Consider the following 72,089-nt stretch of genomic DNA (forward strand, 5'->3'; position numbering starts at 1 on the left):
CGGTGGGAGGAGCGACGGACTGTCGTGTGGATTTTGGATTTCTTTGTCTGCAAGATGGTCCTTTTTCTCAAGCGGTGATTGATAGAGGAATATTCTTCGCATTGTGTTCCGCTATAATGGATCTTATCTTCGCCAGCTGATGTCCTCACATTAGCATACATCTGCTTGTTTTGTAGGCTAATGAGCATATCACAAACCTTTTGCTGGTGATCACAGTCCTTTACTGATGAGAAAGTCGAGCAGCAAACAGGATGCAGGAGAAATTGGTCCTTCAGTTGGATTTCAGCATGTACATATTTGGGTCTTTCCTCAAAATACATCACTGATTGAGAATTATAGCCGAGTCAGTGATGAATTCATGGGTTGACCTTGCCAATTCTACAGAGGAATTCTAACAGTGCCACTGCATTTGAACAAGTTGCAATGTTATAACATCTGTTATACCAGCTGGTGTTTTCATTGTTGTCTCTTTTAATCGCCATCAGACGTCTACCTGCAGCAGATGTATTGGATGAGACATGGTAAACTAAACTACAACTGAAATGTTGTGTGTTTCCCGGTAGCGTTTGTATTGTGTGCTCACGCCATCTAGTGGACGTCTGCATTGGTACAGCTGTCTCAAGCCGGGTTCACATTGTACGCGGCATGCGCTGCGCTTGTCGCCAGGGTCCTCTAGGTTGAGATAATGTCCCAAAGTTCTTTGTTGTGCTTGCCGCGGGCTCAGCGCAAAATACCTATGATTGACAGCACGCCGCAGTTTAAGTTCAACATGGTTCAACTTCGACCGCGGCATACGCAAGAGCGGTTAATGGCCACCTTACACCAAACAACTTAGACAAGATTTGGGAAAGATTCTTGAAAGATTGCAGTCTTTTAACTAATGCCCCTCCCATTCAAGCTTGACTCAAAAGATTCCAATCTTTCAAGAATCTTGAAGGAGGCCGTAAGTGGCAAAATGCCCGTGCCCTGCGCTTTGCTCAGCCCAGCTAGGCCAGTTCTTGCTATTAGCATTGGCATTAATGGGTTCCATGGTGCAGCACTGCCGCTTGCGTGTACAATGTGCCCCCCCCCCCCCTTCAGCCCACAGGTAAAGACGGGGCAGAAGGACAGGACATCTCATTGATGAGTGAGTCCTGTTTGCGTTGGTTTGATGAGTACAGCTGAGAGGGCTGCTGGTATGAGCGGGCTGTAGTGCTCTCATACCATTTACATGAACACATTTTGTAGAACACAAACAAACAAGGGCATAAGACAACCACACACATGCGCACACACAAGTGCACGCACACACACACACGCACGCGCATACACGCACACACACACACCACCACACAAACAGTTTTAGACCAGGGTTTGATGTGATCCAGAAACATTACACCATGTTTATTGCATGCTCTGTAAATTATTCAATTGAATGTTCTTTACTTTTTTCCAAGTTTATTGTATCTGTGTAAGAAATGTGCTATAAATATACCTGCCTTGTAGCCTGACGAGCCAGACCCACATCAAGATGTAGGGTCTGGGGATTCACCATTCACAGTGCTCAGTCTAAGGGGCGGGATAATCGGTTGTTTTTCAAATTCCCTCTGCACGCAATAGGATAGTGCTACAACTCATGAGTGCGTTTTCCAACTTCAAAAAGCTTAACTCGTGTCACGCTGTTCGCCAACAGCAACATCCATCTTCTTTGTTTTCAAGTAGCAGGGAATTCACGCCGAACCATTGCCAACTCTGCCATCAATCATTATGTTAAGCCCGCCTACCTTTTCTTGACACACAAAGCGCGTCACATGGGAGGGGGGACCTCACTAGTAACCACCACCAATGTGTAGCACCCACCTGGCTGATGCACGCCATTATGCACCAGAACGCTCACCACACACCAGCTTGAGGTGGAGAGTGAGGGAGTGAATGAGCCAATTACAGTGGGGGATGATTATTGAATGAGCCAGGTTGGGTATTTTGCCAGGACACCGGGGAACCCTCTACTCTTTGCTATAAGTGCCATGGGATCTTTAATGATCACATTAGCAGAGCCGGACAGTAACGGAGTACATTTACTTGAGTACAGTACTTGAGTACAGTTTTGAGGGATCTGTACTTTACTCGAGTATAATTTTTGGGGAGTACTCATGACTTTACTCAAGTACATTTGAGAGGCAAATATTGTACTCTTTACTCCACTACATTTCTATCCATAACGGTGAGTACCCGTTACTAATTCAAAAAAAAAGTTAAAAAGAAAAAATCTCGGAAACCCTCAATTTGTTGTTTCCCTCTCAAACGTGATTGGATTGTGCAGGCGCCACTGATTGGGACAGCCTATCAGCAATCACCTTCAGCTTTCCGCCAAAGTCAACTCCATGGTCATATTTAGATAAGAGACGAAACCATGGACGAAACAATGGATGAAGATGCAGCAGGTCCATCCCGGGAATGTGCCAACCTGTGGCCCCACCTCGCCAGACTATTTCAATTTTCTGAACAAGTTAATGGTACATAAATGTAAGCACTGTGGCAGTAGTAATGCAATATTTAGAAAATGTAGGCTACTCTTGTACTCTTGATACTCAAGTACTTTTAAAAACAAGTACTTCAGTACTTTTACTTAAGTAGACATCTGACTGTTGTACTTATACTTGAGTAAAATTTAGCAAAGGGTATCTGTACTTTTACTCAAGTAATGAAGCTGTGTACTCTGTCCGCCTCTGCACATTAGTCAGGACCTCGGTTTAACGTCTCATCCGAAGGAACTACTGACTCTATACACATTGTGATTAGCCTTATTGAAGTTTAGTTTTTCCTTGCAAGCCAATGGAGAGTTGCTAGACTACCCTGCTAGGGTGCGTCTAGATTTCTAGGCTACCTACCTTGCATACTACAGTAATTGCAACCAGGGAATTTACTCTGAGAGGAATCAATTGCGAAATCTAAAATAATCTCTATATAACATAAGATAATAATAAGCCTTTACTTATTGATCCTGATGTTATACACACAAGGCAGTCAGCTAGGCAAAATGCAAACATCCAGGTTAAAGACAATCATAAACAACAACAAAAACAGAGACCGTACAAGGACTATTTGGCACCTGTGAGTTGGAGTAGAAACTGCAGGCTATGGCTAGACAGAGTAGACACGGGTGAGACCTTAAACCAACTTAAGAAGAGATCAGCCCAAAACAGGACATCACAACCCTGGGCCCAGTTGTTGTTTTTTGTTCTTCAGCGGCTCCTCTTCAGTTTCTATTTGAGCTGGTCAGGTCCTACATCTCCCTCGTTTGGTCAGCAGTACACAGGTACAGCAGGGACACATATGCAAAATACAGAATAAATCAGAAAGCACCTATATTCCCAGAAGACAAACGTTTCCGAAAAGACACACACAAACACATACTCAAATCTCTTCTGTGTGGTCAGGGCATCAACTGAAACCACCCAGCTCCTGAAATCCTCAGATGAACAAACGCGCCGTAGCATATTCTTCAACTCACCGTCAGATGAGCAAACGCGCCGTAGCAAACGCGCCGTAGCATATTCTTCAACTCACCGTCTCTTGCCCATTAACTTTAGGCAACTTACAGTTTGTATGATTATTAACAACAAAAATGTTCTTTATAAGTATACTCTTTTGAGCCCGTGAGTGAAATTTGGTCTCTGCATTTATCCCAATCCGTAAATTAGTGAAACACACTCAGCACACAGTGAACACACAGTAACAAATCCCGGCGCAGTGAGCTGCCTGCAACAACAGCGGCGCTCGGGGAGCAGTGAGGGGTTAGGTGCCTTGCTCAAGGGCACTTCAGCCGTGCCTTCTGGTCGGGGTTCGAACCGGCAACCCTCCGGCTACAAGTCCGAATCGCTAACCAGTAGGCCACGGCTGCCCCATAAGCACAGCACCTGCATCACACGGTTGGCCAAATAGTTCATTCTCTGCTCAAAACCTCTCTAAATTCTTTAAAACTAAGGGCCTGATGTACTATTAATGATCGCCTCTTCTGACATTATTTTCACCTTAAAACATGGCATCTAGTGTTCAAAACAGGCCGCATTTTGCCAGCCACTGGAGCGCAGAATGTACTGTGTTGTGTTTAGAATTTTGAAAGTGTGACCTCAGATCGAACAAAAATATGTTAGCTATTGTAAAAGTGGCATGTATAAGATTCAGTTTGATCTGCAATGGTTAATGAGCTGAGGCTGCTGCTGTAAACAGAATTCTTATTTAATGTTACATAATGTTACACATACCATGGTCTAATGTTACAGTCAATGACATGTGGTTGTGAAATAAAGCTCCAATAAATGTGATGTTTTTAGTTCCCAGATGAACTCTTATTTATGTATTTATTTATTTATTTATTAACAGCATTCACACAGCAATCATCATCCTCCTCCTCCAGATTTAAAGGTATACTATTCCTTTAATCAATTCTACAAGAGAAATACTGCAGTAAACTTATAAGCAATGAGAAGATGAGGCTTCATTGAGACTGTGGAGGTCTGTGGAGGAGAACAAAACACACAGTGAGCATTTCATTTGCATTTTTCTGCAAATTCTCACTCTTCTCTAGTATTCCCCTGTACAACCAAAGTAGCAGATCTGACTGAACAATATCATTGTTGCATCTGTGCCCACATTCTATATCCTCAGACATGCTGTTGTGGGTACATGTACCTAGCAGATATGGTAACTCTAGCAGATATGGTAGCCACCCTGTGACTGTGCAGAGGATAACGTCCCTTTTGGTTCAGCCTGCTAGTTTGCGGCACCTTGGACTGGGAGGCAGGTGTGCTAGCAAGCAGGCTAAAACCCATACATGGGTTTCATCAGGTCCCTTTCCACAGGTGAATAAAATCAAGCACCTTAACTCATTGAGTGCCAAAAACTTAATATTACGTTTTTCCTTCCCATGCGTTGAGTGCCAAAAACGTAATATTACGTTTTTAGCTATTTTTTTTAATTACAAAACTACACACTCTAACACACCTTATATGTGATTTTGGGAACTCTGTGATGAATGGAAATGAAATATATGACGATCATAACTCGGTTGCCGCTTTGGGTCGAATCAGTGACGCATACACGTCAGGTCAAAACCAGGCCATTTTCGTGGGTCTATCACTAGGTGGCAGTCTCGCCAGGTCTCGCTGATCACTTCCCGGAAAGTTTACACAAGTAAGTAACAGGCAACACTTCATATTTCATGAAAGACTTTATATCTCCATTTCTAGAAAAAAACAGCGATTTTGATGAAAACTAGCCACTGTTTAGCTTGGGATTTCTCAGGAACAGAGGCGTGTAGAAATACACGGTTTGCACCCACCGAGAGCTTAAAGTCTCACCTTTTAATCGAGCCATTGTATGTGTTCATAGCTATAACACAGAATATGCTGTGGCTGTACAAAAATCATCAACAATGGTCTAGATTGCTGGCACTGATACCGAGTGTGAACGTACAGTATGTCTCCCAGCTAATCTCGGCTTGTCCCCTGCACTCAGAAATCTGGCGCTAGTTAGCCAATGCTACCAACAGTTTTTCGTTGGGGGTGCCTCGGGCATCGGCCTAGCCAGATTTCTGAGTGCAGGGGACAAGCCGAGATGAGCTATGAGACATACGTTCACACTCGGTATCATGTTTCAACACACTTTAGGTCAAAATCACACCGGAATTCTCCTTTAATTATCAATGCAGACTGCATGGTGCTTGATTAATACACCTGTGGAAAGGGACCTGATGAAACCCATGAATAGGGGCTAGCTTCTGTTGCTAGCACGTCTCTAAAGTTTACGGACTTACAGCTAGTGTACCAGCTAGCTATCATTAGACAAGAATCGATCATTTCTGTTTCCATTACCGCAAGTAAAGCTTTTTCCTCAGGGTGTGTCTTTGTTCTGGAGTTTGCTTCAGAGTCGACCTGCCGAGTCTGCCTTCCTTCTGGCTGACCTCCATGTTGACTTGAGTAAGGATTGTCAGAATGTCCACATTTCTGGACATGAAAACAAAATGTAAATTCAAACTGGCTTCATGTAACTTTAGAATCAGTGCTCCAAGCATGTAATACTGTTCATGCTATTTGTCTATAGTACTCACTTTGAGCAACCTTCTCTCAGCTGTCTGCAGACAGATTGGATGAACCACGAGCCTGTTTTAATGCATCTGATGGAGACATAATCATCCACTGTGGACAGGCAGTTAAGGAAGTCAGAGTGAGCAGGTGTTGAGATGGCTCCTCCCACCATGACCCCGTCCACATAGTCCACCTGGAGACCAGGTGTCTCAGCTACCTGAGCTGGAATGTCTCGTCTGGAACCCCGACAGGCCTGGAAGAAGAACACTTTGGGCTTGTTGAGCAGAGCCGGGCAGTTAGGCCCTGAGAACAGGGAGTTGATATCATTGACGAAAACAAGTTCACCGTCCACCCCTAATATGCCCTCCCTGCAGCCATGACTGAGCACACAGCAGACGAAGCACTCTCCCTGCACTTCATCCCTGACGTCTCTGAGCTTTCTTCTCATCTCCTCTGCTGTCAGGTCCACCCACGTGGTCACTCTGAAGCCGAGCCAGTTGAAGACCTTCTTCAGTTCATCTGTTTTTTAAGAAGGTAATTGAGGCTTTTAGGGTTATTAACTCAAAAAGAGTTCTATGTATCTATTTAATCTGTTTCTACATGTAGGTATTTAAAATACTGACCAGAGACCACCTACCTGCATCAATATTTGATCCTTGGCGTTCATCATCGTTAACCTTGACATTGTTGATGATCACACATTCTTTAGGGGGGCTCAAGTTGTACTCTTCAATCTGGGAGGAGTTTGGCTAATTAATAGAATTCAACAAAAGTTGAGAGAGGGAGAGAGATAGAGAGAGCATAAAATATTGTTTTAAAGATGTATGATAGGATATGTATATTACATGTATTACAGTTTTGTCCTGATCCAAGACATTTTGTGCTTTTGTTATTTCTGTGATGTGAACATGTTGGTTTTGAAATCCTTAACAATAACAGTATTTTACTTACACATAAAATGTTTACGTTTCATATATTTTCTGAACCCAGACATAAAGTACAGTAAAGTCACACTCCAAATCTGTAAAAGCTTATTCTCAGCATTTGACTTTAAATTGACTGTCATAAAACACTTATTGCAACATTACACACACATTTCACATTCTAAGAATGATAAAACCTTGAACACGTATGTGCACTGCCCATCAACTTATATCAATAGCCAATACCAATAGTCATTAGAATACTTTGAGCACTGATGCAGTCAGTATAGGCCTCTTACATTGTTTGCAGGTAGGCCTACATTTCATTCCGTTTTCGATGGCAAACGCGAAACAGCGCCAAAACAACCACCAGTGGACAAACAGAGTATTACATGCGTACTGTTAAAGTGGCCATATTATGAAAAAATCACTTTTTCTGGGATTTGATGTGTTATTGTGTGTCTCTGGTGCTTCCACACGCATACAAACTTGGAAAAAAAAACATCCATGCTGTTTTGAGTGAGATAAGGGTTTCTGGATGTATCCTGCCTTCAGCCTCCAGGGTGAGCTGGTCAAAATCGGCAAGGCTTTTGACGTCACAAGGCGAAACATTTCAATATTCCCATCCACCACCTCCTTTTAGGGCAATTACGTTATAATGGAAACCTATGGAGCTGCATCGAAGTGGGTAGGGAAAAGGATTTATACTTACTAAATCGTTGAACAAACGTGAATAAAAGGCACAAAATAAGGTTGGTGTAAGAGTTATCTGTTTTTTCATGGGATTCATTCTAATCCCATCACTTACATATTTCCTACAACTAGGTGAAATAGCTAAGCTTATGTTGTAGGCTACTGAAGTTCCACTGTTAGATAGCTAGCTAGCAAGCTAACCGTTTTACATAGAGATTATGGTAAGTGTTAGCTACGGGCTAAATTCGTCCTCTCAACACTGAGGTATTGGAAACGAATTAGGTTGGTAGTGCATAGTTTCGGCATGAGTCAGTTACACATTTCTTCATAACCATTGTGTTAGTAAAAGGATTGAATGTCCTGTGAATCAATATGTAACTGTGACTATAGCATCTAGCTGTCTTTCCCATTGGAATCAATAGCCACGTTTTCATGGACATTTTTATTTAAATCCGATTGAAATGAATCTGATTAAAGATTTCAACCGACTTGTTTACATGAACGCTAAATAATCTAATTGGCAATTATTGACCAAGATATCACAGTGCTTCATCTGAGAAGATGCAGTTCTGTAGCCTAACTATACTATGTAAAATGAAGGTGTAGCGCTAGATGTTAGGGGATTTTGAATTGGCGTGTTTCAGACGTTGCATAATCAACACCCCACTTCTCCACACCAAGCCTACGAGTTCAACTGTTTTTTAAGCCTACATATCTCAGAAAATAATGTAGATACAAGGTTAAACCTTTGCACAGTAGTTGTTGGGTAATATTTAGCATTATTGACATAAACTATGAAGCAAAGCCAAGATGGTCAGGCGAGGCTGGAGGCATTTGTTGATTTGGCACGAATGACCCTGGTAACAGTCAGTGTTGCCAACTATTTAAAATGGAAAGTAGCTAAAGCCAGCTCCAAAAGTCGCTAAATGTCGCTAGATGACGTCACATACTAATTTGCATATCAATTACGTCACCACGTCGTGTACCCCCCCCCAAAAAAAAAAAAAAAAACGGCGATGGCCCTTTAACTCCCTTTTACACCTGTTTGCTATTTACTATACTTATATTAATTGAGACACTTTACACTTCTGTACACTATCTCGTCATAGCCTACACCAGAATGAGCATCAAGTGGCTGAAAAGCAGTCCAACCTATTCCCAACTGCTCCATCTGCTTTGCACTGCTTGAAGTCTGATTATAACTTCACCATAGGCTACACACAATTTAACCTTACTGGCTATATTTTGGATATATTTAGGCTTAATGTCACTAGGACAGACCAACAGATTTTTTCCCCCTCAGCTGACATTCTGTCCTGCATTGACAACATTGAGGCTACAGCCTAAACGAATGCTATATTTTCCTAACCTGTATGTTCGATTTTGAACTGCTTGTGAATGAAGTTGTAGCCTAGGCTACTTTCTTTTGTTCAGTGGTTGTTGAACGATGCTGGCAGCGTGTCCTTGTTTGCCTGTCATCATGGCATTGCTCTCGTCTCGTTGATTCTGGTTGTAATCTCACATAGATATATATACTGACTGGTAATCTCACCCGAGGTTGCGGCCATAGAGTTGCGGCACCTTCCAATAACGTTGTCTGAGCTGTTAGATCTATAGAATATTTACTTCCGTGTAATAACATGGGCTGATACTACAGGCCAGTCATTAGGCCTACTTTTATAATCATAACAACGCTTCGGGCGAACTCGATGTAATTCACAAATGAAACAGGCATGAGACTTTCACACAGCACAACCGAACTCACTGCTCACTCAGAAGAGTAAAAAGGGATGTTACATGCCATCACATCAGAGTCTCCAAAAGTCTCCAAGAACAGAAAAGTAGCTAGATTTGTCGCTAGTCGCTTTTTACAAAAAAAGTCGCTTGGGGGGTCTGAAATCTCGCTAAATATGGCGACAAAGTCGCTAAGTTGGCAACACTGGTAACAGTTAATGGAGTGGGGCGTGGGTAAGTGAGCAGCAGCTCATTAATATGCAATGAGCAGCAGAAACAGCACACTTTGAAAGGGACTGAAAAAGAGTGTAATAGAGGTAGGTAAGAATCTTTTCCTACAGGCTATTTCCAGCAAACAACTTCAGAAACATGTTTTCTGGAACTCATAGACCTATTTTAACTTGTTGAAAAATAGTCATAATATGGGCACTTTAAGACTCGTCATAGATAATGAATGGGGGAAATTACGGAGGTTATAGTTTGACGATGTCGTACTCCCATGCGGGCCGGATGCTATATACCACGGACATGTTTTGGGGGGCCACCCAAAATGAAGTGGCGGGCCGTAGTTTGGGGACCACTACCTTAAATGATCATGCACAGAATTTGCACTTAGACCGTTAAAATCGAGCCCAAAGTTATAATGGATAATGATTTTGTAGTGGTCATTTAAAAGTCCGAGATATACATATGAAAGAGGACACAACTGTTGGCCTATTTTCCCGTTCACAGTAGCTTTGTCGTCATTCACTGAATTCTCCTTATTCAATAAAGCCAAAGTGAAAGCGGTTTTCCATGTCATCTTTAACATTGTTTTTATTTTATTTTTTTACAGAAGTCATCATATCATGCCATGGCAGTTTACCTGTGGATTGTGTGTTTGGACTCTTGTGGATAGCATGTTCCTAAAAGGAGGAAAAGGGGAAATATAAATTAAAAAGTGATGTAATGTGAATGGAGACATAGAACATTGCCTATTCCTGATATCCATTACTGATTAATAGTGATTAATACATTTTACTTCCTTTCAACGTTCACAGCTCTACATGCATCTTGCATTTGATCTATACAGTCAAGGGGGAAACCTTATTTGGTCCACAATGGATGACCTCTCTCTAAGAGGTAATTATCAGAGATTCAACATTGATATGAAAAAGACAAGCGAAACCAATCAGTAGATAGTAAGTGTTTCATTTATTGGTGTTAAATATGAAAAATATGAACAAGAAATATGAACAAGAGGGGATAACTCAGGGTTCCCGCGGGTCCTTAAAAAGTCTTAAAATGTCTTAAATACAACTTTCGGTTTTTAAGGCCTAGAAAAGTCTTAAATTGTCTGGAATGTCTTGAATTTTCGAAAAGGAGGTATTACATTTGTGTATGGGATCGCCAGCGAGTGTGAGAGAGCGAGTGAAATGTCTCCATCTATTTTTTTAAACGGAAATGTAGGCCCTATAAATGACTGGCTACTGAAGGAAGTGTAGTGGTTGCAGAGTGAAGATGTTTTCACGGGTCGTTAAAGGTGTGAAAATGGTAAGTAGGCTAATTATGTAAAAATATGCCTTACGTTTTCGTGGTATAGCCGAGGCCTGAGAGATACGTAGGCCTAGGTAGCCTACGCGAGCGGTAGAGTGAGCGGGAGAAAGAGCTGGGTAAGCCAGTTAGTGATAGGGTGGCCATACTTTCGGATTTAGGCCGGACAGTTTAAAAGTCCTGTCCAGCGCAGCCTCAAGCCGGACGCTCATTTGTCCTCCTTTTTGGAGTTGCGCTGGGCTTCTAGAATCTTTGGTCGGACGCAGCATCGTTTCACAAACTATGGACGCGAGTCACTCATCTGATAATTTGCTGCGCAATTTATGAAGGAACCACGGACCGACAGAAAAAGAAAACAAACGTTTTCTTAATCAGGAGGAAATACACATTAAGTGTGTCTGTTTGCATCTCTCCAGCGTGTTTGGCTGGCTTCGCCTAAGTAAATATCTGTCTAAGTTATAATAGCCTACCTGTAATATCGGTCTGCAGCTTGCTTGCCAGCCTTTCCCAGTAGGCCTACTTCGCAAAAGTTGTGAAATATAACCGCATATTTTTTTTTTGAATGTCGGCGAAACGCATCTGTAAGTGTGTTCATATTACGTGCGTGATTGAGATGAAACCAGCAGGAACATGCGAGGACGGGGTTTAACTTTTCCCATACATTTTTTTAAAACAAGTCAATGGTTTACAATGTTTCAGTCAAGCTTTGGTTGGTTTAAATACAACTGCAAATGTATTACCTTTGATTTGCTGTGCTGCATATGGGACAATAGATGCCTAAGTTAGTAGGCCTAGAATATTTAAATAGCTTAGTCTACTTTTGAAAAAATAAGGGAATCCAGACCAGTACACATGTTTGGCAAGTAGCCTAGGCTACTACAGACACAGGTGAAGAACAGTCAGCCTCAGCCAGTAGCACAACCAGATATGTACAGCCAGCTTCAAAAGCAAGCAGTCCAGACCCTAAAATTGGGCGTTGAATTAGCTGTGAAGGTAATTCACACACAATTATTTTCTTTCACCAAAATATATTTGGTAACTTCTGTAGACATCCCAAATGGGGTGGGTGTTAAAATTTAAAAAAAATAGTAGAAAAGTTTCTACTATAGTAGAAAAAAAACTATTGCATAAAACAGTTTTAAGTTGTATCTTTTTTGCCGTGGTATAGTATTAATTTTTCCATTTAGATGTCTTGAAAAGGTCTTAAAAGTCTTTAAATTTGCACTTGGGAAATGTGCAGATACCCTGTTAACTGCATCCCAAACAGTACAAGGGCAAAACCATCACTGCATGGCAGGAAACATAAAACATGGAAAACAACACATGGACCTAGACAGCTTTACCAAAGTTTTGTGTAGCCATTTTTTACATTTGTGTAGGCCAATTTTGTTTTACAAGTGCTGCTTAAATATTCAATTTATTTGATTATATTCAAATCTTGATGAGATGAGATAATCAGAAGATTTCTTTAATTTCCTGAAGAAAAAAAAGATTGTTACTATTTGTAAGATACTAGTTGTTGAAATGCAAATAGTATTTCAATGCAAAAACAAAAACACATTTCACTTACTTTGTTGGGCATTCCATTGCATTATTAACATTAAGGCCAACATTTCCTGTGACATTCCAGGGTGATAGAGGGGAAAAAACACAAAACATTAGCCGTAAGGATGATTTAGTTGTCATTATCTCAGTTATGAAATTGAGATTCATGAAAAGAAACTGAGACTAGTATATATTCTATTTATGATACCTGTTTGGGCCTCAAGCTGACTGGCCAGCTGGTTTTGTTTGATGTCTGTTAAGGTGGATATGGTCATCCTCACAGCTCCATCAGCACCAAACTTAGCAATCATGAATTTGACCAAAGGAAGTGCATCATCACCACTCCCAACATCTTCCCCGTTTGGAAGGATGCGTTGGAACTCATGCAGCTCCTTTGAGGACAGTTCCTCTAGAAACTCAATCAGTAAAGCCTCAACAGTGTTCATTGTAGACTCCTAAACATTAACAAAGCAATATCTGTAAAGCTGCCTAAGCATTACTGCTTTATTTATACCTATGTTTATAACAAGGGACCTGATGAATTAATAGGTTAATTATATTTATAGGTTAGTTTTTTAATACCCAAAAGACTTATTTTTTTCATTCAGGTTTTGCGTTTCACTTTAAAATGATCATTATATTAAGCAGCAACCCTTCATCTTGGTTGGTGGGGAGTGACAATCATGTTGAAAAACATTTTCAACCACAACCCACCAACCATTTGATGGAGTCAACACCTTATTACCTTATTAAGTTTCTGCTTTACCCTTGAGCCCATTAGAAGCAAAACAAGCAGTTTACTTTGGCATTTCTGGTTGCTGCTTAGCTGTTTTGTGGTTGCTGGTTGTAGTGACCTAAGTCAATACTGGACCAATTTTTGTTGTTTTTGTCCTTATATTGAAATATATTTAAACATTTTGTCCAAGCGTTGGTTAACGTTTGTAATGGGGCCCAGGTCCATAGGGCCCCAACCCGGAATCCCCCTTTACAGAGACATTTTCTGAATAAATCACCATTTTCTCAGAGCAAGATGACATTCACACTTGTACAACCAACTCTCAGATGAAACATTCGGGCCGGTGTTTATCGAGTCGGTCAGCTATCCTTAACTATTTTCAATAATTACAGTGCATGACATCAGTCATTAACGTGAATGAGGAGCATTGAAACCGATGCCCCATGTGAGCATATTGTGAGTACTGAAGTGTGACATACCGTTTCCATGACAGCAGAATTACATTGATTTCTGTAGATTCAGTGAAATTGCTACCATGGCAACGCCAAGTCATGGCTTTGGTACTCATTTGTATTTCTGTTTTCTTTTTTTTCATGGCTAGCAGCGAAGCTGCCTTTTCTTCTTGTTATTACAGTGCATGAAAATGCACTGTACTGTTCTTCCTAGGCAACTTCTTATTATTATTCCGCTTACCACTTTTTCCGTACGCTATTTCTCTTGAACAGTTTAACTTAGAAACTTCATTCAAACTTTGTAACGTAGGTATTCAAACGGACAAAGCTGCTATGTATTTTTCATCTTTGTAACTTTTATACTTTTTAAACTATTAATTAAAAACTGCTCAAAATTTCCCCATAGACTTAACATTATGATTATGACATCACAATACGGCCGTTAAGCAATTAGAATCCTATGGCAGGTGTTCGGGCCACCTGCATCAACTGCCAATCTCAGGCTTTAAGCATACAAACAGACCCTATTAAGACTACACATCCTGTTCAACTGCTTCCTCTGCCAAAAACTGTTTCAAAATAAAAGTCCTCACTACAATATTTCACTGTTAAACAATTTAACCCTTTAAACTACTGAACTTTTTAACTGTTCAGCCATTGTAACTGTTACTTGTCATCAACTATGACTCCTACCCACTGTAGCTAGTTAGCATGTTAGTTAGCATGTTTAGCAAAACTGTTAAAAATGATTAGCTAAGTTAGCTAAGTAACATGGTTAGCATAGTTAACATGCTAACATGTTAGCATAGTTAGCATAACTACTAAAAATGATTAGCTAAGTTAGCTAAGTAACATGGTTAGCATAATTAGCATGCTAACATAGCAAAACTATTAAAAATGATTAGCTAAGTTAGCTAAGTAACAATGTTAACATAGTTAGCATGCTAACATGTTAGCATGTTAGTTAGCATAGTTAGCATAACTGCTAAAAATGATTAGCTAATTTAGCTAAGTAACATGGTTAACATAGTTAGCATGCTAACATTGCTAACATATTTAGCATGTTTAGCAAAACTGCTAGAAAATGTTAGTTTTAGCATAGTTAAAGTAGCATGGTTAGCATAGTTAAAAATCTTAGCATAACTGCTAGCAAACATTAGAGCCATTCCAACTTTTAGTTATCGTCAAATATCTACCTATACACAGCCATTAAACTATTTGAATATCAACATTCATTCAACTTCCAGTCTGTCAACAACTTTTAAACTATTTACCTTCAACTTTTAAACGGTCTACTTTTAAACTATCATTAAACTATCTATTAAAGGAATACGCCACCCCTAGGTGAAATTGGGTCTCTCCCCGCAGTCCCTAGAGTTGGATGAGTGAGCCAAAGCGTTTTATAGCCGACCCAGCCATTGTCCTAATCTAGAAATGGCCCGGTTAGCTTTATCTTAGCGTAGTCGCTGTAATCCGTGATGTCTTTGCGCCTGGCAGCGGTGCTTTGCCGGTGCTATGCCCGAAAATAGTTCCAAATCTAAATTGGTCTAGTAAATCCCTTCGTGTTAATTTGCATTGATATTTGTACTCGATGTGAATGTACAGGTTACGAGAAATAATTATAAAAAATCTTGAGTTATTTGATTCACTTTTGCAACGACATGCTAGCTGGCAGCGCCGGATTACAGCGACTACGCTAAGTTAAAGCTAACCGGGCCGTTTCTAGATTAGGACAATGGCTGGGTCGGCTATAAAACGCTTTGGCTCACTCATCCAACTCTAGGGACTGCGGGGAGAGACCCAATTTCACCTAGGGGTGACGTATTCCTTTAAACTAGCTGTCTATCAACAACTTTTAAACTATCTACATTCAGCTTTTAAACAGTCTACTTTTAAACTATCAACTTTTATTAAGCTATGCAACCACCATGTCTATCCTAGCATCACCGTAGTAACCATCTCTGTATTATCTGTTTTAACTATACATGATATTTTACATCACAACTTTAGCATTTTCATGCACTGGTAATTCCTTGGAATTGCATTTCTAGTTGCTTCTGTTATTACAGTGCATGAAAATGCACTGTACTGTTCTTCCTAGGCAACTTCTTCTTATTATTCCGCTTACCACTTTTTCTAGACGCAATTTCTCTTGAACAGTTTAACTTAGAAACTTCATTCAAACTTTGTAACGTAGGTCTTCAAACAGATCGGGTTGCTATATCTTTTCAACTTTGAAACTTTTATACTTTTTAAACTATTAAAGAAAAACTTTTTAAAAATCCCCATAGACTTAACATTGCCGATTATGACATCATAATACGGCCATTAAGCAATTAGAATCCTATGGCAGGTGTTCAGGCCACCTGCAGCCTCAGGCTTTAACCCTTAAAGGTGTAGGTTTTTGAACGTTCTAAGTTCCGCAACAATTGAAGGTTCTAAAATTCTATGTTGAATTCAATGAACCCAGATATTCTTTAGAACGTTCATTTCTCAACATTCCCGTCACACTGGTGTGACGGTACTCCTTTAAGGGTTAAGCATACAATCTGGGTCAATTAAGACTACACATCCTATTCAACTGTTTCCTCTGCCCAAAACTGTTTCAAAATAAAAGTCCTCACTACAATAATCCACTGTTAAACAATGTAACCCATTAAACTACTGAACTTTTTACATTCAACTTTTAAACGGTCTACTTTTAAACTATCATTAAACTATCTATCTATTAAACTAGCTGTCTATCAACAACTTTTAAACTATCTACATTCAACTTTTAAACTATATACATTCACTAGCTGTCTATCAACAACTTTTAACTTGTCATCAACTATGTCAACACTTTTCATCAACTATGACTCCTACCCACTGTAGCTAGTTAGTATGGTTAGCAAAGTTAGCATGTTAGCATTGCTAACATTGTTAGCATTTTTAAAAAAACTGCTAAAAATGATTAGCTAGGTTAGCTAAGTCACATGGTTAGCATAGCATGCTAGTTAACATTTTTAGCAAAAATGTTAAAAATGATTAGCTAGGTTAGCTAAGTACCATGGCTAGCATAGTTAACATGCTAGTTAGCATAGTTAGCATAACTGAGCTAAGTTAGCTAAGTAACATGGTTAGCATAGTTAACATGTTAGTTAGCATTTTTAGCAAAACTGCTAAAAATGATTAGCTAGGTTAGCTAAGTAACATGGCTAGCATAGTTAGCATGCTAGTATGTTAGCATGCTAGTTAGCATAACTACTAAAAATGATTAGCTAAGTAACATGGTTAGCATAGTTAGCATGCTAGCATGTTAGCATTTTTAGCAAAACTACTAAAAATCATTAGCTAGGTTAGCTAAGTAATATGGTTAGCATAGTTAGCATGTTACCATGTTAGTTAACATTTTTAGCAAAACTGCTAAAAATGATTAGCTAGGTTAGCTAAGTAACATGGTTAACATAGTTAGCATGCTAGCATTGCTAGCATATTTAGCATGTTTAGCAAAACTGCTAGAAAATGTTAGTTAAGTTAGCTAAGTAACATGGTTAACATGTTAGCATTGCTAGCACTGCTATAAAACATTAGCTAAGTAGCATGGTTAACAGAATTACAAATCTTAGCATAACTGCTAGCAAACATTAGAGTCGTTCCAACTTTCAGTTATCGTCAAATATCTACCTATACACAGCCATTAAACTATTTGAATATCAACATTCATTAAACTGCTAGAAAACGTTATCTAAGTAGCATGGTTAGCAGGTTAGCATTGCTAGCACAGCTATAAAACATTAGCTAAGTAGCATGGTTAACAGAATTACAAATCTTAGCATAACTGCTAGCAAACATTAGAGCCATTCCAACTTTCAGTAGTCGTCAAATTTCAAATATCTATCTACAAATATTACCTTCAACTTTTAAACGGTCTACTTTTAAACTATCATTAAACTATTGATAGTATATTTTTACTACCATATTTCTCTTGAGACTTAATCAGGACGATGCAGGTCAGAATCCAGGCTTTATTCTTTTCAATGAGGGGCCTAGTGCCCCAAGGGAGAAAAGTACATTTTTGTGTCACCCCATCATGGGTTTCACCAGTTTCTCAATATTCTCTTCTTTCTCTGACTAACAGAGACCATATTTAAAGTTACACACAAAGAAGGAGTGTCCTCTAGGTCCAACCCAGTTTGAATATGCAATAGAAAGGGAGGATGAGGATTAGGCCTTCATCAGGTCTGGTCAGCTTCTATTATCTTTTAATTAAAACTACCCCCTTTCCTGGGAAGTCCTTCAGAGGCTTGGACACATGCTGTTCTACAAACATTCACACCTTGGTGATGGGCAAAAGGCATAAACAATGGATACACTGCATACAGACCAAAGACACACACACAGGGTACACATGGGTACACAATCACAAATGACCATAAGAACTATACAGTCTTCAAGTCATAAAGACTTGAATCATTAAACCATTCACATAAAATATGAATACAAAATATTCCCTTCACTATCTATTAAACTAGCTGTCTATCAACAACTTTTAAACTATCTACATTCAGCGTTTAAACAGTCTACTTTTAAACGATCAACTTTTATTAAGCTATGCAACCACCATGTCTATCCTAGCATCACCGTAGTAACCATCTCTGTATTATCTGTTTAAACTATACATGATATTTTACATCACAACTTTAGCATTTTCATGCACTGGTAATTCCTTGGAATTGCATTTCTAGTTATTATTATTATTATTATTATTATTATTATTATGCATCTTTTTTTCTGCCATGGCAGCCGATATAACTATCTGGAGAAAAGTTGTGAAATTTGGTACACTAGTTAGTATTTACAGGTCACACATTTTATCCTATCTTCACCAAATCTGGTACAGATGATCTTCAGACCAAGCCTCACACATTTCATGAAACTTCCTGTGACTGCTTACAGTCACGTGTCAAGTATTAGCATTGTGTTGCCATGGCAAATATGGCCTGTTCAGCCCCCTTATTGCTGCCTGCAGTCATATTTTTCTTTTTTTTTAACAGTTATATTTTTGATAACCCATGGCGAATGCTCTGTTTGATAGCTGTAATTCTAAGCCCATTCTCAATAACTGAATGAAAATTATGATAAATGTGATGTCAGACTCACCTAATTAGATACTGACAACTGCTGGCATGGGGAATGTTGCGATCATGAACTTCTTATATGGCTGAGAAAAACAGCTCCGCCTTTATTTGTACTCCATGGAAAGATGTTATCAGTCTGATCACATGGACACATGTTTATTCTTTAGTGCTTCCTTCCACATTTGTGGTGGCTGGAAGTTTTGAAGTGGTGGGCATGGGCACCACAGGGATTTTGCACAACAGTGTAAAAAGCTAAGCCTTTCATGATGGATATTAGCCTGGTCATTACCTCTCTTTATCTCACTCTTGCATGAATTTGCAGGAGATTCAAATTGGCATGTCGGCAGATCTGAGTTTCTACTTAGAATCTAACAGACTTCAAATTACACCATTAAGGTAACTGACTGTTAAAGAAGTTGATGTGATATTGACCTAAAGTGTGTTGAAACATGATACCGAGTGTGAACTTTTGTCTCATAGCTCATCTCAGCTTTTCCCGTGCACTCCGAAATCTGGCGCTAGTTAGCCGATGCTACCAACAGGTTTTCGATGGGGGTGCCTCGGGCATCGGCCTAGCCATACAAATAAATCACTGTTTTACACCATTTACGGGGCTCAAAGTAGCTCCACACTTCATTGGTAGACTTCCGAGGGCCCTGACATTTAAAACGAGACATTGAGAACTTTGAAAAAGCACTGGTAGTTTATGTACAAGACGATTTATACAGACAGTACCTTCAGGAAGTTTACCGTTCGCCGCTATCTTGAATTTAGCCACGATAAGTCGAGCGACGAGTACGAATGAACAGGTATGATAAGGGATCAGATGGCCGATAGTCATTTTTAATAAAATGTTTAACATGTAAAAATGTTCTCTCATAACAAGGTTGTAATCAAGCCCCACTATGGCTCTTCATATACAGTAATTGATACAGTATTTTGTAAGAAATAAAAGTGTATAGAATAGAAAGAATAAGAATAAAATAGGTGTTTGTTCTGTGATAACCACATTGCCATAAACTACATTGTGAGCAGTATACATAGCATACAGGTAGGCATGCTTTAAAATAAGATGATATGGAAAAGCATCATTCCAGCTAAGCATTCAATTATGAACACTGAATATTATATTATAATACATTAGCCTTTAATAAATGTGCAGTGAGCAGAATTTAGGCATGGCTGCATGTGACATTTTTCACAGATCAAAATGATAAGCCAAACAGCAATTTTGAGTTAAGGCTATATGTTTATTGTTAAGCCTATTGAATAACTTTATGATAGAGAAGACAAACCCTTTTGTGGAATGATACATCGTCATTATGACATTTGCAACAATGTGACTTAAAAGCAGTCTCTGGTTGGCAGCATGAGTGACATCTCGCCCTGTCTGCCAATCGTTGTCTGTAGCTGTGTGGCATTCTGAAATGTCCTTAAAGGATAATTCCGGTATTTAGCACTTTGAGTCCCTTTTCTGGTTCGTTTTGGATGAACTAGAGTGGTGGACACCGAAATTTTGACGATAGGTCCTGTCTCTGTTATCCAAAATAACAGTCAATGTATAATTAGTGATTCTCTTTTGAGGACTTTTATTTTGATTAATGTCATATAACTTAGTATGTTTATATTGGACTTTGGGTGTGTTCAAACTTATTAGCTTAGATGTCCATATAAATACAACACACTCTGCGATTTCCCACAAAAATTACTGTGCTCTCGTTTTGAGAAGTCGGATTGTAGCTGCAACTATGTGTCACGGGTGACCATGATTTGTTCAAGTAAGAGTTGTTCCTGGACCAACATTCTAAAGACGGTCCTGGACCAACAACTCTTTAACCAATCACAGCCTTGTGATGTCATCAATGTGAGCTTTCCGCTTCTCCTATTGCCATTTTGAAATTTCCCAGAAACAACCAGTGGGTCACTTGTATCTCAATAAAGGTAGGTCCTTGCATATTTGTGTGTAAAATAGTTGTGAAATAAAATAATTCTGAGTGGAATCTGAACATATGCACCTTAGATTTTTTTTATTTTCATTTTATCTGACTTGGTTCCATGTTTGTCTAATGTTAGCTGCCAGGCTAGGGACCATACATTTACTGTAATACATTAGCTTCCTAATAAGTAATTCAGTGTCTATGCATCTTTTAAATAATGCTAAAACAGTCGCTTTTGTTTGTACATAGTCCATCACACTAGTAAAGCTGGTCCAGGCCCATCACAGAGAAGTTGCTTCATGTCCATCACAGTGAAGTTGGTCCAGGTCCATCACAGGGAAGCTGGCCCAGGTCCATCACAGGGAAGCTGGCCCAGGTCCATCATAAGAAATACCAGTCTGCACACACTCTGCTCTGGTCTGGACCCAAATGGATGGTCAACAAGTCAAGTCAAGTCAAGTCACTTTTATTTGTATAGCGCATTTAACATGCCCAGAGTGCAACCCAAAGCGCTCCACATATAAGACATTGTCATTGACACATAGACTAAAGGCCCATTCACACCAAGAACGATAACGATAACTATAAATAAATATCGTTCTTGTTAATATGAATGACGACGTTCACACATAAACTATAACGATAACGACATGAAGAACGATATCGTTGGGGATCACTTTCAGAGCGATTTTCACAACGATAAAATGCTAATAGCCAATCAGAACCCATCGAATTTTAGCCGTCACATTTATTAACACAAGGAGAGACTTTGTTTATCGTTGTTCAGTGTGAACGCTTTTATCGTTATGGTTATAGTTATCGTTATCATTATCGTTCTTGGTGTGAATGGGCCTTAAGACAATAGACAATAGATGCTGGACGGAGCGGCGTAGTCGCCAGCGTACCCGTGACACCAAGACATACAAGACAGACAACAAACAAATGAATAAATAAAATAAACTCGCGTGAAACTGCGCACAGCTGTGTCTCCACAACCGATGCAACACCAACAAAGTTCTTTACAACTGACCAACCCGGTGAACTCACTGGCAGTCTGGAGATAACGTTAACGTTAGGCCTAACAATGTACAGCCTTGTGCAATGGCAGTAATGTCTGCTACACAAGCGATACATCACTGTGTCAGTTTAATTTTCTCCTCATTAATCTGTTTACACTATAAATTAAGGGGGTGGGGAATGGAACAGCTGTTTTACTAAACAAGATGTTTAGTAGGGGATTGACTTTTACCATGTTAAGCTATGGAGACTGACGGAGGCAGGGCACTTATTTTGAAAAATATATTGAAATATATTTTAAGTTTCAAAAAAAAAAAAAAATCTGTCAATTTTGAATATTTACATATATTTCAAAATATATTGTGAACTTATATTTCAAATATGTTTTGTATATGGGGAACATTATATTAATGGGAACACTTACTGTTACAGCTATAAGACATTTCCATTCCATTACCGCGAGGTGGGCTACACACTTCACAATGACGGGAAAGAGTTGTTAGCATTATGTGGTTTGTCCATCAGATGACGCAGCTTTTTGCGGTAAGACACGCATACAGCTTGACTTGGTTTCACTTCCTACCACATAACAATAATCCTGGAAATTTAAATGAAGGGTCAATATTCGGTTTTCCTTTATTTAATTTTTAAATATTCGGTCCTCGGTCGGGACGAATGAAACATACAGCTTAAGCCATAACAACTTCCCACAACTTCAATATTTTATAACATACCATGAATGGTACTTCCAAAGGGTTTTATTAGATAGATTGGTGCTGGGAAATAAGTCTTAGTGAATGTCTGATAACAACTCTTTGCCGTCATTGTGAAGCATGTAGCCCACCACAAACATGGGACTGGGACAGTTCTGTTGGTTAAAAAACTTTTATCTGCTGTTGACTTGTTCATCAACACTGTCATGTGGCTCACACTGTCCACTCACTTCCCCCTTTTGATGGACATTGCTAGGCAAGCTTCAAAGTGCCTCATAAACAAACCACAGTATATCGGTTTCTAAATCTGCAGTCAGCAAGTCCCCAAATAATGTATGCAAGATCAGCCACTGTTTTCCAAATAATGTGACTCAACTACAAGATTACCCAAAAAGAAAAATGTAAAGGCTATATTGGGTAAAGTTATACTGATGTCCCAGACTTTATACAGTAGCAATGTTAATTGTTCTTTGTGACACATTATGTTACAATGTTACAATAAATTGTGAATGCTATTCTATGTTGCTACTGTCATTCCACAATCTACCCAAACTATTTCGCAACCAATAAACATGATTTTCTGAGATTGTAAAATAATTACATATGGCTTGGTGACACCTATACAGGTAAATTCAGATACATTTCTTAGAAAACTGTATGGCTCCATTCTCCAGCAACTTGTAAAGAGACTTTGTGCACAATCCCAGATGCAGGACAAAAACAAGCAATACTTTTAAGGAAAAAGTCCACACACTCCTTGGTATTTTCTTTTCTTGATTTTATTTTCTCATAGTTTGGCAAGAATTACGTTATGACCTTGATTGCTCTTCCTCAGATTCACTGCAAACAGGCATTCCACATGGTCTAAATCACCTGGCCTATAGGGGGGAGCCAGCTCAGTGACTCATTAACCCTACAGGTATGGCAGACAAGCTTGCATGACTAATGCCAAACAAATGCATAAGAGCATTAGAAAAAACATTATAAGAAACATTAGTAGAACTTTATATAAGACCAAAACATATCTCTAGTGTATACAAATGCAGATTTGAAAAAATATAGACCAGACCAGAGCTGAGTGTGTGCAGACTGCAGAGTGTTATTTCTTATGATGGACCTGGGCCAGCGTCCCTGTGATGGACCTGGACCAACTTTCTTATGATGAGCCTGGACCAGCTTCACTGTGATGGGCCTGAACCAACTTCACTGTGATGGACCTGGACGAACTTCCTTATGATGGACCTGAACCAGCTTCACTGTGATCGACCTGGAATAAACAAAGCAGACACAAATATATTGCAGCTTATTGTATAAAGGTTTAAACATGGCAAGTTTCTCAGAATTGTAGCAAGAAAAAAAAAACAGTCTAACGACAACTGACAGATTTGTATTGCCTATTAGCAAGCTATTTTTTTGTATTTTACCTAACCTAGCAGCTGAATGCATTTTGTGGAATAAAAAATGAAACTGTTAAAGGTCACAGTCTCAGTTCTCAAATGTAATACATAAGGTGATTCATTCAACACAAGTGTGGTTTGTGGACGGAAACTGGAAGCATTGGCCATGTGACATGTGAGCGACCGGGCGGTCAACCCACGTGTTGGATTGTGAGTTAGGTGGAAATGGAGAAAAGGCACTTGCAGGAGAGGTAGATGTTGGTTCCAATAACTCAATTATTTATATGTCAAGATGTTCAAAAATAGCCACACTAATAAAGGAAAAATACTTTTCCCTACCAAAAACAAACAACAGGAGAGTCTTTCCCCTACCACAACACTCAACTTTACCTGTCTTTCCCACCTGATGACTCTAGGATTTCTGCATGCCTTAAGGATATTTCAGCCTGGATGAAAGATCGGCACCTTCAGCTTAATCTCTCAAAAACAGAGTTTTTGGTGTTTCCAGCTAAAACAGCTATTCCCCAACAGATTAACATCCAGCTTGACTCAACTTCACTGACCCCAACTAGATCGGCACGGAACTTGGGCGTTGTAATTGATGACCGACTTAACTTCTCTGAGCATATAGCTTCTATTGCAAAATCATGTCGGTTTATGCTTTACAACATTAGGAAGATCAGACCTTATCTGACACAAGATTCCACACAACTTCTTGTTCAGACCATGGTCATCTCTAAGCTGGACTATTGTAATTCACTATTAGCTGGCTTACCCGCTTGTGTAACAAGATCATTACAGCTGATTCAAAATGCTGGAGCACGCCTGGTCTTCAATCAGCCAAAGAGGACACATGTAACTCCTCTCCTAGTTACTCTCCATTGGCTCCCTATAGTAGCCAGAATTAAATTTAAATCTCTCACTTTGGCCTATAGGACACTAACTAGATCTGCTTCTAGTTATTTTAATTCAATAATCAAGCCTTACATCCCTAACCGCCCACTGCGGTCTTCTGGTGAGCGTATGTTGTGTCGACCAGTCATGAAAACTGGGTCTAATTCCAGACTCTTTTCTTCAGTGGTTCCATGTTGGTGGAATGAACTGCCCAGTCCTCTCCGTTCCTGTGGTAGTGTTGGGTCGTTTAAGAGGGGTCTAAAGACATTCCTATTCAACATATACTTAGTTGTTTAAGCGCTTATGTGTTATGGTTTATATAATGTTGTTTTATTTTAATTGGGCTGTTAATTAATTTGACATTATTGTTTATTATTGATATTCTCCTTAATGTAGTCTTAGCATGTCATTGTTTTTAGATTATTGATTGAATTGACATTATTGTTTTATTATTGCCTTTCCCCTTTTTTACATTGCTTTTTTATTAGGCTATTGATTGAATTGATACTATTGTGTACTACAACTATTCTCCTTACTATATTTGACCTACATTTTAATCTGTTCCCTGTTCAATTTTAAATATTATTATGTTGTTTTGTATTTATGTGTCGCTTTGGACAAAGGCGTCTGCTAAATCCATAACCATAACCATAACAAAATGGGAACTGAGCTACCCCATTAAATAGCCCCAGATGATGGAGATGGAGATGATTGAGGCACACCATTGAACTAGGGAAGCACTCAAAATATGACTCCATAGTATACAGTATGACATAAAACAACATAACAATTATAAAGAAAAATATAGCTGCAAAGCAGCAATGAGGGGGCCAAGCTGGTTGCAGATACTTGAGCTGCCGAGATGGCAGATAAATTTGACATTGCCAAGGTCTGTACTGCTTAGCCTGCCAATTGCCTAAAGGTCTCTACTGCACCACTTGCCCATTGCCCAGGGTCTCTCAACTGCACTGCACTGCAACTGACATGCGTCAGCACTTCCTGTTCCTCTAGCGCCGCCCTAGTGGTCAAATGTTACTAAATGTACTTTGCGTCCTCAGGATGTGGTCACAAGTCAACGTACCAAGTTTGATGTAGATACGAGAAAGTGTTGCTAATAGTGCTGTCAGTTAAATGCGTTATTAACGGCGTTAGCGTAAACCTATTTTAACGACGTCAATTTTTTTATCGCGAGATTAACATTCTTTTTGGTGTAACAAACTTTGTAGTTTTTTCACATGCTGTTGCAACAACTAGTAACGTTAGAACAACTACAACACTACACTGGATCTAGCTCATAGACTGTATATATATATACATTCTATGATCTAGCTAGACCGTGCTGCATGTACACGCCCCCTTTTAGGGGAAAGGGAGCTGTTTGGATAATGGAAACCTATGCTGCATCAAAGTGGGGAGCGAAAAGGGCTTATACTTACTAAATCTTCAAACAAACGTGAATAAAAGGCACACAATAAGGTTGGTGTAAGAGTTATCTGTGTGTTTATGGGATTAATGTGACCATTATGCTCTTTCCAGTTTATAGCCTATAGGCTACTAACAGGAGTGTCACGAATGTAGGGACAGTCAAACTGCCAGTGGCTGACTATAAGTTCGGCAAGCTTACATGTCATTTACGTTACATGTCATAACATCAACTAAACATAAGTCACACATTCATTCTATCACTTGTAATATAAACGTAGCCTTTTTCCTACAACTAGGTGAGATAATTGGCTATGCCTGTTATACTGAAGTTCCACAGTTGGCTAGCTAGCAAGCTAACCGTTTTACATGGGATATGGTAAGTGTAGCTACGTTCTGAATGGGTTGTAATGTACATAGTTTAGACATGAGTAAGTTACATACACATAATTCTTCATAACTGCCCTGTTAGTAAAATGATTGAATGGCCTGTAAATTAATAACTAGATGTAACATCAAGGAGTGATTAGGCTAGCTGTCTTCAGTGAAAATCAATGATATAATGTTAACTTGTTTTCCGCTAAAATGGGGCGTGATGCAGATTAAATGTAGCCTATCTTTATGATTCGCCTTTAGTAGGCTACGTAAAGGCATGCTGCACACACTTGTTTGGGCTTACGAGCCGGCCAAAGAGTAGATTCGTATAATAAACACCAACGCAGTTCTGAACTCCCCGTCAGCTGAATGGTGTTTTAAATTGCTGTGGACACCGATGACGACATTAGTGCGATGCACTCTGATTTCGACATTCATTTACTGTACATTAGATTCCATTCTTTTCAATACAACTCTGCACACCAGCATCACACTTTGCCGCCGTGTAAATCACGATTCAGTTATATTTGGTCGAAGCCGCTCCATAAAATCCATTGTTCATCCAGTGTTTGCGTGTTAAAAACTTTGGCGCTGATGTGTGTGGCAAGTGACAGTGCACCATAGACTGTAGCCAGAGCCCGTCTACGGAGAGCCTTGCCACTCCGTATTAAGTCCCATTGTACCGAATTTTGGTTGCAGTTCCACCATATTTCCACTGGGGGCGATCGCCATGAGTGCAGAATGAATGGGAGTCAATGGAGCTAGACGGCTAAATTTGTCTCTTTCACCTGATTGTCGTTGACAAATCTCAGATTTGATTGTAGTTTGTATAACTTCAACATGGGTTATAGGTCAAAAGTTGAATGAACGAGTACTTAAGTCCTTTTGATTTCTTACAGTTTGGGTCGTTGTTGCCCATAACACGCTAGCATTGTGCTAATGAGTGACGTCATTGACACGTTTGAAAGGCTTTTTAGAACAATTAAGTGACTTAATATAACACACATGCAAAATATAATACTCCACCAAGTGTATTTTCTTTGCCTCCCCTTTCGAATACAATGTTCAAATTACTTGAAAAAAAATTATATCCCGAGAAAAGTGGATTTTGAGGGGTATAGCTCCATAGACCTCCATGCATTCTGCACTCGTGGACGAGCGCCCTCATGTGGAACCACAGAAGGAACTGCAACCAGTTCAGAAACCGGAAGTTTTCCGAGAGTGGCAGTTCTCCCCTTATTAGACATTCTCTGCTGTAGCCTAAGCCTATAAAATGGCAGTGCACTAATGTCGAAAAGTTCCTTATTTTCAACTGAACTCAAAGATAATGAATATAGTATTTTATGTTTGTTATGCCCTTTATTAGCTATATTTCTGAAGAATATATTGTGTTGCCTCAGGTCTGCTGCACATCTTTTGACATTTGATTTGAAATAATCAAATAGACCTACGTCTTAAAGTTAAGTTAATGAAGTAACTTGCTTGGCTTTCATTTGAATCCTAATCAAGATACACAATAATTGCTTTATATTGTTAATATGGACTCCTGGAAAGTTCAGCAATGCAAAATAATATAATTTTAATCATGCGATAAAATATGTGATTAATCGTGATTAACTATAGGAATTCAGCGATTAATCGTGATTAAAAAATGTAACCCTTAGAACCCGATTGACGCAAAGTGCGTCAAAAAACACACCCTTTCTTCTCTGTTACATTGCTCCGGAACGGTTCATCGCAGCGAGATAAAACCTTTATTGCACGACAGAGCAGAAGTGGGGCTTTCCAACGAGACTACACACTTGTCTGTACGATCAAGTATGAAAATTAAAAAAAATCATGAAATTAAATCAAATTGCATCATATTTACAGTCTATACTTCTCTGCATTCACCTGCACACACATTACTCTAGTTTGAATTACTCGCGAACCCGTGATCGCATCGATATGGCAAGCATATCAGATGAAAGAGGGGGCACAGGGCTATCCATTGGTACCATGTATATCGATCCTTCTGGCTTATAAAACCAGATGAAGTGACTGCAAAATAATTACGTCATGTACACAAACCAATGCTGCACACTCATTACTCTCGTATGAATTACTCGCGGACCCGTGATCGCATAGATATGCCACGCATGTCAGATGAAAGAGGAGACTCAGAGCTATCATTTGATACCAAGTACATCCTTCTGGGTTATAAAACAGACGAAGTGACAGCAAAATAATAACTTCATATAGCTGGACTTACCCCACGTTTGTGTCTGTTCTTGTGGCAAAGCATGTTTATAATCCAATGCTATCATGTGTTTCTCTATGGCAAAGCATGTTCATATTCCGGTTTTGAGATCCTAACAAATTCCTGCATGGCATCCAATTCGAGGCTCACATTGCATCCCAATTTGTTCAACAAATAAACACCTTTTTCGCCTTTACTTTGTTCATGGCAATGCAGTAAAGAGTTGAGAATTATTATGACTGCATACACACAGGCACGCAGGCTAACACGCAACCTCGGGTCAAGTCAGGTCAGATCAGTTCGTGTCACAGATATGGAGCGCAGAAAGGTCATTTTTCATCACTAAATAAAAAATGGCATTTATTTCCGTAAATCACACAGCAAATATTTCTGTAAATTGCTCAGCCCCAGAGTATCCCTCCAACATGGCAATTATATTGCCCGATTCAGGACAGTCTGCCCTACACACACATGAAATGCATGTAGAGCTGTGAGCTTGCAGTGGTGAGATACATGTCGAAATATAAGAATTTTTATAATACACTTTTTATATTTTAATTCTTTAAAAATCTAAATAAAATCAATGCTAGTATTAATAAATGAAATGATGGCAGATCTGAATAGCATAAACTCTCCTGAAAAAAACAATATATAATATATGTGTGTGGCACTTACAATGACCAGAATAAATCCTTATGAATAAAGGTAGTGAAAATGCCCTAAAAACAGCTTAGGGTTCTAAGGGTTAATCGTTTGACAGCACTAGTTGCTAATTATAGCACCCCTTGTGGTCAACGGTGACTAAATGTATTGTGTGTCCTCAGGATGTGGTCCCAAGTCTACGTACCAAGTTTGGTGTCGATACGAGAAAGTGTTGCTAATTATAGCGCCCCTTGTGGTCAACGGTGACAAAATGTATTGTGCGTCCTTAGGATGTGGTCCCGAGTCCATGAACCAAGTTTGTTTCCGATATCTCAAAGCCTTGCCGAGATATTAGCTAATTTCCTGTAACTTTAGCGCCCCCCTAGTGGTCGAAAGTCGAAACGTTTTTTTTTGTGTCCTCAGGATGGTGTCCCAAGTCAATGTACCAAATTTGGTGTCGATACAAGAAAGTGTTGCGAATTATAGCGCCCCTTGTGGTCATCGGTCACTAAATTTATTGTGCGTCCTCAGGATGTGGTTTCAAGTCCATGTACCAAGACTGGTTTCGATACGTGGAAAGGTTGCTGAGATATGAGCTCATTTCCTGTTACTCTGAGGAAAATTATGAATTTTGACCTGTTGGTGGCGCTAGAGGCTTAGACCTAAAGGTGTGGAAATTGGTGTGCGTGGTCATCGCCATGCCCTGATGCCTTGTACCAAATTTGGTTTCGATTTGTGAAAGGGTTGCTGACATGCGAGTTCACTTCCTGTTTCTCTGGGCGCCGCCCAAGTGATCAAAAATCTGACCAGTAACTTTTGTTGGGCTTTGTCTAAAGATTATATGTGCCAATTATTGTCAAGATCGGTTAAAGTTTGTGGTCTCTGAAGCTTTTCTTGCATTCAAAAATTTGAACTGTTGGTGGCGCTTACTTATTGGCATGTAAGTTGGTGTGCGTAGCCAGGGCCATGCCCTGATGGCTTGTACCAAGTTTGGAATTTATAAGTCAAGGCACTAAAGAGATATGACCTGACTTACTGTGTGGCGGCTTCGCCGCCATATTTGATTGGTTCTCACCTGCCGATACTTTTGAAACTGCCATAACTTGTGTTGGGAAAGTTCACTTTCTATGTGAACTAGTTCAAAGTTCAGTTCACAAATTTTAAAATGAACTAGTTCAGTTCATAGTTCAAAATTCAAAATTTTGAACTAAGTTCACACTTTCCAAAAATGAACTAATTCATAGTTCTTTTTTTTTCCCATATATTGATGCGAGCTATTATTATGACCGCCGCGCAGCATGGGCAATAACAGAGGAGGAAAAGTGGGGTGAGCATGCAATCAAACTGATGCTTCACTTCAGCCAGAACTGTCTGACCCACCTGCTATAAACTCACTCCTTCCTCTCTTTCATGAAAAAGCTGCCAGCTTTGCCATGGTCAGACATCCCAGATAGCAAAATCAGATTGGCAGATAGCGGACCGCTGGTGGTATGCCACCGGAGGCGTGCCACTTGTGGTCCGCTGTTGGACCACCATCTCTTTAAATTTAACTTCACAAATATTAAGAAAAGTTAATAAAATGATATGTGGGGTATAACTGAACAAATGAAAAAGATTTTAGACCATTAGTGGAAAAATATTAGGCAATTTGTCTGCAACCCGCCAGCGGACCGCCAGAGAACCGATGCCAGCGGACCGCCAGCTATGCCCCCAGTGGACCGACAGTGGTCCGCCAGCCTCTTGCTATCTGGGATAGTATAAATGTTGTAAAACAATTGACAGAGCACCTAAATTCTGGCCAGGTCCCAGTTATGGCATTTGACCAACCACTATATACATTTACAAAAATGGTTCAGTGGAGTGATCCAGACTGTTATGGAGAGAGGTTTGTGGTGCTTGGTGGGTTACATATAGAGATGGCTCTATGGAACACAATCGGATAACTTTTAGATGGAAGTAGTTGAACAACTGCACTATGTGATAATGGGGTGGCTACCTCTGGAACAGCAGACTCCTTCTAAAGGGTGGGCTGCATGGAAAACATTTCTAGAAGTAAAGAATGCCTTCATTGTTATGACAGCAAATCCTTTTCAACTGCTTAGCCAGGAATCAAACATGTTTGCATTGCTGGAGAAGTACACTTGTGTTCTTTACGATAAGAAAACGGATCTTGAAAAAGTCAATGATCTCAGGAAGTACTTGTTTTCTCAAATATGTCTCTCAATGGAAAATATCCCTCCCACACAGGCTGCACTGATTAGAGCTTAGATCGGGCCCAAAAAATCAAGCCCGACCCTACCCGAGCCCGTGCACATTGTGCCCGAGCCCGACCCGGCCCGACACGTTAACTGTAATTATGAGCCCGAGCCCGATTTAAACCCGACATTTTTTAAATACGTGGGCCATTATAACTGACGTTCTCAACTACAATTCCGAGCTGTTTGAGCTACAGAAATCCGTTTAGAGGACATTGAGATGACAAAAGAGGACATTGAAGGCTGGCTATCATTATTTCTGCCATGGCAAGCCTGCTTCATGTTCATCTTAAAGTATTTTTGCTGTCATAGGTGAACATCGTGCGCACTTAATGCACGCAACAAAGCATACCTGACAAATGCATACCTCCGACTTTTCTCCAAACTTCCTCGAAGTTATTTCTCCTGTTTTCATTTTTTTTCTTTACATCTTCAAGCTTCACGTTGCACTTAAGCTACACAATACAGCACAGCAGACCCGGTGTGATGTGTGCGAGTGGAGAAGCTGCGCATGACACGTGTTGCGCAGATGACATTACAATTGACATTTTGTAACTCTGAGCCTAACTTGTATAACTTTGTATACACTTGTTACTTAGGCCTACTTTGATAAATATAAAATATTTCTGAGTCTGACTATGGCATAGCTTTAGCTCCCCACCCAAGTAGGCTAATGATTAGAAAGAAAAAAAAAGCAAGCTTGATCAAGGACCCGGCCCGGCCCGAGGATAGTGGCTGGAAATATCGGCCCGACCCAGCCCGAGGGTCGGGTCGGGTCAAGTTCGGGCTTGGGCAGAGAATCTAAACTCTAGCACTGATACAGCATTCAAATAGAGCAGTGTACTAAGCTAGCATTTGGTCCAAAGGTCTGCAGGCTACCCAGTCAGTGCCTTCTCCTGAAAAATATGGATGGACCAAATTAGATGATTTTTGGACACCTTTATGGACACTTTTACCAGAGGCAGCCAAAGTATGTAGAGAACCTCTTAAATGTGGCAGCAAAGGTGAGCCTCTCTGCTTTCGAAAGTGCCGATGCCAGGATGCTGGGTTGCCTTGCACAGTATTATGCCAATGTGCCAGAGCATGTGAATAGATGCAAATATGCAGTATGTAGACTAGATATGCATATGGGCCTATTTTTGGGATTTTGCCTGAAATTGCACAGTGTCTATTGTAATAGCTCCTGTGTCCTCATACTGTGATCTATCATCAAATGCCTGGTATCCCCTGAAAGCTGAGACCTTGTAGAATTTTTAGAAACTGACAGAATGAATCTGTTATGTACTGTCAAGGTGCTACAGTAGCTGGAATATTGCTTTTTCTTTCAGGCGGTTATGTAAATCCCTGGAAATGGCCACATTTCAGATGTGAAAGTCCCTAAAATGGCCACTGAAACACATCAGAGGCCCACTCCCAGGTGTTGTGAAGATAAATATCTAAGGAAATGTTTGTACAATGAAGTATGACCCCTTTAGAGCCATTTTTGTGTGGAAATGCTCAGCTGGTTCGACCTCCACGTTCTTCTTCTTTGCCTGTTTTTTCGGCATGTTTTCTGCTTTCTTCTTCTTCAAAAGATCCAAATGATCCTTGAATTTACCCTTGGGGATCAATAAAGTATCTATCTATCTATCTAACTGTAAAAATTGCGACTGTATTCCTCTGACGAGCCGGTCGTACTAGTAAGCTATCGTTATGCACAACGAAGGTGGACTCAATTTCCCAGAGTTCCCCTCACCGGAGGTGGTTGTACTATACGTCATTCGAAAGGTATACTCATTGGCTACAATGGTGCATTCAGAGCACCTTGGAATGACAAGGACCGCCCCCATGGCTACTTTGTTTTTCCGACAGCAAGTGTTCAAGTGCTTTGCCATTGAATGTGTGACAAACACGGATGCCACAACAAAGGTTAAAACATACACTCACTAATCCTAAACAAACAACTGTATTTGCTTAAAATATAGTGTAAGATGCTCGTGAAAGAAAGATATGCAGCTTTTCAAGTGATAAAAAGGGCAAATTCCCAAGTTCACATTAAAACTGAAAGGCCACATGGACTACAAACCAACTACAACGTGACGACAAAAGTGATGACGAGCCCCTAACTGGGCAACTCTGTTAGCAAAATCTAGCCCCAGTTTCCGACCTCTGACTCACACATTAAGTGACGTGAATGACGCGGAATGATGATGTTTTCACTCGGAGAAAGGTTTTTCCGAAGCCCGTGAACGCTAGGCAAGACGATCTTTGAACCATCCTCGTAGCTTGTCATAGGCCAGAGCTATTGTCAATCAAAGCTAACTTGTCCAGTAGGCAGCTCGCATGGCTATCATGCTTCTAACACGTGTTTCTCGACAACGGTACATCACACAAAGTTGTCACTGGTGTCTACGTACTCAGGAGAGCTTCCTGAACACGCTGAGTGTGAATCCCGGTGATACATAGGATAAGCATACGAACTATGTGGTTTTCTGTCAGAGAAAAGTTATCGTTTGTTTTTTTACAAACTAAACGGTACTGTTTGGGTGGAATTATGCATCTTCTAAACGTAATGTCGACAAAACACGGATTCTCGTGCTTCTTGTGAACAGTATGACACCAAGCATGTTGGGGTAGCCTGAAGCCCGGGATGTACACAAAGGCTGTAATGTGAGGAGACACGGTGGTGGTGGGGGCATTTGGAAACGTGACTAGTGATACAAATTGTAGGTTTTAGCCGTTCGGGATGGGTTTCATTCAGTCGACACGGATCTCAAATGAATCCTGAGGCTCTTGGCTTTCCAATGGTGTATCCCATGACTATGTAGCTAGCACAATGACTCGGCTACGATATACTTTACATTGAGATTAGTGATTGAACGAGTGATTTGGGTCGATACCGACCCGGTGCTATGCATAACTAGGACTAATGTAATCTAGTGTGGTGTTTTACTGTGTCTTAAGAAGTTCCAGGGGACATGTGTGCTTAATTGTATGTTAATGTTATGAGGTCTGCCTGAGGTGCTTGAGTGTCTGTGTTTATAGTATCCTTGAGACAATTGGTGGATATATAGATAGCCATAGTGTAACCGTATTGTCTGCTTAAAACAGAGACATATCTATAAGACACTTATACCTAATTTCAAGCTTTTAGGAGGTTGTTTAGGTGGCCTCTGAATCAGCTGTCAATTATATGGGTGGCCATTTTGAATTTCTTCAAAATCTCACTTCCTGTTTGATATATGTCTGGTCACCCCTTCTATGATGTCTTAGGGTCACCCAAGGAATATATAAGCTTTTAAGAGGTTGTTTAGGTGGTGATTGAATTAGCTGCCAAATTTGTGGTGGAGAGCGCAACATTTTTCAATTTCTTTAAAAACTCACTTCCTTTTTGAGATTTTTTTGGGCACCCCTTCTAGGATGTCTTAGGATCACCCAAAAAACATACAGTACATACCAAATTTCAAGATTTTAAAAGGTTGTTTAGGTAGTGTTTGAATCAGCTGCCAATTTTGTCGCCGGGAGTGCGGCATTTTTCAATTTCTTTAAAAACTCACTTCCTGTTTGAGATTTTTTTGGGCACCCCTTCTAGGATGTCTTAGGATCCCCCAAGGAACAAACATACCAAATTTCAAGCTTTTAAGAGGTTGTTTAGGTGGTGTTTGAATCAGCTGCCAATTTTGTGGCGGGGAGCACGCCATTTTTCAATTTCTTTAAAAACTCACTTCCTGTTTGAGATATTTTTGGGCACCCCTTCTAGGATGTCTTAGGATCACCCAAGGAACATATCTACCAAATTTCATGCTTCTATCCACCGCGTAATAGCCTAGAAATCTAGACGCGCCCCTAGCGGCATCGAATTACATTTGCTGCCAGGGCTAGTCTAGCAACTCTCCATTGGCTTGTGAGTTCCAGAAATCGAAACTTAATCAGGCCAATGAAATCGTGTATAGAGTCGTTAGGTGGGCTTAACATAATGATTGATGGCAGAGTTGCAACGGTTTGGCTTGAATTCCCTGCTACTTGAAAACAAATAAGATGGATGTTGCTGCTGGCGAACAGTGTGACACGAGTTAAGCTTTTATTAAGTTGGCAAACGTTTGAACTAGCCAACTAGCTCCGCTGGTGGGAAACGCATGGGACTCATAGCGCTGCCGCTGTCCTATTGCGTGCAGAGGGAATTTGAAAGACAACTGATTATCCCGCCCCTCGGACTGAGCACTGCGAACGGTGAGTGTCCAGACCCTACATTTGAATGTGGGTCTGGCTTGTCAGGCTAACCGCATAACGATTTTTCACATAATCTCCCCTACTATAAAGCAGTCAGTGAAAACATGCACACCAGTGGACTGCTTTACTAATGCAAAATTGCAAACTATTACAATGATTTCATTGCATTACTCAGCATGGTTGCACAACGCTTGCATGAGAAATACTTCCCAAAACAACAGTAATTATAAGGATGCCATTTAGGGGTGTAAACCACATGTTATGGCAGCAGATCCAGTATCTGTGTCATTCAGGAATTTGGAAAGCACTCTGGAAAGTAATGGACGCGTGCAAAAATCGTGTTTTCAAAAAAAAATCTTTATCTAAGAAAATGTCTATTTCAAATTACATAACAATAATAAAAGGTTTCTTCCTATTACAGTTCCTTCCTAAAACTGTGCGCATCCGTGCTCCCCAATCCATCCATCTCTCATCTACCATTCTTCAAGCCCAAAATGCATCTTTACACACACTATCAAAATAAAAGTCTCAATTTTTAAATTACTATTAACTTAGACTGAGATTATGCTTTCTTTCATGAAATGATACATAAATTACAAAAATACTCATACACAAATAAACAAATATGAAATCTTATCTATGGCTCTAACACTCCGGCCCCTAATTGTATAGGTGGGATGCATAACAATTACAAACTTACAAAATAGAGCCATATCCATATCAATTCAACATCTACTGTACATAATAATTTTAATCTATCAATCAAACTTCCGATAGTAGATCCGTCAGCAGTCCTTCCTTGAATCATTCTGCTTCCTGCAAAAGACAAAGTTTGTTAGTTGGTCTATCTAATAGGCTAGTCTTGGTTTGAAATTGAACCCGTCGGACGGCTCCTCTTGCATCTGGGTAGGTCTGCCGGACTCTTCCAGTCAGCCAGGCATTCCTTGGGGCAGAACTATCCACAATGACCACAAGGTCGCCAGGTGTGAAATTTCTCTTGTGAGCATGCCACATCTGTCTCTCCTGTAGCAATGGGAGGTATTCCTGGGTCCATCTTGACCAAAATAAGTCGGCCATATATTGTATTTGTCTCCATCTTCTACGGGAGTAGACACCCTTCCTGTTAAACACGCCAGGCGGAAGAGCTGGTTGTTTCTTCATTAACAGAAGATGATTGGGAGTCAAAACCTCTAGGTCATTGGGATCGTTGGAGGCAGCAGTTAAGGGACGGTCATTGATGACTGCTTCAACTTCGCATAGTAGAGTGTGAAGACCATCGTCATCTAAAACCTGCTGTCTCAATACAGAGTTTAACACCTTCCTGACAGTGCGAATCTGTCGTTCCCATATTCCACCTTGATGGGAGGCAGTCGGGGTGTTAAAAATCCAGGTGATGCCTTTCTGCATCAGGCCATCTCTGATTTGAGAGTGATCAAGCTCTTCTAAGGCCTCTCTGAGTTCTCTCTCGGTACCAATAAAATTGGTGCCATTGTCAGAGCGCATAGTAGACACTTGACCTCTTCTGCTGATAAATCTTCTGATGGCATTAACACATGATGAGGTATCTAAAGAGTGAGCCACCTCTATGTGGACTGCTCTAAGTGCTAGGCATGTGAACAGAACGCCATAGCGTTTCACCATGCTGCGTGCCCTTCTGACCTCAAAGGGTCCAAAATAGTCTACGCCTACATGCGTAAAAGGAGGTTGGTCTGGGAGTACACGTTCCTCAAGTAAGTCTGCCATTGTTCTGCAGGCTTTGCGTGCAGTTTCCTGCATGTAATGCATCTGGATATCACTGTGCGGGTGGCTCTGTTCAATCCTGGAATCCAGTATCGCTGTCTGACCTTTGCTATGAACTGATTTCTTCCACAGTGGTCATTCTGAAAGTGGACATGCAGCAGAATCAGCCTTGCAAGTTGGTGATCCTTATGTAGCACAGCCGGGCACCTGGATTCTTCTGGCATGGCTGACTTGTTCAACCGACCACCCACTCTGATGACACCATCTTGCAGAACAGGATCCAATCTGTAGAGCGGACTAGACTTCTTAACTTGGGATTCTTTACCTTGGAGTGAGGCCAACTCCTCTGGATACATCTCTTTTTGACTGTGACGTATCAGCACAATTTCTGCATCTTTCAAATCTTGCACTGATAAAGGTTTCTTCTCCAATGACTTTCTCAATCTTTTCATTTCTTCTTGAACTTTCAAGCTCTGTTTTCTTTCATCTGTCTCCCTTAGAGCAACAACAGCTTTGCATTCCTTTCTCTTGATAGCAAAGTAGTGAAGCAAGTCTTTTCAAACGCAGCATCCATGCAACAGCTTTCTTCAATCTATGCCAGTCAGAGTAGTATTCCACCAACTTTGTCAGGGCTGCAACTTTAGTTGTGCTGACGAGACTGACTTTGTCCTTCTGACTTTGTCCTTCTGATTTCACTATCATCATCCATAGTGCTGTGTATGTCAGGTCTTGTAGGCCACTCACGCTCATCTTCACAAAGGAAATGTGGACCATGAATCCAGTTATCATTCTTGATGAGGGATGTAAACCTCATACCTCTTGAAGCTATGTCTGCTGGATTGCGTGAACTATTCACGTATCTCCACTGAGATGGTACAGTAGCTTCTCGAATGAATGCAACCCGATTGGCCACAAAGGTCTTGAAGCGCAAAGCATCATTTTCTAGGTACCTGAGTACAGTCAGACTATCCGTCCAAAAAACAGACTCTTCAAGTGTGGTCTTCATTTCCCGTCTTAACAGTCTGTCCACTTTTACTGCTATGACTGCGGCAGTCAGTTCCAGTCTAGGGACTGTTACTTTCTTCAGAGGTGCTACTCTGGATTTAGCCATAAGCAGTGTACAGCACCTCTTTCCATCCTTACTGGTAAACAGAATGTACGAAGCTGTGCCGTAGCCGCTCTCACTTGCATCTGAGAAATTGTGTATCTGAGCTTTGAGAGTGGGACCAAAGTCATCTGGCTTGATACACCTGTCTATCTGGAAACTGGACAGCTCCTGCAGCTCTGCAAGCCACTGAAGCCACCTTCGTGAGTGCCCTTTGTTGATCTCCTCATCCCAGCTCAATTTATCTTGGCAAAGCTCTCTTAAAATCAGTTTAGCTGGGAGGATACATGGAGCCACTAGGCCTAGAGGATCATAGACTGAGCTCACTATCGAGAGTATTCCTCTTCTAGTGGTTGGTCTTTCTGGCACGTTCACACTGAACCGGAAGGTGTCTGACTCTGTACACCACTGGACCCCTAAGGCTCTTTCTGTTGGTAGAGTGTCCTTGCTCAGGTCTAGGTCTTTCACCTCCACAGCTCTCTCATTCATAGGGATACATGACAGCACTCTTATACTATTACTGACCCACTTTGTCAGCTTAAATCCACCTCTTAAGCATAAATCTCTAAGAGACTGTGACAGCGCAACTGCCTGGTCTTCGGAAGCTACAGCTGTCAAACAATCATCCATGTAGAAATTTCTCTCAATTGTTTTAACAGCTTCAGCTGTTGTCTCATTCCTTCCTTCTTCTGCTGTCTTTCTCAAAGCAAAACAAGCACAGCTTGGGGAGGAAGTAGCCCCAAAAATGTGTACAGTCATTCTGTACTCTTCTAGTGTTCCATTCAAGTCTCCGTCTGGCCACCAGAGGAAACGCAGGAAGTCAGAGTCCTTGGGGGGTACCCTGACCTGGTAAAACATTGCCTCTATATCGGCCATCATTGCAACTGGCTCCTCTCTATACCTTGTCAAAACTCCTATCAAGGTATTTGTGAGATCAGGGCCCTGGAGTAACTGGTTGTTCAATGAAACTCCCTGATATGTTGCGGTGCAATCAAAGATGACTGATTTTCTTCTTTTTGGGATGGTACACCCCATGGTGCGGGATGTACCACACCTCTCCCGCCTTGCACTGACAACTATCTGCAGGCACCTTTGCTGCATAGCCTTTTGCTATAATGTCATGCATGAAGACCTTGTAGTCAGTGTGGAACTCTGGGTTCTTAATGAGTTTCCTTTTGAGGTTGATTGCTCTTTGTTCTGCATGGCTGCGATTACTGGGCATCTGCACAGACTTGTTCTTAGGTTGATTGCACTTTGTTCTACATGGCTGCGATTACTGGGCATCTGCAGACTTGTTCTTAAATGGCAGACTGATACAGTAATGTCCATCAATGAACTGACAAGACTGTTCCACATCCTTCATGAACTGCCGATCATCCTGTGACATCTCTGTTCTGTCTTCACAGCTGCGCTCTGCAAAGTCAGAGTTGAACTGCTGAATTAACAACTCTTCAATGCTTGCCACGGATATCCTGTTTGCAGTGAAACTCTGCAATCTTTCATCTGTGTCCTCAAGATGATCTCTCCTGGTGGGACCATTGACAGTCCATCCAATTGCTGTTCTTACTGCGTATGGACCGTCACCTTGGCTATTGATGACTTGCCACGGCTCTATTGCCTTGTGAGCATTAGCGCCAATCAACAGGCCAATCTCTGCCTTGATACTCGGAAGGCGTACTTCTTCAAGGTAAGTCCACCTCTGGAGGTCTTTCTGATGAGGAATGTTCTCTTTCTTGACAGGAATATCAGGCTGTGTGAACACTGAAGGTAAGTCAACATACTTGTTCTCTTCAAGTCCACTAACTTCCAGGTCTGACAGGATATGGCTATGGACAAGCTTTTCCTGACCCATAGTTCGGAGCAAATTCTCGGTCTTCCTGCCTCTAAGGTTCAGCATTCTCATGACTTTTTCCGTACAAAAGGTCGCTGAACTGCCTGGATCAATGAAGGCGTATGTCTCCACTGTCTGTGTATCTTTCTTGGACTTGAGCCTTACAGGAACGATGGCCAAAACACATTCTCTGCTTCCGGCCCCCGTGTAGGCACATGTCTCCTGTCCTACAGCACTGGTGGTCTGAGTCTTAGTTGTGCTGTTCTTACCCTCCTTGGCTAATGCCTTTTCATCCTTTTGCACATGCAGAATGCTTGGATGTTTCAATGAGCATACCTGACATGTCAATCTTTTTGAGCAATCCTTACTAAGGTGACCTTGTGTAAGGCACCCAAAGCAGAGACCTTTGGATTTCAAAAACTCAATCTTATCCTTGTGTGCCTGCTTCAGGAGTTTCTCACATTTCTCCAGTATGTGCCTCTTTTCACAGTACACACACACATCCTGACCAGCTTTAACACAGTCTGTCTTTGCACCTTGGTTTGACTGCAAGTGTTTCTGTTTTTCAGGAGCAATGCTGGTAGCAAAGCTGCTACCCTTCGTGGTGCTTCCTTTTAGGTTCTTCATAGAAGTGCCTTTTTCCTTTTGTCTGCCAGATGGAACGACTTCCTGAGGATTACCAAATAAAGGATCTATGGCAACCTTAGCTTGTCTATCTATGTAATTAACTAAGTCTGCAAATCTAGCTCTTCTCCTTCTGCTCTCTTGCATTTCAAAAGCCACATGTCTCCATTTCTCCCTCATCTTGTAAGGCAGTTTGGAAAGTATGGTTCTCATATTTGTTGGATTATCCATTTCATCCATGTAGTCAACATCCTGCATGGTGTTTCGGCATCCAATCAAGAAGAGAGCATATGCATTCAATCCTTTAGCATCATCTGTTTTAATCTGTGGCCAATTCAAAGTAAGCCATTGCTATTTTCAACTCATCACCATAATGCTGATGAAGCAGTAGTCTGGCTTCTCTGTAGCCCTTCTCTGGCCGCATGTGTTCACAGCTTCTCACCAGATCTTGTGGCTCTCCACTAGTATACTGCTCCAAAAAGAAAAGCTTGTCTCTGTCATTGTGCGTTTTGCTGTCAATAGCATTGTCAAAGGCTCTGAGAAAAGACCTATATTTAAGCGGATCACCAGAGAACACAGGAATGTCTCTTTTGGGTAATAATGACAGAGTTTGCTGCTGAACCAACATCTCAGTGATCATGTTTTGATGGTGCATCACTTCGTAAATCCTGTGACCTGTAGGCATAGGCTCCTGAGGATCTTCAGGTGGGGTTCTGTTTGGGTGATGGAAATGTGCACGAGTTGCACGTACCAGGTTCCTACCCGTAGTATCTCTAGCAGTAGCGTCAGGGATAGGATATTCCTCTTCCTCATCATCACCTGTCGGGCCGCTAACTTCACGTACTGGGTGGGTTCTACCAGCACTTGTATAGGATCCAGCATTATAACCAATACCTGTGCTTGGCAACCTGGACTTGACATATTCATTCATTGCATCACGAGGACTATCATGACTCTCGAACACCTTCAGCTTGGCAGTAGACGCTGCTATTGCAGTTTCTAATTCTAACTGTTCAATCTCAGCTCTCAGGTTAGCTTCTTGCAACTGCATTGCTTTCTTCTTTTTCAGTGATGCTGTCTGTGCTAGTAGAGCAGCTCTTTTAGCCTCTTCTCTCATGCGTACAACAGAACTAGTACAAGACACAGCCGAGGAGCGTCCACTGATGGAACCAGCTTTACTCTTATTTATTTGACCACGTTCAGCTACCTCGGAGACGATGTCGTTCGGAGCAACCTAATCCTCTTCTTCAATACTCCTTTGTTCTTTAATCCACTTTTCTGTTCCAATTACAAATCCTTTAATGACAGCTGATTTCGGCTCATACCAGTTAAACTGATCTGTACTTATATCCTCTTCTGGTAACATCTGTGCAACACTGTCATTGAGCATGATAAATTCTTCGTACAGCTTGTAAAAACCTTGCAGCAGTTCAGATTCCACTTTATTAACATGCTCCCCATGAATTCTCATGTTATCAAGTTCTTTCATTTTGGTTGTTATCTGAGCCATTTTCGTTTTTCTTTCAGGGTTCCCACACCTTGGTTAAGATCAAATTCAAGGACCTTTCAAGGACTTTCCAGGCCCAATATCCTCAAATTCAAGTACCTAATGTGTTGATAAATTTCAAGAGTGGGCATTGTTAAATCATGTTACCTCAATAGATCAAGGATACCTTGTCACAGTTTTCTTTTCTTTTTGTTCATTTGACAAATGGTAGGCCTATTCTGTTTTTCATTTTCACATGATTGGCTCAATGTATTGACAGCACAACACATGATTGGCTCAATGTATTCACATGTCGAGGTTTTGCCACAGAAGGGGTGGGATATGTGTAGACAGTTGTTACAAACTAACCCCATGCATTTCTATGGAGGATTTTTTGAGGCTGTGTCTCCGCATTAGAAAGTCTCTGGCTGAAATGAACTTTTCCTAAACAAGTTAAACTCGTTACCATGAACCTGTTGGTTTATTCATCAATATGTTAAATTAAATATTTGGGCAACAAACCCTACACATGGGAAACACGCAGAAATCACGCTGGCAGTGTAGTTCTAACCAACGTAAATCAGGCATACGCATAGGATATCGACAGAAGTGGTGGCGAAATAATGGAAACATTTTAATTAGCGGACGGAATTGTATGGAATTTTCTCCTCAAAAAGAAATTCAAGGACCTCCATTTATTTTTGTCTGTTTTCAAAAACTTTCAAGGGCCTTGAATTTTTTTCAGATTCACAAACTTTCAAGGATTTCAAGGACCCGTGGGAACCCTGTTCTTTGACCAATGAGCCTATGTAGCTTCTCTTCAAGTGCCTTTTGTGTGTACTTGGGCTCCCTCTTGTGGTCAAGTGCAAGTGGTGTACCACCTGCTGCATCTAACTTTCTATCTGCCATCTTGTAAATGACTAAGCCAGTGTTTCTCAAACTTTTTAAAAATGACAGACTATCACGACCCAACTCGTGACTGTGGTAGTTAACAAACTAGATCAGTGGTTCTCAAACTTTTTCTTTCATTCCCCACTTTGATCAAGAGGACATTCTCGAGCCCCACCTGTCCCTCATCGCTCTAAGAAAGTGGTAGGTCAAGCTTAAAATTGTCAAATTTATTGAAATAATGACAAGTTCTAAATATATCCTCTTCAACAGAGTTAAAATCAGCTGGTGCTGCAGATATAATAATAAATAAATACATAACACACATATTTCTGTTTTCCAGCAACATATTAGGAAGCATAGGCCATTTTACAGCATTGTACAATATATTCAATGAAATACCAACATACTGCATTAAATGGATCCATAATCCAGTCATACTGAGCACTGCTGGTTGGGCAATATTTTTGAAAAAAAACTTTGCAGGGATGTGATGTAGGCCTACTGTTTAATATAGTGCCGGCCCGAGCCTTTTGGGGGCCCTAAGCAGAATTTGATTTGGGGGGCCCCCTCCCACAACGCAGAGTCACCTGGGCTTGGCGATAATTGACAACTTCACACTATAATGTCATATTATAAATTAATACAGTGAGGTTATGTATTAATACAGTGACTGATTATGAACTACTGTCCCCCTGGACACAGATGCATAAGGACTCGGTAGGCTCATTCAGTAATCCATCCTTGCTCACATGCCAAAAATGTTTTGGGGCTCCGCTCTAGACTTCTGGCCCCATGTGCTTGGTAAACCAATGTATTAATATAGTTGTTATTTACACCAACCCTGTCACCTTTTAATCTTAGAGGGTACTAAAATCACAGATTTGTTTGAAACATTCATATTCAAAGTGAAGCACTAAGGGTGGTTTACTGAAGTTGAATTGACAAATAACAAAATACAACAGCATTTGTATTTGTTGTAAACAAGTACATCCGTTTAATGACTTGTTTTTCAACAGATTTGCAGAACAAATTCGCAAATGTGCATTAAATGAGCAATCTTCAACTACAAAATAAAACCAAAATAGAAAAACATTAATAATCAAAAATAAAATATCCAAAAAAATAGATACTTATTCCTACTTTGTTCCTGGTTTTAGGTATCTGCAACTCTGCAGTGGATGAACATGCAATGATTAAATAAATACATAAATAAATAAAACAAAAACTATGTTAAATGTGTCATGTCATATTAACAGGCTATGTAACCATTTGCCATCAAGAAAACCTCACCTTCTGTGTCATCAGCCATGGAGGCAGACACTTGATGAGGTAGAGTTAGGTAGAGGTAGAGATGTGCTCCAAAGTAGGCTACTTCAACAGTGTCTCTGAAAAAGAAATATATTGCATAAGTGCATATTTGATCGAGCAGAATGAGTTTATTTTGCTATCATTACTTACACTCATCAACAAGCAATTCCACATGTAACAATTCATATTCTATTGGCAAATGAGGCATAATCAAAAGTATACTTAATTGCAGTATGGTGAACGCTTAACATGGTGATCTACTGCAGCCTAAATATTAGGGTAGCACCGCTACATCACTTGCCACTATCTTAATCAAATGTAAGTCTATTTTCATCACAGAAGTCTCCCCACCCAACATGGTATATTTTCTCAAACACTACCATCTCTCTCCAAAGATCTTAGTGCAGAGCGCACGTACTGTTCCATCTTTGCCTATAAAGCTGGAACGTTACCGATGCCCTGCATTAATGTAAAGTACATCCAACATCCAAAACAATCCCAATATCCTTGACATCTGAAATACACCTAGATAAATATATATTAATGGGAGACATCTCTCTGTTGATGGCTTATATTAGATCATGACAGCTAGCTAGCTACCTCAAGCACAAAACATACTGTAAATAATCATGCAAACATACCTGTATCTTGCTCGTTTTTCTCCTCTGTCATTTTCTTCTTTCTGTTTTCGGCACCAGAGGGATACGTCCTTTTTTGTGACTTTTCTTAACATTACCGTCTCTTCCGATTGTTGAACTTGATGCAGTGTCTGCACGAATTGTCTCTATGCACCTGAGGTGTCTAGTTTATGCGCGTGACTCAAAGGCTGGCAGACACAGTAGAGGTAGGCAGGCATATTGATCATGAAATCAGAATTTTCTTGTTTTGAATTATTAATTGTTTCATTTATTCATTCATTGATGTCACTTGTTTACGTTATTTATTATGTAAAAAAAAAAAAGAAAGAAACTCGATTGGGGGCCCCCTGGTGGCCAGGGGGCCCCAAGCAGCCGCTTAGTTCGCTTATGCCTCGGGCCGGCCCTGAGCCATTCAAAATAATAAGTAGGCTATTGGCCTACCGAAGCGAAGCTATCTCTCCACCTCCCCAACATGAGCTGCTTATAGGCTAGCCACTCTCCCAAGTTGCGTGGGAACTTTGGATCTGCAGCACTTGGTCCCGTCTTCAATTAATCCTCGAAATATGGTTAGATTTTGTTATGGCACGTCAACACCATATGTTTGCACAGACCTGTTTATTGAATCAGAGTCACAACTGCAGCAAATAAGGTAACTTGTGATAACGTGCTAATTGTTTATCCCCAGTTAACATGCATCCCATTAAGATCCGTAACACCGGATTGGTTTGTCCTCGATTTGTGGTGTTCCACCTCGTTGATAACAGCGGACATTGTGAATGTGTCCTTCCGCATACTAAAGGCCTGACTGGCCTCTGATTTTTGAATATATCAATATTACTTGACGCCCAGAAATCCAGCATACACTGTTGCACTCGGCTAAATGGGGGTGCTGCGTCCCCACGTTGAACACGCGTTCTCGCACACTTTCCTGCAAACTTGTCCGACTTAGCAACAGTAACTATGGGACTGACAATGGGAGGTGGGGCTTGGGATCGGTCAATTCAAGATAGAAAATAAAAGAAATTCAATTTAAAAAGTTAAACTCATGTCATAGGCTATAGATTCGTTACACATAGTGAAATATATAGGCTATGAAATATTTTTTTAGGCTAGGCTACTTTACATTAATGCAGCATGTAAATGCATTGTAGGCCACTGTTATGTAGGGATGATTGTCTTGTTTGGTTATTGGGAGAAATATTAAAAATAGCTGTAACAGATGAAAGTGTTGACACTTTCAACACTTTCTGGATATGTTTTCATTTGTGTTTAAAATTTCTTAGTAGATCTACTAAGAAATTTTAAACACAAATGAAAACATATCCAGAAACTGTTGTTGATATGCCTAACCTACAATGCACGATAGAGGTGGTAATGCGACCATAATTTTTTTCAATATTACTGACACATTCATGCGCTTAACAAGAGCACTCAGAGTGTCTGGCAAGTTAGTTCAACAGAACAGAGAGAATCTCGACAATATAGTTTTTCTGCCACAATGCAGACACCACAAACACTAAACGTTTGTCCTAACAGGCAGGAGTACATAGCCTAACTTGTCGTAATGATCGAATCACTCCCACTCAGATGTTTCACCCAGATCCCTAAAATAACCCAAGAATCATGGATCTAGTGACCATTTATTTGAGTCAGTTGAGACTTATCACTAAAGACATCAAGACCTATGACTCAAGAGATCAAATCTACCCTTTTTTTATGATCAAAAAAAGTCTGACTGAGGCTAGGCTATTTTAATTTTCAGTCATGTTTTTGTGGGACAGGTCTACAGAGAGCGACAGAGAGGTTCCCCTAGGAATCTTTAAATTCAGTTGAGTTCCTCAAGGAACCATAGACATAATATTCATAGACGCCGCATTGGCTGCTGGAAACAAGAAATGCGGCCGTCATCTTGGACCGGTCATACTCCTCGTTGCATTGCAGCAGAAAACACAAGATGACAACACTGTGCAGCATGTTCCTGCTCAAATCGGCGGACCATACTCGGGAGATTTACTTTTCACAAGTAAGATTTAACATTACCGTACTATTGGTTGTATTTTGTATTTTCGAACAATGTGGCCTGTATCATAGCTACATGTATGACCTTTGCAGCAAAAAAAAACGCGTGAAAATCTGTTCGGTATTCAGTGAGATATGATTAATTAAGTGCGCTGATAGCTCATCGCACCGGCCAAACAGATTACACTGAGTGGAGTGGATGACCGGTCCAAGATGGCGGCTCCACGTCTCGTCAGCGCTAGTAGGGAGTAGCGGTCGATGCAGCGTCTATAGTATATTATGCAAGGAACTGCCTCCTATCCACAAGTTTCCACCGCCCCATGATGCTTTGCGCAATTGTGGGCTTCGTTTCCAGTTAATACAAGATCGATGTAAAAAATCGCCGTCTGTCATTCACTACACTGTAGGAACACAACCTCGCCGAGTAAAAAAAACGGCAAGATAAATATACCGTTGCCCTCCACAGTTACTGGATGGGACGACTAAGTTAAAAAATTGCCTAGGATAACGTATGGAAGCATTTTTGCGTACTTTGTTGACTCCGTGTCTTACGATGGTAATAATAACGAACCTAAACAGCTCCTGTTTAGTCATGCAGCAGCAATACTGTGGAAGGTCAGTATCAGTAGTGATAGTACTAACGAGAGTAACATGATGAAAATGTATAAAAGTGTCAGGTTTATAAACGCCGAAAAGTCTACTGTAACAAGGGGACGTTTGTTTTCATTTCTCAGATGATGAGGTGACAGTCTCTTGCTAGCTTTAAGCTAATGTCTCAAGCTCTGCCTTCCTACCCAACTAGCTCTAGAAAGGAAGCTAAGACTGTATTTTAACTTTTACTTCAATTCAATTCCATTTTTGTAAGACGGGAAATAAACAGAAAATCAAAATATGCCCATGTCTTCCCGTTTTCTTACCATGCCTTTACTTAATGAAACTGTACACAAACAGGATGCAACGATTAGCATCGTGCTATATGAGATTATAGCTATCTGTTCTGCAGCATCTATTTAGGAGATGCTTCCCTTCACGCTATTAGATATGGTTATGGTTATGGTTATGGTTATGGATTTAGCAGACGCCTTTGTCCAAAGCGACATATAAATACAAAACAACATAATAATATTTAAAAATGAACAGGGAACAGATTAAAATCTAGGTCAAATATAGTAAGGAGAATAGTTGTAGTACACAATAATATCAATTCAATCAATAGCCTAATAAAAAAAGCAATGTAAAAAAGGGGAAAGGCAATAATAAAACAATAATGTCAATTCAATCAATAATATAAACACAATAACATGCTAAGACTACATTAAGGAGAATATCAATAATAAACAATAATGTCAAATTAATTAACAGCCCAATTAAAATAAAACAACATTATATAAACCATAACACATAAGCGCTTAAACAACTAAGTATATGTTGAATAGGAATGTCTTTAGACCCCTCTTAAACGACCCAAAACTACCACAGGAACGGAGAGCACTGGGCAGTTCATTCCACCAACATGGAACCACTGAAGAAAAGAGTCTGGAATTAGACCCAGTTTTTATGACTGGTCGACACAACATACGCTCACCAGAAGACCGCAGTGGGCGGTTGGGGATGTAAGGCTTGATTATTGAATTAAAATAACTAGGAGCAGATCTAGTTAGTGTCCTATAGGCCAAAGTGAGAGATTTAAATTTAATTCTGGCTACTATAGGGAGCCAATGGAGAGTAACTAGGAGAGGAGTTACATGTGTCCTCTTTGGCTGATTGAAGACCAGGCGTGCTCCAGCATTTTGAATCAGCTGTAATGATCTTGTTACACAAGCGGGTAAGCCAGCTAATAGTGAATTACAATAGTCCAGCTTAGAGATGACCATGGTCTGAACAAGAAGTTGTGTGGAATCTTGTGTCAGATAAGGTCTGATCTTCCTAATGTTGTAAAGCATAAACCGGCATGATTTTGCAATAGAAGCTATATGCTCAGAGAAGTTAAGTCGGTCATCAATTACAACGCCCAAGTTTCGTGCCGATCTAGTTGGGGTCAGTGAAGTTGAGTCAAGCTGGATGTTAATCTGTTGGGGAATAGCTGTTTTAGCTGGAAACACCAAAAACTCTGTTTTTGAGAGATTAAGCTGAAGGTGCCGATCTTTCATCCAGGCTGAAATATCCTTAAGGCATGCAGAAATCCGGTGGGAAACACTAGAGTCATCAGGTGGGAAAGACAGGTAAAGTTGAGTGTCGTCTGCATAACAGTGATAGTCAAATCCATGGGAGCGAATGGTATCACCTAAGGAAGTGGTGTAAATAGAGAAAAGCAAGGGTCCTAATACTGATCCCTGAGGCACACCTGTGGTGAGGGCATGAGACTTAGATACCTGTCCCTGCCAAGACACGTTGAAAGAACGTTTCCAAAATGGCCACCATGAAAAACTCTAAAAATTGATTTGTTGTACAGAATTGACAAAGGAAATTATGATACAGCTATGAAATTTGGCAGGTATGTGCCAAACACAATACATTCTAATTGATTTTCCAGTTTAAATGACGGCCATTTTCCAAGATGGCCGCCAAAAAATACCATAGAAATGGATTTGTTGCACAGAATTGATCAAGCTATCAAGTTATTATACAAGCATGAATTTTGGCATGAATGTGCTAAAAAAACAATACAATCAAATCTAACTGACTCGCCATTTGAAATGGAAGCCATTTTACAATGTGGCCGCCAAAAGACTGAATTTAGCCCAGAAGTGAGCAAGAAAATGATGATACAAGTATGTAATTTTGTGTGTTTGTGCTAAAGAGCAATATAATCAAATCCACCTCATTTGCAACTTTAAAATGTAATATGGCAGCCATTTTTAAAGATGGCCACCAAATAAGACACTAGAACTTCATTAATTGCAATTAATTTAGCAGATGTGGCCCAAATCAATGTTAACATTCACTACATTTCTGTTTCCTTCTATGATGAAGTCATTGGAAATTCAATCAAGCAAAAATCAAGCAAAAAGGCACATAACTGAGATTCAGTGTTTCACAAATGAACTATGTACAAAGAATACAAACCCTGGAAGGGCTAAATTAATCTTAGAAATCTCACTGAGGGACAATAGAAGAGAGCGTATGCAACAGCATCAGGACTGACAGAGCCGTGCACCAACTTGCCTATCTAAAATACGACTGTACAACCAGAGCAGGCGATAACAGAGCATGTTTTTTTTTTGGTAACTAACGGCAAAGAACTCGGATGCCAAGAAGAACAATATGGCTGTAAGTATCTCAGCATGGAAAAATAATAGTCCATTTCACAGCAAATGTGAGCAATTTTTCAATTGTGTTTTTAAGAAAACACCATCAACATTTCACCCTTTGGGATTAATTGAGTCACTGTAACAGTGCTCTACATCTACTATTCACATGTGCAACCACATAGTGCTGTTCACAAAAGCCCCAAACGGAAGCACTTGCATCTATGGGTGCAACCTTTTTTGCATGAACACTTAGTGAGTTCCTGACAGCTGGCTGCAATTGGATGCAAAGTTGTCCAACAAACCTGCCATGTATCATCTCCTTTCATCCAACCCCATTCAGCAGGATTCCCAATATCTGGCCTGGCGATTGTAGTCAGAGTGGTTACACAGAACACTTATATGCTAGTATGCCTCATATATAATATTCCTGTCTGTTCTTACTGCCCTACTTTGTAGCCTACTCTCCTACTACAAATTACACTGTATATGCCATTTTACATTTGAGTATATGTACTGTATATCACTCTCTATCCTTACAATATTTAGACCAAAACTATCTGAATTAAACCAGCCACTGAGGTTATTCGGACATTGGACAACTGCTGATTGATTCACTCTGGTCGCCTTGTTCTCTAACTCTAGGGTAATTGTGGGGACAGTCGCAGAGAGCACAAATTATAGTGAGCGGCACATTATTACCATATTATTACCGTTAGTACCATTAGCACATTATTAGTGTTTTTAAACGCCCATATCGAGAAAATCATAAATTACCGTTATTAGCATATTATTACCACAATGGTATCGCATCACGCACCACCCTCCATTGACATCAAGAATTGTCATTATTAGCATGTTATCACCATGTTATCAGTGTGTTATAAGGGGCTTATTTGTCGTTAATAAGCGAATAGTCATCGAATAAAGCGACCGTGAATTCGCCGGGAGCGAACCAATCTGGGCGACCAGAGCGATTAAGCGATTTAGCAATTAAAAGTCAGCTAATATGATGGTAATGAGCGGTTCGGCAAAAAACAATTGGAATGCTCTTATCTTAAAATGTCCCAGGCTGACAAGCCAGAGCCGTTATGTGATTAGCTAATCAAACATGTCAATGTCACGTCCAGAGCGAAAAAAGCGAATTCATGACAAAGCTTCTTCAACGACCTTGGCTACTTGGTAGCTGAGGTTGTTTCTGGTGTGCACGCATCTTTTGTTTAACAGCAACATCGAGAAAACCATGAATTGCCGTTATTAGTGTCATTGTATTATTAGCATGTCATAACCATTTTATTTGTTTGGGGGGGTGGCATCACGCAACGCCCTCCATTGACATTAAGAACGGGCATTATTAGCATGTTATCACCATGCTATTTGTGTGTCATAAGTGGCTTATTTGTCATTGTGGAACATTTTTAATATCTGTATCACTTCATCATCTATGGAAACATATTTAAGGAGAGTGAACAATTATTTACACCACATTTGCAATTTGCACATTTGAAATTTGCTAATTTCTTGGGTCTTTTTGGACGCCATCTTGGAAAATGGCCAGCATTTCAAGTAGCAAATCAAGTGGATTTGATTGTATTGGTCTTGATCACATCCATGCCAAATTTCATGCGTCCATCATAATTTGCTTTGACAATTCTGTGCAATAAATCAATTTCTAGGGTCTTTTTTGGCAGCCATCTTGGAAAATGGCCACCATTTCAAGTGGCCAATCAGGTAGATTTCATTGTATTGCTCTTGAGCACATACATGTTGAGTTTTGTGCTTGTATCATAATTTGCTAGGTCAATTCTATTCAATAAATCAATTTCTGGGGTCTTTTTTGGCGGCCATCTTGGAACATTTGAAGTGGCCAATCAGGTAGATTTGATTGTATTGGCCATAAGCACATACCTACCAAGTTTGATGCTTGTATCATAATTTGCACGATTCTTGCCAAATTGGCCTTGTAGCCGCTCTACTAATAAGCAACAATTGCAATTGATTATGCTACGTAGTTCAAACAACCATTTAACATCATGCTACATAGCTCACAGTTTTTCAGAACTTACATAGGGGGGGGGTGTTATTTCATGAAAATGTTCAGATTCAATTTTAGCCCAGATTTTCTAATGCTCCCATGTCTTGGGAATACATTGATGTGAAAAAAATTCAAATCAAGCCCGAAAACCCCCCCCTACCCTGAAAATTACTTTTTCAACCCTGAAAATGTGTGTTTTTTGCCAACTTTCAAAGTACATAGTGGATTTATGTTCATGCTGGGTCCTTTAAAGGTATTTCATGTGGCATGCAATGCCGTAAGAGCACTTTGCACTACAAAGGGTATAGTGTCAAGGTCATATTTTAGGTCAAAGGTCACAAAAATGGCTCAAAATGCCTATTTTTTGCAAAAAAAACCACAATATTCTAACATTTTGTTAAGTTCAATGTAGAGAAATGTTCATTGATGGTCTTTCATGTGGTATGTCATGCCATGAGAATAGTCTGCATTATAAAATATCCTATTTCAAGGTCATATTAAAGGTCAAAGGTCACCCAAAATGATCGATCCAGAATTACATTCAATAAGAAACATTAAGCAGAGATCATTACAATGCACAATGTAAAACAAAGTTGACCTCAGTCATAATGTTCTGCATGGTTCACTTCAGCTTGAGCAGTGGAGATGTTTTACGAGCAGATTTACGCAAATGCTGATAACTTCTCTATCACTGTCATTGCTGTCAGTGTCCGTGGCAACGTGTACTTTTCTCCTTTTGGACTGGAGTTGCTCAGTTGCAGGGTTGTATCATCAAAGTCCTTTTAGGGAAGTCCCTCCACTCGGCGGCCATATTGCAACGCTTTTTGGGCACTCATTGGGCATCCTATTCGGCAGAAATAGCGCAAGGCTTCACGACACCAACCTTGCTCCAGCGGCGAGTTCACAACACATGATTGGCATGATGTCTTCACAACACACCATATGATTGGCTCACTGTATTCACATCACACCACATGATTGGCTCAATGTATTCACATGTCGACGTTTTGCCGAGGAAGGGGTGGGATATGTGTAGACAACGGCCATGTTGGCGTTACAAACTAGCCCCATGCATTTCTATGGAGGATTTTTTGAGTGCTGTGTCTCCTCATTAGAAAGTCTCTGGTATCATCTGCTGTATTTACCTGCTCTGAGATACTATCAGTAGATTCAGTGGTGGTCTCTATGGTTGCCTCCCCCATAGCTTCTTCGTATGTTGACCCAACCAATGCTGTATCAGCCCTCTTCCGTTCCTCTTCCTTGTTCTGCATGGCCTGCAGGGCCTTTTCCCTCGCATTCTTTCGTTCCATTGTTCGCTCCCACTTTCTATCAACCTGCTCCTCACAGTAACCTTTGCGACCATTACGCATGGAATGCAAGAACTGCCATTTCTCATCCCCCATCTTGACCCCAAAAAGGTTTTCTTGGGACACTTGTGCCGATTTGTTCTCACAAAAAATGTCAACAGATTTTCCATATCCCCATTGTACTCCTTCATGTCAGTTTTCCATTTCTCACTTTGTTTGGACTGTGGCCAATTCATATTGGCGAGGAAGCGGGTATAACGGCTTTTACACACAGTTGCGTTCCATCAAGTGGGTGTTCCCGACGGTAGCTATGCAAATTACTTGAAGTATAACCAGAATTTGATTGGTTGGTGCCGTCCGTCGATTGGCTTGATTGGCCGGTGCCGTCTCTCGGTGCAGCAACAGCTGAACTTCTCAATGCGAGCGACGGGAGAAGCGCGACGCAACGGACCCACAATTCAGTTCGGCAACGGATGACGTAAGCCAATGTAAAGTGAATGGGATGCGTCTCCAGCACTGCAACACATGCAACTGTGTGTAGGAGCCGTAAAGGGCTTCAATTCTGCTGGCAATGTATTGCTCCCCAATGGTGTATATGTTGCAGAACAACCAGTGGTCTTTTAAAACAGAGGCGAGAATCTTTGCCGCCATAGACCTGGTTCGCAGGACTTTACCGGCCCTTGCAGGGCGAAGAAGATACATCATGCATTCAATGATATCCTTCTTACGGGGCAAGACACCATGAGGGAGGTCAGATTCTTCCATATAGGCCACATCTTTAAGTTCCTTCTTGGATTTTGACCATGTTCCATGAATACAAATCACCATTGTTAATTTGTTCGTCAGTACTGGACATGCCAAACTTCAATTATGGTGAATGTGGGTTTTGTCACTGAATAAAAGCCACATCACATGAGACTGTTTTTTAGAAACAAAATATCTTAAGTTGTATGACAGTACAGTGACACATTTCGACGAGAATCATGATTTGATAAAGTGTGGGAATGTTATTGATTTTTTGGGGGGAAAAGGCATTTCAGTGACCTTTCACCTACAATATGGCCTTGACATTAGACTTTTCATTGTGCAAAGTACTCTTACGATATAACATGACACATGTGAGATCATTAAATGGTCCAACATGATAATATTTGTCGGTTGTAATAGGCCAAAAGTGGAAAAGTTGTGAAATATGGCAAAAAACACGCATTTTCAGGGTTAAAAAAGTAATTTTAGGGGGGGGGGGGGGGGTTTGGAAGAAAATTTCAAACAAATTACACAGGAGTGCTTAAAACATCTTGTTGCATCAGGAAATCAGGGCTATTGTGGTATTTGGCATTTACACCCCCCCCCTACTTACAAGCAAGACTTGAACAAGAACGTGTTTTACAAGAGAGTTTACGGTTTCTGCACTTACATTAACTCGAACTTTGACCTATTCAGCATTACAAATTACAATTTCCCCTCGAACTTTGACCTATTCAGCATTACAAATTACAATTTTCCCTCGAACTTTGACCTATTCAGCATTACAAATTACAATTTCCCCTCGAACTTTGACCTATTCAGCATTACAAATTACAATTTTCCCTCGAACTTTGACCTATTCAGCATTACAAATTACAATTTCCCCTCGAACTTTGACCTATTCAGCATTACAAATTACAATTTTCCCTCGAACTTTGACCTATTCAGCATTACAAATTACAATTTTCCCTCGAACTTTGACCTATTCAGCATTACAAATTACAATTTTCCCTCGAACTTTGACCTATTCAGCATTACAAATTACAATTTCCCTCGAACTTTGACCTATTCAGCATTACAAATTACATTTTCCCTCGAACTTTGACCTATTCAGCATTACAAATTACAATTTCCCTCGAACTTTGACCTATTCAGCATTACAAATTACAATTTCCCTCGAACTTTGACCTATTCAGCATTACAAATTACAATTTTCCCTCGAACTTTGACCTATTCAGCATTACAAATTACAATTTCCCTCGAACTTTGACCTATTCAGCATTACAAATTACATTTTCCCTCGAACTTTGACCTATTCAGCATTACAAATTACAATTTCCCTCGAACTTTGACCTATTCAGCATTACAAATTACAATTTTCCCTCGAACTTTGACCTATTCAGCATTACAAATTACAATTTTCCCTCGAACTTTGACCTATTCAGCATTACAAATTACAATTTTCCCTCGAACTTTGACCTATTCAGCATTACAAATTACAATTTCCCTCGAACTTTGACCTATTCAGCATTACAAATTACAAATTTCCCTCGAACTTTGACCTATTCAGCATTACAAATTACAATTTTCCCTCGAACTTTGACCTATTCAGCATTACAAATTACAATTTTCCCTCGAACTTTGACCTATTCAGCATTACAAATTACAATTTTCCCTCGAACTTTGACCTATTCAGCATTACAAATTACAATTTTCCCTCGAACTTTGACCTATTCAGCATTACAAATTACAATTTTCCCTCATATGCTTTGACCTGCTTAAAGAAATTGGGATCCACTTGGTCTTCATTAACACCTTTGAACAGCAGAAGTCATCTCTTGCAAGTGTGTCACACGTTTTTATTGGGTTCATACATTTCTCACACCCTTTCACAAAACAGTTAACACAGCTGTCATTCAAAGACCCCAAACAATATTGGTTTCCCTGTGCTAAACAAAAGGAAACTATACAAGAAATCTCTACCACCTGTAAATAAGTCTGAATCTCTGATAGCTGTGTGAAACTCCTTTGAAAATTCTTCAATGAGCAATCATTCATTATCCATAAGAGATACCATGTCTGTTCTGTGTTGCTATTTGGAGGTATGGATCTAATAAGGCAGATTTAGAGAAAGTACTATATTGCGTATTTGGTGATGAAAACAGTACAAAAACTGTAGATCTATTTCAATAAATAAATGACATATTGTAGTGCAATGAAAATTGTCTTGTTTATAGGTCTTACATGTCAATGGCAGTTACATCTTGGAAAGAATGAATGCAGTTAAAAATGAAAAGTAAATGGCATAGGGGTATAAAGATTAACCGATACGTATCGGTATCCGTTTTTAACGTGTAAGATACGGCTACATCGATACTTGAAAAAACTGAAACGAACCGGTCGTTATATCGATTTACTTCTGCTTGCTCAGACTCATTTACGTTCCAATCAGCGCGTTCATCCCACTTCCGGTTTTGAAACTATACGTGGCACGGAATTGTGGGTAATGCAGTTCGTTTTTGGTTACATTCATTGCCCAAAGTTGTCAAATGACCTCATTACCCATACATCTATTTCAACTTAACCATGTGACAACTTGCACTCGGTCGGCTTTTGTTTTTCGAAATCCAGCGCGAAATTAAGCACTTATAGCATTCCTAAACAGCAACGATAGTCTGTAGAGTAGCCTTACCTTTGATGAAGGGATTTCCTTAATGTTAAATAATAATTTGGCCCTTGCTGCTAAAACGATGCATAAATTATTAGCCAATGATTTTGTTCATATTCACTCTTTTTAAGTTTTTTATTTTAGGTTTCTGCATTAGGTCTACTGTTGGAACAAAATAAGCCCAGAGAGTTCATTGATTTGTAGGCCTATTTTATTCTTGTAGGGTAGGCTAGGCCTATATGAGAAAAGGCCAAGAGTGTCTTAAGCACTGTTTTATTTTATTTCGGTATTGTCTTACCTCAACAAGGCTACAGCTCCATGAAAACAATCAGATATAACTCTATAAAATCTGTAAAGTCTATAACAATGTATTTTTATGTTGTATTTGGCTGCTGTGCTTGACTGAAATGTAGACTATTCTTTTTTCATTTCAATACAGTATATGAAACAAACCTCAGTTTAGATAATCATATTCACACATTTTGTTGCCTAATTGACAACCATGACCATGATAATTGATAATATAAAATGAATGTGCACCTTGAGCAAATTATAAAAAATCTTTCAGAATGCTTTCCATTCTTGAACTGCATCGAATCACATTACATCGAATCGTACTGAATCATTTTTTATAAACATGTATCTTTTCTTGTATCGAATCGTGCCCATGTATCTAGATGCGAATCGTATCGTCTTTTACATGAGAGATTCTAAAATCTCTAAAATGGCACAGACATAGCAAAAATTAAGGCTGAATCTCCTCATTTTGAGAACAGTGTTTAGCATGTTGTTGTGCATTGTGTAATGATTGATTGAAAGCAAATAGTGATTTGACTACATGTTGTGTTGTTTGAAGGCAAAATTGGCTTTTGCTGCATGTTTTAAATGTGTTAGTCTTTTGCAAGCAGAATCAGAATCAGTTTTATTGGCCAAGTATACTTACAGTACACAAGGAATTTGACTTTGGTACGTTAGCTCTCTCTACATTCAACAAATATACATGTACAGTAGTAGTAACAAATAGACATGTAATAGTAACTTTTACATTCAGTAGACAAATAGTAATATAGGCACATACTATACAATAGAGCCAACAATATACATATAGGCACATATCAACATAATATACAAAAATACACATCTACATCAGGGAAATGTTGCAGAAAAACCTGTTTATTTTTTTGTGTCACGGGGCAGCCATGGAATGAGGTCTTTGTTATGCTCAGCATGGACCTCTATCCAATGTTTTTAGTGTGTTATCGACCTGACTGGTGCAAAACCTTGTAGACAGGAGACAAGAGTGTTGAACACTGGTCACTGGACATTACATTACATTACATTTGGCTGACATATTTTTAGCCAAAAGCGACTAACATGGTAAACAGTTTAAGCTTTTTAAAGCCATTCTCACAACAATTCTAGGACAATTTTTAAAAAGGTAGAGTAGGCCTACAATAGGAAGTGCATCAGAGAGTACAATAGGAATAAGTGCATCAGTGAGTGCTGTTTTTAAACAGTCAAGTGTCAGTTCTAGTCAGGTGGTAGGTGTTAGGATCAGCAATACTAGCTGTAAGAAAGGAGATGTTCTCTGAAGAGCTGGGTCTTCAGGAGTTTTTTGAAGATGGAGAGGGATGTCCCTTAGAGCCCGACCGATAAAGGATTTTGAAGACCGATACAAATATTTGTTGATTTAAAAATCCGATATTCCGATATATCGGCCGATATATATATTTTTTTTCAGAAACGCGCAACAAAACATTAACAGATTTCCCTAACATTAGTTATTTGTAGTTATTTATGAGTATTGACTAAAATAATATGATAATGCATTTCAAAAAATAACTTGTTTATTTTTAAATAATGTTGTCACAGTGGAACAGAGGAACATCGAAATATATTAAAGTTCTGATAAATAAAATGTATAAAAATAGAAACTTAAGATATGAAACTTAGTTTTTTTTAACAAAAACACAATAACAACAAGTTTCATAAATATAACTTTGAACTAAGACTTAACAATTACAAAAAATAATGATGACATTATTACTATCATCATCATTTGTATTATCATTAAACAAGATTAAGGTCACTCTTAAATGTTTGAGTGTGCGTGTGTAATAATTAGTCCCTATTGCCTTATAAGCTACCTTATAATAACAATGTCAGCTTGCTTATCCCTTTACCTGCACTTTTAAATTTATTTCCATCAAGCTACATCAAACCATTTTCAATCATCAGTTGCTGCCTGCCTTTTAAAACATACTATTTAGTGATCTAAATCCATTATGTAACTCTGCTGCGGCTGAACGACAGTCTAAAGCGCACACTTGGCGTCATTGGATTTCACAAACGTGTAAAAGAAAAGCTAACTTTTATGCACAAGCTACGTTTGATACTTTTTCTCTATGTCTAAATGTTCACTCCTCTCACGTCTAATTTACATTTTACAATGCAGGGACTGTAACTACAGATATACTAGTAATAAATCATTGCTTTATTTAGGCAGAATAAGGTCGTTGTGGTTTCCAAGCTCATTAATGTTAATGTTAGCGGTCTTCCACTGATATACATAGCATTAGCTAGCTTTGTGGTTAGCTAGTCTAAGATGAGCCCTAATTTAGCAATGGATAACGTCATACTGCAAATTGTAAAACATACGCTTTCAAAATAACAGGCCGGGGAGAGATGATACGTCTCACTGCTATAACTGTCACGCTATTAAAGAAATACATCTTCAGTCACATTGTCAAAAGTTAAAAGGACAGACAGTCAACTACACTGTAACAACGTAACGTAATTACTAGCTAATTCCGCTTCACTCTCGGCTTATTTAACAGCAGCAAAACTGGACATTGTTTTCACGAATTTTGTCATGCTTATTTGAGTTAAGAGAACTGATGGGGATGTTCTTTTAATTGTTATTTCAAGCAATGTATGTCTCGTGACCAAATCACCATGAACACACTTCACTGATGATCTCACTCGCGGATAACTGGTTCTCTCTGCCCGACTCTGGCTGGATCAGCCATGGGATCAGCAGGTTGCAGGATGTGTGGCGCGTTATACACGAGTGTTGCCAGCAGGGACGGTGTAGAGTGCCCTCTGGAGGACAAACTATACAACGCCAACACTCATGACATGGTTGAAGGGTGTTTCGTCCGTTTTTATTTTATTTTTAAAATATTCATTTATCGGCCATTATAAGTGCCGATACCGATAGTTTGGAAAATGTCTAATATCGGCCGATAATATCGGCCCACCGATAGATCGGTCGGGCTCTAATGTCCCTGCTCTAGTAGGAACTGTGCTTTCCACCAACAAGGAACAACAGATGAAAAAAGTTTGGATTGGCCTGAACGTACCGGTGGCAGAGCGTCATTTGTTTGAGGAGTGCAACGGTCGGGAGATAGCATTATGCCTGTATGAGGGCATCCAAGTAGGTGGGAGCAGAACCGGAGACAACTCGATTAGATGAATCTAGTGATATCTCGGGGGCAGGTGTGATGGTCATGTCACATACATGATGGATCTTTTAGAGTAGGTATGTTCCTCCACAGCTGTATCCATCCACTCTGGTTGGGCATCATTGAAGGCCTGAGGCTGCTGGAACACCAACACAGCTTGGTCTGCAGGTAATAATAAGATGGAGTCATATTAAAGATGGAGAGAATTGGATGAGGGCCTATGCATTCGTGTACAGAATAGATCTAGTTAAGGTTTTTAATCTCTGTGTTCCCTATAGCCTACTGAAACTCAGTAGGCCCAGGTTATTGTAATTGGGACACTGACCTATGATTTGATGATTTCTAAATTAAGGATGAAAGTTTGGATGTTGACTTTCGTAAATAGCAACGTAGTAAATCATTACTTCGTAGCCCATGTCGTTTAGCATTTTCAAGCTTACTATCTACGACCATTTAAGTATAACGTAAGACATCTTTAAGAGCAGAAAATCAAGGATGCCTTTAACACTGTGTGTATACTCTATGCTACCGTAATGTTGCATTAAAAAAAAACGTGTCAATACCAAATTTAGCCACCTACTAGGCTAGCTTAGCTTACCTGTTGCTGAGACTTGATGGTCGACACTCATCCTGACGACTCTAGTTGCTTCCTCTCAGGTGGCTTCTCATAACCCAAATAAAGCGTTGGGTAAAGGTTTTCTTCAGTTGGCACAGTGATGATGAACATACATAACATATACTACATAACAACATTTCGGGGGATGTTTTAAGTTCAGGTTTTCAGCCAATTTCTTTTAGCCTCGTCGTCGTCATTCAGTGGATGGCAGCTGTAGCTACTCTGGCACGAACCATGTTTTCTTCACCCAATTATTTAGTTTTGTGCGGTTGTAAGTACATCCTCAAACGGCACACGTTGTTCCCGAGCTTTTTAAAGGCATAATATTATTCAGCAACAACGCGACAATACAGCGATGCTATTAGCCTGACAACTGATCAGCAAAATACACAGCTGAGGCATCAGGTGCAGTGGACGGCCACACAATTCCACCGGAAGTGTTGCCCACAAAAGTTTCACAAACGTTTCCCCAGCAACCACCCCAGGAAACTTGTGGAATGTCCTTGGTTCCTCCAAGAACCTCTAAGAGCATTGAGGAACAATTGAGTTCTTACAGGAACCACTGGGTTCTTGGAGTAGCATAAAGGTTCCTCGAAGAACTACTCAATTTTTACAGTGTATATCTATCTATCTGTCTATCTACTACAGACACACAGGTGAAGAACAGTCAGCCAGTAGGCTACTAGCCCAACCAGACGTTACAAAAAAACTGCATTACATCAATATGGAGTCAAAATAGGGTCTTTAATATTGAGAGCTTGTGAAAAGATGTTCACATGTGTAATAAAGTTTTGCAGCTGTGCAAAAGGAGTTCTGCATGTGAAAAGAAATGTCGTACCTGTAGAAATATTTTGTACATGTGTGAAAAAATTATGTACCTGTAGAAATATTACGTACTTGTGTGAAAGAAATGTGTATCTGTAGAAATGTTTTGTACATATGTGGGGGAAAAATGCGGATCTGTAAAAATATTTTGTACACGTGTGGAAAAAATATGTACCTGCACAAATACTTTGTACGTGTGTGAATCTCCTACGCGATGCTTTCCTGCGCAACACTGAAAGTACGAGTGTGAAACTGAGATACAATGCTTACGGACTTTTGACCCTAATTTTACGGCCTTTCTGAAGAGCCAATCAACACATTGCTTATTGCCAACCAATCAGCGTTTCCCACCGACCACCTAGATTTTGGTGCTTACTTTTCTCGCGAACCGTTTACCACAACAACTAACCACTAACATTGTTTAAAGGCTGAGAAAAAGCTCTTTCGTGTGATACATGTGATGTCTGTGATGAATAGGCTACTTCGCAAGTAGTTCAGCAAATTTGGGTGGGACAGAAATACCTTTACAGAGCAGCAGATCTGACCATATCTGGCTCACACATGATGTAGCTACTGCTTTAAATGCATTATCGCTTCACTACCCAACACGCGAACAAGAAAGAAAAGAAAAAAGAAACCAATGTGCTTATGTCGCAATTTCCGATAGGCCCAGGCCTAGAGAAAAGACAGCTATGGTAACCTAACAATTAGGATTTGCTTTGCCTACACTGCTGTTTGGTTGTCCCAAACTTTGAGATGATCCATACTCGCATTAACTGAATCTTATCAACCCGAACTGCGATGTTCCAAACAGAGTGACATAATCTCACTGCCTTCAGCATAACTGCTAGTGCGCCTAGGCCTACTGCGATGTTCCAGAGTGACAGGATGCAATGCCTAATAATCTCACTGCCTTCGGCATAACTGCTAACAGTGCGCCTAGGCTGCTGTTAAACACCTGAAAAATATTACGCTGCTGTTTTCTTGTCATGACGAGCACTAGGCCTACGCTTGAATGATTTATGACTGAATGGAACACTGCGTTTTAAAGCGCCAGAACTGCTTATCACGTCGTGTGTCAAAGTTTACACCAATCATCATCTTCTAATGTATCCTTATGTTGAGATGTCCCTCCTCTTTGCCCTAGGCTATCATTTGTGCGCGAAGCATGTTTCAATTAAGACAGTACACAAGCTATTTTTATTGTTGTAATATTAAATAATTTTTATGAATAAATTGTACGCACAGTGCGTACAGGATTACGGCTGGCGGCGCCACTGACCAAGACCACAGTAGCCTGTGAACCTCTGATTTGACCTCTGAAGGGGAATCACCACCAACGCAAGGGGCAACTTCTCTTCAATTTCCCTTCCAAATTACTTTTTATTGTCTGAAGACATCTATCGCAAGAATCTAACAGCAACAGCAAAGCAAATGCAACCTAACCAAAGTGCAGTCGGTTCTCCCGCCATGGTTTTTGAAATCACACACCTGCTGTACCTGAAGGCCCACGCACGCATAATAAGGCCTACGACTATCACCTTACACGCCCCCTGTTGCACGTCACAATTTAATTTACTATAGCTGATCCTGCCTCCTGGCTCCCCAAAATGCCGCATCATGTGAACAGATCAGCAGGCCGGCAAATTTTCACCTCGCTTTCAGACACAAAAAGACGTCTCCTCTTCCCGCAAATTTAGCGTCATCTCTGTGTGAAAAGGCCTGATGAGGGACGCACTGAATTTCGCGGTAAGGTCAGAGGTTACGCTTGTTTCACTTTACTGGCGAATCGTAGATGAAGTCACATGAGCTGCAATAAAGTTTGGGAACGTAGTAAACAAATTGGCAGCATCTTTGTGGATATTCGGTGATGAAAAAATAGCATTTATATCTTAATATGAGACTGTATGCTCATTTGTACTTAGCCTAGGCAGAACTTTTGCAAGATGAAGATCACACAAGTCACCAGGCATACCGGTATGTGAGTTCAAGCAATCTTTATAATATTTATTTTTATGTAGCAAAAACTGGTAGAAAAAGGCCCACTCTGATATCATTCTTAACCACACATAAAACGGCATGTTTTCCCCTTGTTGTTCTGTATGATTCCGAAGCATCTATATAGCCTACGAGAGGCGTAGTAGAGATCAGCGCTGCGTGTGTAGGCTACCCGTGTGTGTGTATGTGTGCTTATGACATTTGCTGGCCGTTTTAACCTTGTAAACTTCATTTTTCGACCAGTTTTATTTTATTCACGTAGGGGGGAGGGCCTAGGAGAATTTTTTTGAGCTGGGGGGAGGCCCCTGGAAAAAAAAATTTGACCAGGGGGGAGGGCCAGGCAGAACATTTTTAACCCGATCGTCTGGCGACCGGCCCTCCCCCCCCCCACCGCTAAATATCGTACAGTCCCTTACCACTGAGGCTAGTAAAGTGGGCCTTGGTTAGTTACCAAGGTTAGTTAGCAAGATAGGCTAATTCTCTATTTAAATCAGCTTTACATTGTGGTGAGGTAAAATCGATTGTCATTTCCAAGGAGATGAACTCCATAGCCTATGATTATTCTCATTTTATCTTGAATAAATTATTGTGCGCTTTTGAAATTAGTTTGGCACAGATCGTGGGTTTTTATATTACCGGTAGCCTATGCACAAGAGGGTCTGATGTAGCTAAGCCTAGGCTACATAACATCAGTGAAACCTGTGGAAACATAAAAAGACACAAGTAGCCTATAGGCTAAATAGTATGTGCTAGTATTTGAATTTGTTTTTAATTGGTTGGTATTGTTTTTACATTCTATTATTTCATATTTTTAGCTTGATAAATGTAGTTTCATCTGAGAACCCTGATACTATCTTAATGAAACCAGGATTTTATTTTATTCAAAGAGACACTATGAGCAGAAGGAAAGGGCACACAGACATCAGGCACTTTTTTGGTGCTAAAAGAGTAAGCAGGAAATATTAACACTAAGATCTACAAACAGTTACATTAAAAGTGTAGGTGTAGGTTTTATACACTGTTCATATGTGTTAATGAAAGGGGTGCTCAGCAGACAGGAGAGGCACAGGATGAAAGCCGTGAGCAGGCCGCAGGGAGACGACAGGATATATAAGAACTATGAGATATTCTGTAGCCTACTGATTATCAGTTGGTGATCACGGTGGGGATTGATATGGTACACTGAAAAAAATGGGCTGTTAAATTAACATAAAAAAATCTTGTACATCGGTTGCATCAATTAAATCATGTCCACAAAGTCCAATTAATTCATGTTAAATGTGGCAAATTGTATTCTGTTAAATTAACATGATTTTTTCATGTGTATGTGAAGAAATTGTTTCTTATCAGTCAAACATGATTTATTTTGCTTTGATGAACATAATTTTTACATGTGCCACTGATATATAAGATTGTCATAAATCCAACATGATTTTTTTCTTGTTTGATGGACATCATTTTTTTGATGCAACCGATGTACAAGATTTTTTCATGTCATATTTTAAAAACTATTGCATGTCAAATTAACATGTTATTTTAAAAAGCCTCTTCAATAACCTCAAGCAATCAACCACAACTAGAATTTGAGTACACATTTACAACATTTATTTCACATTTCCAGACATTGCAGACAAATGAAATCAAGGTCAAAGAACAAAACAAAAATACAAAAAAATCATGACAGCAACAGCTACATGAACACATTTTCCTGACCCTATAGTCAGATTAAAAAAAATAAAAAATTCAAAGCCGAATAAAAACTTGATGCATTTCCCAATTACAAAAATAAAATGTTCTTGGGCAATATTCAGTGCATTTCAAAATTGCTAGTCCCTTGAGCTTTCAACATTGCAAAGTACAGCCAGTGAGCATGCAAGACACTTCATTTTTCCTCAGATGTGTGTTGACATGAATGAAATACTCCCTTTCGTCTGGCAAATTGGAACAGCTACATAGATGACACGAGAAGGTGGTTAACTGATCTAAGGTCTGACCTAATTGTGTGCAGGGCACTCTACTCTGGTGAACAATAAGAGTGTTCCATGTTTTAACATGCAGGGACAATCTGTATATGTGCAGGGGTAGTTTGTGGTGCGGCCTAAGTGGGGATGGTGAAGTTTGTAATGAGCAAGTAGATCAGACCTACTTTGAACTGCTGATTCACATCCCTTGCACTGCCACATTTACTGTGAAAGAGAACACAGAAAGGGAGGTTGATATACCAATACAGAATATGAATACAGACACACAACATTATGATCACAACACACATTTAAAAATGTATAACACTTCATGAATCAAATTTACCATGTATTGTCCTATGTACAGCTTTACAAACTCAGCATTACTCGTCTTAAAAAAGTACAAAAGCACATTAAGTGCACCAAGATTTATGACCATGTAGCATTGAACAGTTATAAAAGGTTCAGTTTGATGGAGAAGAAAGAGAGGGAAGTACAACACAATAACAAAAAGGAGGGAGAGAGAAACTGGAAGAGTTAGGAAAAAAGTAAGAAACCGATGGAGAAGAAATGAAGAGGGAAGTAGGAATACAAGATTAACCTGAGAAAGGATGTATAGAAAGTATGAGGGAGGGAGACAAAAGAAAGAAGGGAGTGACCTAGAAAACAGGGCTGTGTGTGTGTGTGTAAAAAATCATCAATTGCTGTAACTTACCTGGCACATGCACCAAATGTTCCAATTTCAGTAATGCTGCAGCAAGCTCCTTCTGAAGTGTATTTGGAACTGGACTGTAAGGGACCGTTTGCTCTACAGGTGGTAAATCCTCTTCTACACGCTCTGCAACACCCAAATCACATGATACAAACTCAGCATTACTCGTCTTAAAAAGTACAAAAGCACATAAAGTGCACCAAGATTTATGACCATGTAGCATTGAACAGTGAAAGGTTCAGTTATCTAAATGTATTGTCCATATGCAATGCTAACCAGTGACTGCCAGATAAACAAAATGCTCCTTTGGCTGTTTGAAGCAGGATTTCACAACACCGTTTTTCAAATATCATCATCAAAAAGCTTCAGCATTTATTCACCAGTTGTCAATGGGTTTCAATGCACGCACGCGTTACCCTTTAGTAGCCAGTCATGCCTTGGCGCCATCAAAACCCAGCTAGCTTGATGTACACTTTCTAGGTTCTAAATCCGCACAGCAATTGACGTACAGCAGTGACCACAACAGGTTCCCGAAAATGAAATGAATTCGCTATGAAACGTGTCGAAATAGTAAAACACACACCACTTGAATACGACAACAACGCCACAACAATAACCCCATTCTCGACCGTTAACGTTATATTGGGCTGACCACAACAGTAACCCATAGCTGGTATGATTAGATGTAAGAAGTTAGTGCAACTATATGTTTGTACTGCAAATGCAAAACATTCGGAAAAGCTACCGAAGATTAAGAATCAATTGATATTTACCTCACACTTACTTGTAGATCTTGCATACTGCTCGTAATGTCTTCAGAGCAAGCAATTGTGTGGAAAACGCCAGTTGATTCCTCCTTCCCGCTTAGACTCAGGTCAGGTGCACGAGCTACTGGCGTGGTCACGTCACGTAGTTCTTACCATCCAACCATGCATCCAACATGACAAAATTATGTGAATTTGACATTCTCAAGGAATAGCTTAGGCTCACATGATTTTTTTTAATTTCAGAAGGACCACTAATAAATCATGTGAGGTTCTTTCAATAAATTCATGCAATTTCAACAACCCCAAAGAGACCTTTTTTAGTGGACCATGATGGTCATAGAAGAAGTGAAGGAGCAGTACCCCCCAATTATGATGGGGTAATTCGCACTCTGGATATGTACAGCAAGCATCAAAAGCAAACAGCCGAGACAGTGAAACTGGCATTTATTGCTGTGTGAAGGTGATTCACACACAATTATGTTTATTTCTCCTAGTCCTTTATAGGGAAAAACACTATAGTACAGCGGCTAAGGCCAGATTTTACCTGAATCGTTCAGTTTTTGCAGAAAGCACGAAACTTGGTACAGTTATAGTACTACCCCTAGTGATCAAAAATTTAAATGGACCCCAACACATAGCGCCCCCTAGTGGCCCCAATCTTGACTTCAAATATGGCCACCAAAATATGCCCTTTTTTTCTACTTTTATAATGCTATGCTGCTTTTAACACATAATATGACGTCTATAGCCATCTTTCAGCATTATGAAATATATAATGAGACAATCATGCATAATTAAAATGGCAGACATGTTGGATTTTAATGAAGTAGCCATACATTCTGACACTGAGTCAAAAACTGGGGTGCGTTTAGGCTATGTATGAAGTTTCGACTGTGTGACTAAACCCTGCACTTGCCTGGGCTCAATCCTTCTAATTTGCCCACTAGAGGCTGGCATGCTAGCAAGGAGGCTAAAACCCATGGATGCTAGCGTCTGTCAAATCTCTTAAAGAAACATATGCTGCCTTTTGGGAAATTACAGTAGCTATTTTGTCTTCTATCCTAGAGTTAGATAAATTAGTACATACACCCAGTCATAGGTAGATAAATTAGTATATAACCCAGTCCAACACATCCTACTGTTAGCCTATTTCAATTGAGGTGGGTGGGGCCAATTAGCATATGCCAATTTAAGGCTTATAGTGATTGTTTGAAAAGGTCCATTTTGTTTTATTGTAGTTTAACATTTTGCATCCCATAAAATGATTATGCCTGTCAATGAAGCTAATTTAAATACGTAATAGCTTATGAGTTTAGCTCCCTCCTGACACATTAGGGCTCATGCTAGTCAGTGAACCAGTACTTTTAGGACACTTGCTAGTGCGTTCAGCGCCCAGTCCTTGGGTGTGCTTTGTGGTGGAAACACCAAAAGCTCAATACAAGTTGAGGTTGTTCTGATATAGTAAGTCCAAGACTTGCTTGAGGACCACTTTCTCCAAAACAAGAAAGGAAGAAGGGAAATAGGTCTGTAAAAACAGGAATGGTTTTAGAGGTGGTGGCAAATGGAAACTTTTTCCATCTTTATCCTCCTTGACTGATTTTTCACTAGTTTCACATTTGGCTACGGTCAGTGTCACTACTGGTAGCATAAGCCAGTACCTGGAGCCTACAAATGTTGCACAGGTAGTCCAACTCCTCCAGAATGGCACACCAAACATTCCATTGCTAGAAGGATTGCTGTGTCTCCCAGCGCAGTCTCAAGAGCATGTTGGAGATTCCAGGAGACAGTTGCTCTAGAAGAGCTGGGCAGGATGGTAGAGGGTCCTTAACCCAGCAGCAGGACCAGTATCTGCTCCTTTGTGCAACAACAAACAGTAGGAGCCCTGCCAGAGCCCTACAAAATGACCTCCTCCTGGCTGCTGGTGTGAATGTCTCTGACCTGTCAGACTTCATGAAAGTGGCCTGAGGGCCCGATGGGTTGTGGCTAGATGGGATACAGCTAACAACGGAAGTCACGTAACAGATAGTGAAATCTCCAGTGAAATCTCCATAGAAATAAACAGTATCAGGACAGGAAGTAACCTAACCCTAATCCTAACCCTAACCCTTAGCTGTATCCCTTCTAGACACCACCGGCCCGATGGCCTCTGGAAGGACCTTTGCTCACTGCCCAGCACCGTGCAGCTCAATTGGCATTTGCCATAGAATACAAAATTGGCAGTTTCGCCATTGACGCCCTGTGCTTTTCACTAATGATACCAGGTTCACCCTGAGCACATGTGAGGTCTAAAGATGTCTTGGAGAATGTAATGTTGCCTGCAACATCATTCAGCATGACTGGTTTGGTGGTGGGCCAGTGATGGTCTGAGGAGGGATATCCTTGGAAGGACGCACACACCTCTACGGGCAAGACAACTGCACCCTCACTGCTCTTAGGCATCAGGATGAAAACTTCAGACCCATTGTCTGACCCTGTATTGGGGCAGTGGGCCCTGGGTTCCTCCTGGTGCACATCAATGGCTGGACACATGTAGCGAGAATGTGCAGGCAGTTCCTGGAGGATGAAGGCATTGATACCATTGACTGTCCCCCTACACTCCCCTGACTTAAATCCGATTGAACACCTCTGGGACATTATATTTTGGTCCAGCCAACACCGCCAGGTTGCAACATTGACTTTTAAGGAGCTCAGTGATAAGATACCCCAGGACACCATCTGCTGTTTCATTAAGAGCATGCCCCGATGCCATCAAGCATGTCGGGGCTATACGAACTACTGAGTACCATCATGAGTTGTTGCGCTGAAATTCAAGCAAAATGGACTAGCTTGCCACGTCATTTTTTCCACTTAGATTTTCGTGGGGTCTTTTAATTCAGTCCTCTGTGGATTGATCATTTTCATTCCCAAATAACGAAGTGGCATCCTTTCCTTCCTAACATATTACCCAGTCCATATCAGTTTGAATCCTACCTCACAGGATGCTCATTTAACAAATCATGGCTTGGAGAGCTGTCCGCACCTCACCATCCCACCACAGGGGTCTCCCAGGGCTCAGTACTGGGCCCCTTCTATTTTAGCCTGGAAAATCCAGACCCTGATAATCTAGAAAGATTAAGGGTCTGGCAAAGAACAATGTAATGGCCCAACCCGAGGGGCGGCAACAAGCATGCATTTAGAAATCTCACTGCACGCAATTGGATAACACTAGACCATGTTTACTCTGAATTATTTCGGACTTCGACGCAATCGGATAACACTACGACCAATGTGTACTGTCCGCCAACGTTGCAGCGCTGTCTTCATCAGTTTAGCTGGTTTCCCGGAATGTTGGGGTAAAAGTTACGTGCATCATTGCTCTTTGCCAGAGTGTCTCGCAGAAACAATTCCATTGTGCTCTCACGAGAACTCTGGATTTCCAGGGTACTTCTCTTTGCTATCCACACCACTTCTTTGGGACAGATTATTCATTCGCACAGCTTCTCATACCACTGCTATGCAGATGACACACAGCTTTATCTGTTCTTTCCACCTGATGACCCCTTGGTCTCGGCACAGACCTCGGATTGCCTCTCAGACATATTTACATGGATGAAGGCACACCACCTCCTGCTAAACCACTCATAAACCGAACTGCTGGTCCTCCCAGCTAAACCTATTGCTCCCACCTACACGAATGCCCTCATACAGGCATATATGCTACCCCCCGACCATTGCACTCTTCAGACAAACATCGTCTAGCTCTGCCACCGGTACGCTCAGGTCAATCCAAACTTTGTTCATCTGTTATTCCTCGTTGGTAGAACGCGCTACCAGTTCCTACTAGAGCAGGGACATCCCTCTCCACCTTCAAAAAACTCCTGAAGACCCAGCTCTTCAGAGAATATCTCCTCTCGTAGCACTACTTACAACTAGCTAATTCTAGCACTTACCACCTGACTTGACTGTATAAAAACAACACACACTGATGCACTTTTCCCTATTGTACTCTACCTTTTTGAATTGTTTTAAATTGTTCTAGAATTGTTGAGAGAATTGTTTTAAAAGCGTAAAACTGTTTACCAGGTTGTAAGTCGCTTTGGCTAAAATGCGTCAGCCAAATGTAATGTAATGTAGATATCCAGTATGATGTTTTTTTCCCGATTGAGATATGATGTGTTTTATTTTTTAAAGTGTATAATTTTTTGAGCAGTGTATA

The 72,089-nt window shown here is 40.2% G+C and overlaps 1 protein-coding gene across 1 annotated transcript; it reads right to left on the reverse strand.

The window, feature by feature from the left end:
* Window positions 1-4,205: 4,205 nt before the first annotated feature.
* On the reverse strand, window positions 4,206-18,892 carry LOC143114309 (caspase-6-like). Its single transcript, XM_076275838.1, has 8 exons — window positions 18,827-18,892; window positions 12,705-12,951; window positions 12,522-12,567; window positions 10,284-10,323; window positions 6,706-6,817; window positions 6,092-6,587; window positions 5,856-5,987; window positions 4,206-4,499 (listed from the first exon to the last, which is right to left on the reverse strand). The coding sequence occupies exons 2-8, from the start codon at window positions 12,940-12,942 to the stop codon at window positions 4,481-4,483; spliced, it is 1,083 nt and encodes a 360-aa protein (XP_076131953.1). The 5' UTR covers window positions 12,943-12,951; window positions 18,827-18,892; the 3' UTR covers window positions 4,206-4,480.
* Window positions 18,893-72,089: the final 53,197 nt, after the last annotated feature.

The sequence above is a fragment of the Alosa pseudoharengus genome, unplaced genomic scaffold (genome assembly GCF_046254945.1).
Source record: "Alosa pseudoharengus isolate Yale_2024_CS ecotype anadromous, Long Island Sound unplaced genomic scaffold, YU_APseudo_1.1 YU_APseudo_1.1_scf_9, whole genome shotgun sequence".
Taxonomy (NCBI): domain Eukaryota; kingdom Metazoa; phylum Chordata; class Actinopteri; order Clupeiformes; family Clupeidae; genus Alosa; species Alosa pseudoharengus.

Bases quoted from the DNA above. Each gene is read 5' to 3' on its own strand.
- LOC143114309 (XM_076275838.1), bottom strand. From the start codon at position 12,942: ATGAACACTGTTGAGGCTTTACTGATTGAGTTTCTAGAGGAACTGTCC. The intron at 12,568-12,704 runs GTATCATAAATA...GGAATGTCACAG, and splicing joins TCAGCTTGAGGCCCAAACAG to GAAATGTTGGCCTTAATGTT. The intron at 10,324-12,521 runs GTAAGTGAAATG...TCCTCCTTTTAG, and splicing joins GCAATGGAATGCCCAACAAA to GAACATGCTATCCACAAGAG.